The 58,611-nt window shown below is 45.1% G+C and overlaps 4 protein-coding genes across 4 annotated transcripts; 3 read left to right on the top strand and 1 right to left on the bottom strand.

Moving 5' to 3' along the window:
- The first annotated feature begins 4,951 nt into the window (after positions 1-4,951).
- LOC117854039 (cytokinin dehydrogenase 10) lies at positions 4,952-7,344 on the top strand. Its single transcript, XM_034736319.1, has 3 exons — positions 4,952-5,608; positions 5,762-6,168; positions 6,262-7,344. Exons 1-3 carry the CDS (start codon positions 5,005-5,007, stop codon positions 6,868-6,870), a joined length of 1,620 nt encoding a protein of 539 aa, XP_034592210.1. The 5' UTR covers positions 4,952-5,004; the 3' UTR covers positions 6,871-7,344.
- Positions 7,345-18,767: 11,423 nt separating this feature from the next.
- LOC117852883 (protein CYTOKININ-RESPONSIVE GATA TRANSCRIPTION FACTOR 1) lies at positions 18,768-20,901 on the bottom strand. Its single transcript, XM_034735170.2, has 3 exons — positions 20,328-20,901; positions 19,849-20,202; positions 18,768-19,719 (listed from the first exon to the last, which is right to left on the bottom strand). Exons 1-3 carry the CDS (start codon positions 20,568-20,570, stop codon positions 19,228-19,230), a joined length of 1,089 nt encoding a protein of 362 aa, XP_034591061.1. The 5' UTR covers positions 20,571-20,901; the 3' UTR covers positions 18,768-19,227.
- Positions 20,902-36,641: 15,740 nt separating this feature from the next.
- Positions 36,642-39,942, top strand: LOC117853017 (elongation factor 1-gamma 3). The gene is made up of 7 exons (XM_034735362.2): positions 36,642-36,830; positions 37,707-37,856; positions 37,928-37,988; positions 38,068-38,120; positions 38,201-38,302; positions 38,379-38,868; positions 39,327-39,942. Exons 1-7 carry the CDS (start codon positions 36,822-36,824, stop codon positions 39,704-39,706), a joined length of 1,245 nt encoding a protein of 414 aa, XP_034591253.1. The 5' UTR covers positions 36,642-36,821; the 3' UTR covers positions 39,707-39,942.
- Positions 39,943-42,353: 2,411 nt separating this feature from the next.
- On the top strand, positions 42,354-45,834 carry LOC117852121 (elongation factor 1-gamma 3). The gene is made up of 7 exons (XM_034734085.2): positions 42,354-42,513; positions 43,693-43,842; positions 43,914-43,974; positions 44,061-44,113; positions 44,198-44,299; positions 44,376-44,865; positions 45,311-45,834. Exons 1-7 carry the CDS (start codon positions 42,505-42,507, stop codon positions 45,688-45,690), a joined length of 1,245 nt encoding a protein of 414 aa, XP_034589976.1. The 5' UTR covers positions 42,354-42,504; the 3' UTR covers positions 45,691-45,834.
- The last annotated feature ends 12,777 nt before the right edge of the window (positions 45,835-58,611 follow it).

Below are 58,611 nucleotides of genomic sequence, written 5' to 3' on the forward strand. Positions count from 1 at the left end.
ACACTAGGAAATAAGAATTTTTGCTACAACATGTTTAGGATGAAAACACTAGGAAATAAGAATTTTTGCTACAACATGTTTAGGATGAGCAGGAGTGTGTTTGATAAGCTTCATAATTTGCTTGTTGAGTCATATGGATTGAAGTCCATACGGAGGATGTCATCTATGGAGGCTTTAGGGCTATTTTTATGGATATGTGGTGCCCCTCGGTCTATTAGACAAGCTGAAAATCGTTTCACAGGGTCACTCGAGACATGTAGTAGGAAGTTTGATGAAGTACTGCATAGTGTGAGTAAGCTTGCGGCTGATATCATTAGACCAGTAGACCCTAAATTTAGAAGTGTGCATCATAGGTTGCAATCTTCTCGTTTTTCTTGACAATTGTATTGGAGCAATAGATGGTAAGGTAGTGCAATATATGGGAAGATATGGATATACCAGTCAGAATATGTTAGCCATATGTAACTTCGATATGAGATTTACTTTTGTCGTGGCGGGATGGCTTGGCTTAGTTCATGATATGAGGGTGTTCAAAGATACAATTGAGAAGTATGGAGACAAGTTTCCACATCCACCTCAAGGTATTGACGTGTTCTATGATCTCTTTTGTCTCATAGTTGCAATACTTGCCATATGACTTACATAAAAAATTTGAATGTGCAGACAAGTTCTATCTTGTCGACTCGGGGTACCCAAACCGACCGAGTTATCTTGCACCGTACAAGGGTACACAGTATCTTCTCCCGAAGTATCGACAAGGCCTAATGCCAAGAGGTAAAAAAGAACAATTTAATTATGCACATTCTTCACTTTGAAATATTATCGAGCGGTCTTTTGAAGTTTTGAAGATGAAGTGGAGTATTTTGTTAGATCTACCAAGTTATCCAATGCCAAAGCAAAGCCAAATAATTATCGCATATATGACATTTCATAATTTCATTCGAGAGAGTTATTTGGCGGATGCAGACTTTGATTTGTGTGACCATGATAAAAACTATGTTCCATTGTCCGAAGCATTGTCTTCTCAAGGAAATATAGCTAATACAAGTCATGGGGTCGAAGATCAAAGTTTCGTGATTGGATAGCCGATGGCTTGTTTAGTAGGTTATAGCTGTGATGGTTTCTAATACATGAACATTGTTTCGAATGTATGGATAATTTTTCAAATGTTTGAGCAATTTGGAGAGTGTATAGCCGGCTAGCAGCGCGGCAAGGCAGCACGGGTTGAGCAATTTGGGGAGTGTTGTAATAGGATGCAGATTTTGTGTATTGATTAGGAGTATTTTGATCTTTATTCATCTATTTTAATAATTTTTAGTCCTTAAATTCAAACAGGGTAGGTACTAAAGTCTAGTCCTGAATTAAATTTTAGTCCCGGAACTAGGACTAAAGGAACCCAACCGCACTTAACGCAACGCAAGTTTTTGCTGATTTTGGTTCGCGTTGGATCCTCCTCCGGACAGGGAGCGCAACATCTGGGCCCAAGATAGGCCGCTCAGCATTTTTGAACTGAAAAAAGAGAAATAAAAAAGAATTGACAAATGTTGGTTGCGTGGTGGTGGTGGTGCAAACTCTGTTGAATGCGGTTCAATCTGGGCCCACAATCTAACACCACTGCGTTCAACAGAGGCACCCGACTCAAAGTCAAAAACGCTTCTTCTTGGGCCTCTATACCCACGAAGAAGCTTGGGTCTCGCAGTCCCACACAGACGCATTCTCTCGTGCACGGCCTTTGGCCACCGAATACCGGTATATTTATATGCATTACCGTTGGTTGATGACGTAACTATTTTGAATCTAGCCAACTAAAGTATGCACGACTTTGTTGTATCTATGTTGGTTGATGATGTAATATTATTATTCGAGTCAACTAAGCTCGCCATGATGACTTTCCTTAAAAAAAAAGTATGCACAACTTCACACCAAGTTAATTACCAAAAAAAACGGCCATCATGTTCTTATTAGGAGCATTATAGTCTTTTAACCCGTAGTAGGACAAACAATCTACCAATATGAAAAAGAAGGATTGTCAAATAATTGTATTCACATCTAGCTAGGCTATGGTTTCTTTAGGCAACAGTAGTAGTGACAGAGGACATCATCAGTAGTCCTCGACGACTACATTTATTCGGCCGTTGCTGCCGTTTAACCGGTATACGTCAGACGTCACTACCGGTTCATGACAACCCGAGTCATGTGGTGGGAGTGAAGGTCACTTTGCTAGTGTCGCTGACTAAGCGGCTATAAGTACAACTTAACATTACTCCCTCGGTCTAAAAAATAAGTTATTTAAGGAATTTTAGGATAGATTAATAAGAAAGTAAAATGGCATCGATTGTCCTGTTCATTAGTCATCTTTGATGCTAATTGACTGCCACATGCTCACGTGCACATGCACACATGCCAAATTGAGTATAATAACTTATTTTTTGAATAAATTTTGAATAATCGTAGAATGACTTTTTTTTTTTACGGAGGGAGGATGTCAATCTAGGGAGTTTTAAGCCATATTACACATGGAGTGAAAGATTTGACAAATGTACCAAGTGAAATACAAGCATCGCATACCTCTAGGAAAACTATACTATGCACAACATGAAACGATATAACATAGGCTTGCAGGCATATGTTAGTCTCAAATCACATCCTATAGGATAGGCTACCCTAAATATGTGTACACAAGTAGTTCAATTACTTGAAAGAGAATGCACTGTTATCTACAACAAATAGGAAGTTTTCCTATAAGAGTTACATGCCATGATTTGACTGGATGTTCTTCTTCTAACCGGCCAAACAATGACCTATTCCCCAATTTAGCTGAAAGTCATCCTGTCGGATTCAGGGAACACAGATTTAGACTACGTGCAACGTATTATCACAATAAAATTTATAATGTAAAACAGCATAAAAAATAAACAAATGGTATTAAAAAACGATTATTGTTTCTCAAAAGATCACAATTGACTTGGATATAAATTCCAAGCATACATTGTGTTTTCATTTGATTTAATTTATTTGGTGCATGAATGGTGAGTGGAGTATATCTATGTTGAATTTGTTTTTATTAGAAAATGAGCAAATTTTGTGATGACCACCACTAATTGGCAGTGAACATATTTAAACATGAAGTACGTTGACATATCTCGAGCTCTGATTTGGTCTTATACAAGTAGGCCATAACATCCGTGCTCCCCAATCTATAACAATATCCCTTCGGTTACTTAATACTGCCGTCTCAAGTTCTCATCTCTGCTGTGACTAAGCTGATTGCGTTAACTGAAGATTCTACTCTACATTACTTATTTTCAGGCCACCCATTGGCTGGTATATATGTCAACACTCAACATTGTTATCATATGTTTATCAACTTCAGAAAATAAAAACTATGCCAAAAAAACAAGGTAATATAATTGAGTACTAGAAGCCTATATCACAGAAAGTCAATCCTTCTGATCTCTCTGAGAAGAAAAAGGAAAGCTATGTTTAAAAAGGAAAGGTGTACCGTCAAAGTCAATCTTTGGAGAAGTACTACGAACCAAATACACCCGCGGTTCATCTTTGCCATTTTCTTCTCTTTTTTGGCCATTTTTTATGTTTATTTACTCATCTCGGAGACGTGGATGCAGCAACCTGTGGACCTACACGTTGACAAGCTAGAACACAATAACATATAGATGTTGGAGAAAAAGAAGGCACAGACTATTTACCTTTTAGAGTGGGTAACTAGGAATAATAATAAGAAAGCTCACAGCAATATTTTAGGCTCGAAGATAGAATGTTGTGGATCTGAGACTGTGAATCAAAACGAAGATGCTACAGCAGCATCAGATCTTATAATCCAAGATCCAACCTGATCCTGCAAATAGCATGCATTAGATACCTAAATGGATTAGTACTATTTCTGCAAAGTTAAAACTATTTAGTATTTACTGCTTGTCAAAATCAATGATGAAAGGTGAGATTTTAATGTTAAATGGATGTGTGACAAATTATTTTTTAGGAAGGAATTATTTCGTATCAATTTGTAACAATGTGATAAAATGACAGCGTAACGAACTTAGTATATATAACTCAGCTAGTAAGGTTCTTTCTAATGAAATCTGCTTACTTGGCATCGAGTCCTCGATTTGGCATGGGTGCTAAATTTTTTCTGAAAAATCGGCGCTGTTCTTATGGGTGCTAAATTATTTCTCGACAGTGCTTCAATCTCGGAGCTGCTCGTAGTATTCATATGGGTGTGTGTAGCGTCCGTAATGTGTTTCGAAAAAAAGACTACACCGAATATTAATGATCTCTCCGTCTCTATCTGTGTCTATGCCTGTGTCTCCAGAAAGTAGGAGAGCTGCAAATTTCACATGTAATTCACGGTGAGGACTCACATACTGTACGACATTGGATACTGAGATTCTACCAAGTTAATAATAAAAAAATATTGTTAATTCTAAGTCTTAAATCGAGATTATATTCTAGATTGTTGATTGTCTTGGGACAATTATAACTTAGTTACTTGTGATAGAACGTTGAAACTTTGGCAGTAAACAATTTCTGTTGTTTCAGACTTTGACTAGGACACTCGATTTGAAACCATCAAATGGTTGACAATTAGTACCATGAACCATGCTTAATGATATCCCATGAAAGTTTTGCTCCCAACTTCCAAGCAACCATTTTCTATATGTATCTCTTGTTTCATAAAATATATATTTTTTAGGCCTGCAAAAGTCAAGAATGTTTCACGATTTTGTATTGACCAATCATCATTGAGAGTCTTCTGAAGAGTCAAACAAAGGGCCGGTCACCAAGTTTTATTTTTTGGGATCTGTCCTTTCTGGCAGGAAGTCAGCCACCCTTGTTGCATTTTTCAAAGCTAATACGAACTGAAACCACTCACTCTCAACTATAAATGCCAAGGACTTGATGACCTTTAGCACACACATAAGGATCTCTCTCATGCAACCAGGAAACTCAAGCTGCCCAGCTTCCATCCCTAACCTTTCCAACAACATGCCTAAGGCTTGTGTAGCTACATTTCTCATGATGACCAGCTTCCTTTCCACCATAAACCATTTCCAAATGGTATCTACCGTAGCCCTACCAGATGATGATATCTTCACCCTAGACATTGTGTCAAAAATCCACGTCGACCATGATTCGACCGCCAAAGCATCGTCGGACTTTGGCCGCATTGTGGAAGCCATCCCAAACGGGGTATTCCATCCCACCTCACCCGCGGATATTGCTGCCGTAATCCGGCTCTCAATCTCTCAGTCGAAGCCTTTCACCGTGGCACCCCGTGGGCAAGGTCACTCGGCGAGAGGACAAGCCCTTGCCCCGGGTGGCATTGTCATCGACATGCGCTCGATGGGGCGTGGTAACCATGGCTACCATGCAAACGTGTCCTCCGACGAGTTGTGGGTGGATGTTGGCGGCGAGCAGCTGTGGATCGACGTCCTACATGCCACGCTCGAGCATGGCCTCGCACCCCGCATCTGGACCGACTACCTCCATATCACAGTCGGTGGCACGCTCTCCAACGGGGGCATCGGCGGGCAGGCGTTCCGGCATGGGCCACAGATCTCCAATGTGCACGAGCTTGACGTGGTAACAGGTATGTATAAGTTTTGCTGGTCACGTATACAATCTGAGAGAGCTGACTAGTGCCCAAGTGGTTTATTGATCCATCTATTTAAATGTTTGTCAACTAGTGTCCACGAGTAGAATGCACAGCAATTAAGTAATGAACAAGCCATGTTCGTTGCAGGCATGGGCGAAATGATCACCTGTTCCCAGGACAAGAACTCAGACCTCTTCTTTGCAGCATTGGGCGGGTTGGGTCAGTTTGGGGTCATAACCCGGGCTCGGATCGCGCTTGAACCCTCTCCCAAACGGGTTCTTTGGGTTCGAATCGCCTACTCAGACGTAGAATCATTCACCAGTGATCAGGAGCTGCTCATATCAAAACGGTCTAACGGATCCGGTTTCGACTACATTGAAGGCCAAGTCCAGCTGAACCGGACCCTCACCGAGGGCCGGAGGTCGTCTTCCTTCTTCTCAGCCTCAGAACTTGATCAGCTTGCCGAGCTCGTCCTCAGGACCGGGTCCAACGCAATCTACTACATTGAGGGTGCAATGTACTACAACGATGACACTGCCTCCTCCGTGAATCAGGTACAAAATCACAACCGAGTTTCATCTATCAAGAGTCATCGACCCATTAGCGCTCAAGCACACACTTACATTGTTAACTTTTTTTTTTTGCAGAAACTTGAAAGACAACTGGAGGAGTTGAGCTTTGCCCCGGGGTTCGTATTCGTCAGGAACGTGTCATACCTAGAGTTCCTTGACCGGATCGGTCGTGAGGAGCAGAAGCTCCGGTCGGCTGGCGTCTGGGACGTGCCACACCCATGGCTCAACCTCTTCGTCCCCAAGTCACGCATCCTCGACTTCGACGCCAGCGTGTTCAAGGGCATCCTCAGGGACGCCAAGCCCGTCGGCCTCATTCTCATGTACCCGATGAACAAGGACATGTGGGACGACAGGATGACGCCGGCCACGCCGGACGAGGACGTGTTCTACGCCGTCGGGCTGCTCAGGTCGGCGGTGGCCGCCGGCGACCTCGAGCGGCTGGAGGGGGAGAACGCCGCCGTGCTGGAGTTCTGCGACCGGGAAGGCGTCGGGTGCAAGCAGTACCTGCCGCACCACGCGTCGCCGGACGGCTGGAGGCGGCACTTCGGGGAGAAATTGGGCAGGGTCGCCGCGATGAAGCGCAGGTACGACCCGAGGGCGATCCTGTCGCCGGGGCAGGGGATCTTCCCCACCGGCGCCGCCGTGGCCGACGGCGACGACGAAGCCGGCTCTGATTCTCTGTAGAAGACAATAGTAACGGAAATGCTTGCACGTATGGTCTGTTCTTGGCAACCTGCGTGCATGTTGGGGCGGCTGATTCGGAGGAAAGCCGTCGTGGCAGTTGATTATTTGTTTATTTAGTTGGTCTGATCTTCTTCCTTCAAATGTAGGGGCCATAGAAAATTTGTGATGATCCTGATCCGGAGAAGCGTCCTATTTATTTGTGATAGTTTATTCTTTCATTTTTATATCTTTTAGGATCGTTTTGTATGGCTCATTGCAAAGCATCTTCATAGAACATGTAAGCAACGAAGTTGCACCAGGTCAACTACTGTGCTTCAAAGAAGCACTTTAGTTATGTTGGGCTGTTGACCTTGCTCTGTTTATGCTCTGTAGTATAGAATTTGTGCTTGTACGGAAGTTGTGTTTTAAAACTTAGAGCTAGTGAGTTTGTTGTTTCGAATTGCACAAGGATCATAATATTTGTTTCTATCTCTACGTGATCTGCAATACCACATGGATTATAATATTTGTTTCGAATTGCACAAGGAGTATCATTGTGTTCCCAACCTACAAGATCATCGTCCAATCATAAAGGGGTTGTTTGGATCACATGTTTTGCAGAAACCAGAACTCCTAAACCTTGTTTTAACCTAACTGCCCCTAAAATATTGCTTGGATAATCTAACTAACTAAAGTTTAGGAAAACTCGTTCTCCGTAAAACCTGAATAATGTATTTTGTGGAAAAAGGGTATACCCCGTTTTTACGAGAACCAATTATGCATTTTGCGGAAAACGAGTATACCCTGTTTTTATGAGAACCAGCTTTGAGAAACCGATGGGATCTCCTAACGAAAAAGTCTATTCTCTCGCTCATGTCGTGTGGGCTATAATTTGATCGTTCAGGTTGTTTCCAAATCGATGGGAACCAGATCTACCTGCTAATACATAAGTATTTGCATAGCGGCTGTGGTGCAGCGGCAGCGGCCGTGCTTCCGAGAGAAGAGTGTAGCGGAGAGCCGGACTGCCGGGGAGAACAACGATGTCGATTTCTATCTTGGTTGGGTCTTCGGTCAAGAGAGATGCATGTTGTCGAATTTAGTGACCGGCAGTCCACCTAGGGGGTGCCCAAGTGGTAGATTTGTAGGCGGGGAAGATCACGAGACCAAAAATTTGATGGTAACGCAAGGCACAAGACACAGAGATTTATGTAGATTCGGGCCGCCAGTGTAGCGTAATACCCTACGTCTTGTTTGGGGAATTGTATTGCGCCCTGCGTTTAGTGGTTGGTTTTTGTGTTGAAGGATTGGCTGTCCTCTAAGTGGTACCCCTACCTCCCCTTATATACTTCGAGGGGCAGGATTACATGGAAGTCTCCTAGCCGTTACTATGGATGGGATCCGGTCGGATTACAACACGTGAGGAGTCCTAACCGGACTCTATCTCCTGCCGTCTTCATCAAGTCAGGCCGGCCATTAGTGGTCGGCTAGGACCTCTATGAGACTACCCAAGTATTTATAACCGTCACATGTATAATTTTTTAATTCCTAAATAACGTGCAGCTAAAACTAAGATTTTCGTGTTGGCTGACCCAAACAAAGAACCAGTAAAACCTAGGGTTAACTAAACAACTACTAAAAATGGTTTTACGAAAAAAATCTCTTAAAACGTGTTTTACTAAAACAGAATTGCTTTTCATGAGATCCAAACAACCACAAAGTGTGGCGAGAGGAACACAAGAAAGGAGATGAGAAGGTATGTAATGAGTTCAACAGAATGTCGGAATCATAATGTACATTTGGTGGAACATATAGAAAGAATATAGAAAGAATGTAATTTCAGGATTTTGCGGAACCAAATCTTGCCAACAGAATAAAAAGAATGTAATTTTAGGATTTTGCGGAACCAAATCTTGCCAACAGAATAAGGGGGTGTTTGGATACCCCCTGGTAAACTTTAGCATCTATCACATCAGATGTTTGATACTAATTAGGAGTATTAAACATAGTTTAATTACAAAACTAATTGCACAATAGAGTCTAATTCGCGAGACGAATCTATTAAGCCTAATTAGTCCATGATTTGATAATGTGGTGCTACAATAACCATTTGCTAATGATGGATTAATTAGTCTTAATAGATTCGTCTCGCGAATTTGACTCCATCTGTGTAATTAGTTTTGTAATTAGCTCATGTTTAGTCTTCCTAACTAGCATCCGAACATCCGATATGACTCAGCTAAAGTTTAACATCTCGTATCAAACACGCACTAAGTCACCTTAGAATCTAGGACATTGAGCTAAGAGCAAAGCATGAAAGCACTTCGAGATTGGCAAGGTGATGAAAGCGCCCCTGTCTGGCCATGCATGGTGCGGTCGGCAGAGGCCGGATGGTTCTATTTTCTAAACAATCTGGCCATGCATGGTGGTGTCAGTAATAACTCTATTTTGGCAGATTTTCTTTATTTTATTGTTCATTTCTTGTCAAATGTCGCACTTTATCATCCTTTATTAAAACCCCTTTAACTCTTGCTGCTCTCCGAGATAAAATCGGACTATATAAAGCATGAGTTATCGCTTTGATTTTGTTATACTTCCTTCTCTGTTTCTTGATTTGTCCTTGTCACGCTCTTCCTGCTGTCCTTTTAATGTGAATCATAATTAGTCATGGGGCAACCCCTCCTGTTATCTAAAATAAATTCGGTGTCTATAACTCATTACTACAGATTGTGCCATCACCACTGCCCTATCACCACCGATTTTAGGTAAACCGGCGGTGATACACTATCACCGCCGGTTGAAAGGTTAGTGGGGCTGTAAGAGGTTAAAACCGGCGGTGAAAGAGACCATCACTGCCGGTTTCAATTACAAACCGGCGGCGATAGATAGAGTGGATCCAAAATTTTTACTCAATTTGCTTCACAAGCCAGCTCGTGTCCACCACAGCCTCCGACCCCCACAACCTTATCCACCTCCATCCGCCTCCCGTCCACCTCCTCCTATCTCCCTCCGCCACCCCCTCACTCTCTCCCTCTTCTGCGAACACTCCATCCCTTCACCTCCCCCTTCCCTTCCTCGCTCTCCCTCCGCCGCCCCCTCCCTCTCTCCCTCTCCCGCTAGCCCTCCCTCTCTCCGCCGGCCTTCTCCCTCCCTTCCTCTCCTGCTAGCGAGATCCCTCAGGTGCCCCTCCTCCCTCCCTTTGCTCGCTTCTCACTCACGACAGTGAGGAGCGGCGGCGGGGCGAGAGGCGGAGGCAGCGCACTGGGGCTTCGATGGGAGGGTCTTCGATGGCGTGCGGGGCTACGATGGGATGCGGCAGCGTGCGGAGCTGTGACGACAAGCGTGGATCTGCGGCGGCAGGGGTGCGCTTGGATCTCTGGCGGTGGGTGCGCGTGGATCTCCGGCAACGTCAAGGTGCGTCTCTCGTCTGAGGTTTGGCGACGTGGGCTGGGGCGAGGGTGTTCGCGGGTTGCAGGCCACAACGGCGGGCGCTGCTGGGAGCGGGCCGCAGGCGGCGTCGACAGTGGCCGCGGTTGTGGGCAGTGGCGGGCGCCACTGCGGGTGACGACGGGCGTGGATCTGGATCCAGATCTCTCTCCCCCTCTCCCTCCATTCCTCTTACTTGGTTTGACTGCTGGCGAGGGGCCAAGCGCGCTGGTGGGGTGCGTCGCGGGGGCGTGGGGCCTAATTTTTTTCTTTTTTTTCGAAAAAGGCCATCACCATCGGTTCCCATCAGACGGTGGTGCCTTCTACTATCACTGCTGACCCTCATCCGCCGGATCCCCAAACCGGCGGTGATGTTGTCTTCAATAGTAGTGACTCATGCCATCCTTTCAAGGGGGGAAAGCATACACCCCTTACGTATTTCTAAATTTGAGTGACTGGGGGGAGTCCAAGGAAGCAGCTTGATTAGTGTGGTTGTGGGTGACACCGATAGATTTGGTGATGAGATAGCCTCTGAAGATAGGAGGATGTTGAGGGGGAGATCATCTTCTTTTTACTGAGGTGCTAAGCTTCTACTCAAAGTAAGTAAAAAAAAACCTCTTTGTTGCCCTCCTTTCTAGATAAGTCATCCATCATGAAAAAAAATAGTTGCGCATATCATCTACTTTGCTTCAAATCGAGCAAGGTTGGGTACATGTGTGTGTTAGTGTGAATGTTCAAATTCATGGACGCACGACGAGCTTCTTCGAGTTTGGGGAAGGAATTGTGTTAGGATATGGTTTTGTTTGTAGGCTTAGAATTGGGGCTTTTGAAGATGACCGGCGCCGCTAGTAGTGGAGGATATATAGGTGATGAACAGTGATAGTAGTGGAAGAGCAAGTAAGCGGCTAGATCGTGCGGTCATGGGTGGCACGGCATATTCGGCAGTGAGATAGCCACCGAAGATGGGAGGATGCTCGTGGGGCAAGGGTGAACATATATAGCTTCTTTTTACTAGAGTGATAGCTGTTGTCCAAGTAAGATGGAATGAAAGAATGAACAGTGTCGCATAGGATTTGGATGGTTGGATGGACACTGAATTGATACAACTCATCGACTGAAATAAAACTCAGGCACCTGCATAATAGCACCTCCCAAAAATTTATCATTGTGTGGAATTTTAAGGGTCTTTATTGGGCTGTTCGTTAGTGGATCAAGAGACTGACTTTGTATTCCCTTAGAATAGTATCTCGTTTTCCACCAAGGACTCCATATGGATGTGGCAAAGCTATTGTAGGGGTGATGCTGATTCGAGCATCGATGCAGCCATTGTAGGGATGATGCTGAAAATCAAAAGTAAAGGCCACGGCCCACGGGGCATGTACATGCTTCGGCACTCACCAAATAAAATAGCATTTCAGAGGTGCGAATGGAGTAGACGTGGAAGGCGTCGTTCTGATGGTTCAGTCTGACGAGGCGGTCCCACATGGACTCGGCATCGATAGCGACGCTCTGTGCGTTTTGAGTTTGGATGGCATCGGCAGAGGTGTCGGAATAATTTTTGCCTCAGCACCGCCAACGCTGTGGGTAGTCTTATATTCCTTTACAACAGTACTTGTCCACGTACATAACAAGAATTGTACGGAGGGAGTATATTGTTTTCCACACCTATGACTCCATGGACGTGGCAAAGCTGTATATGCGGCATAAAAAATTGATAAGATCCTATGGGGTGTTCGGATCCTTGAGCTAAAATTTAGTCCATGTCACATCGAATCTTCGGAGGCTAATTAGGAGGACTAAACATGAGTTAATTATAAACTAATTACATAGATGGAGGCTAATTCGCGAGATGAATCTATTAAGCCTAATTAATTCATGATTAACATATATTTACTGTAGCATCACATTGTCAAATCATGAACTAATTAGGCTTAATAGATTCGTCTCACGAATTAGCCTCCATTTATGCAATTGGTTTTTGTAATTAGTTTATTTTTAATACTCCTAATTAGTATCTAAACATTCAATGTGACAGTGACTAAACTTTAGTCCCATGAACCAAACGGGCCCTTAGTGACTCTTGAGTGATCCATGACAGTATGCAAGTCAGACAAGAACTCGCAGACAATAATCCTGAGCAGCGGATAAGGCAGCATGCAGCACCGCTAACCGATGGAGAATTGAAGAAGACGATAAGCTCGCTGCTCACCGGTCGCCACATTCCATTGGCAGCCGAAACCTTGGATCGCCATCGGTCGGTACACGACTCGATCGAGCCATCCAATCAATCTACGATGCCATCACATATTCACATTTTACAGTAGAGTACACAATCTCAGATGGAACAAACCAACCAGCGTTTTGCCGCCACGACGGCGACTCGCGGAGGAGACGACGGCGCACGTCCACCTCCGTCTGCCCGCAAGAACCCGAACGTGCGGCGCCGCGGCCTCCAGATCGCCGGAAGCCGCGGAGAAAACGCGGCGAGATGATCCACATAAAAAGGAAAAGGAGCCGGCGAAATAAACTGGGCGATCGGCCAATCCCACGGGACACCAGGCACTCCCGGCCACAGAACGCGTGGCCAACCATGGCGCCAGTCCATGGGCTCAACGCGACGGGCATCGATCGCGGTATGAGCTAGCTCAGGAGGCATCGGGATGATCCGCGACTGAGCGACCGCCGGCGGCCACGACCACAAGCCGGCCGTCAGGTGGAAGACGACATCGCCCACCTTTTTGGGATCACCAGAAAATCTTCAGCTGGTGGAGATCCCCTGGCTGTTGAGAGGCTTCTAGGTTTCAGGGGATGTGCGTCCTGTCCTGTCAGGCGATCGTGTTCAGACGCTCCTCCATCAGATATTTCTCTCCAGATTCGTGTGCTCTCGCGCGCTTGTTCACCCGATTGGCTGGTCTGTTTTGTGTTTATCGTCTCGTTCTCGTCCACCTGCAAATGGATCGAGCAAATTAAGTGGGAGACAGGGTGCGTGCCTAGTTCGCACGTACTCTCTTCATTTCGCAAAGAGTGTTCCTTTAAGTTTGTCCTAAGTTAAACTATTTTGATCAAGTTTACAACGAAGAGTATCCATATTTGTAACATTAAATAGATGAAAATATATTTCATAATAAATTTAATGAAACTTGCTAGATATCAAAAACATTAATATATTTTTATATAAATTTGATCAAACATAAAATAGGCGTCAATCGTATAGACTCTAATTATCATATCTATTGATTTTTTAAAAAATTACCGTCCACAAATCATTATGAAAATATTCTAAAATAAACTCCTCAAGTCTATATCTAAATTATCCACCACTATCATTAAAAAAAATCTAAAATAACCACATTATCTTCATCTAATTCACCCATAAAAAATAACTTTAAATACACTCATAAATTTGTATATGAAGTACACACTTAAAATCTTCATCTAAAGTAAACATCTAAATCTTAATAATGTCCAAAAGGAAATTAGTATATGATTCTAAATTACATATATTTTTCATTGTTAACAAAGAAAATGCTAAGTTGAGGTATATATGTATGATGGGAGGAAGCAATGAGAAATATTGATTTTCATGTGAAACACAATGTGTGTAGGTGCGATGTGAAGTGAAAAAAGTATGAATGTGTATGAAAAACTGTATAGAGTAATTACTATCAAAAGTCCATCACAATCGGATAAAGATAAGTACACATCTATGTGGGTATTGTGTTAGAATATTAAATAAATGAGAGAGTAGTAGGTAAACAATTTTGATTATTAGCTAGAGATCTAATTTTTTAGTAACTTTGTAATATAATGTCTCTTAAAATTCTTAGCCCATGCTGGAGCATAGGTTGATGCACTGGTTTTAAGTAATTCGCTCTAATCTCCTTTGCTTCGGTAGTTTAATAACTCTCTAATTTACTACTCCCTCCGTCTCAAACTACTATTCGTTTTGACTTTTATAAATTCATAGCTTTTACTATGTACCTAGATACATAGCAAAAGTCATGTATCTAGAAAAGCTAAAACGAATAGTAATTTAGGATGGAGGGATTAGCATTCACTCCGAGCGTTCTTCTGATCTCCTTCTCTTCTCTTCAGTAGTTTGTCATTCACAGCTGAGGATAGATAAATAGCACCTAGGAGAACACGCAGCAGCGTGCTATTGTTAGCAATGAGATCATTTTCAAAAGCTGACGAAGCTGCAGAATGGTTGATGACCTCTCTTTTTGCAACCTTTGAGCGCTGGACGGTGGTGAGATTCAGCAGAAAAAAAGAAACAGGAAAAAAGTCTGATAGGCTTGAACGCGATCAGAATTGCAAGGTCGATCCCCTTTTGTCGTTAAGCCATTGGAAGCACCACACATCGGAGAGATTCTCCGATTAGCAGCAGTGGATGAGCAGTAGCCAGTAGGACCACGGGATTTGACGTGGGGCCGCGGGATTCGTCGATTCGCTCGTGCCCGCCGCTCCCGCTAGCCGTACGTCGCCACATTCCACCTGCACGCTCGCGCGCTTGCTCCGACCTTGTCGCGCGCGGCGCGCTTGCCCCTGGGCCTGCCGTTCCCCTCGCCTGCGCATCCCGCTGCACCCGCGCGCTCGGCGGGCTCTGCGCCGTCACACCTCGCGCTCGCCGCTCGCCGTGCTACGCGCATCCCGCGCTCGCGAGATTGGACGGGGAGCGGAGGCCGGGACGGACCGGCGAGTCCAGCACACGGCCCACGACCGCCGCTGCCACCTCCGCGTCCGGGAGGATTCATTACTGGTTCTTCGCTTCCTCTCCCCTGCTCGCCCCCGCACCGTCCTCCAACACCGTCTCTGGCGGCTCCCGTCACCGGATTCGGCAGCCACTCCCTCACGAGTCCGGCGGCCACTCACCGGAGAGAGCTCACACCCTGGCCCGTCCAGTCCCTACCCACTAGCTGTCAAGCCGCCGCCCTCGGCCGGCGGTATCCCCACCACCACGCCACGCTGCCCCGCAAGTGACCTCCGTCGCTAGGCTTCCCTGTGCCCCCTACAACCCTGTTCTAAGGTCGGAAGCCATTGGAGCTCACCGACAACCCCTCGCTCTAAGACCCTAACCTAGTGTCGCCAGCGACGAGCGGTGGTAGAGGAAGAAGGGAGAGGAGAAAGAAGCGGAGAAAGAGGAAGGCAACGCTGACAGGTGGGACCCACGCATAGGCATCAGATTGTTATCCGTCGCATATGTGATATATAGTCGCCCATGGGAGGGACAGGGGGGTGGGATACGGTCGAGCCAGGTAGCTGGGCTGCAAGAAGGGTGTTAGGTTGGCTGGGTGTAAATTATTAATCCGCTGCCGCGTGTGTATATATATTATCTTCATTCAATTGTGAATTTGCGATAGACTTTAGTTAGAATTTATCTATAATATTTTTATCCACATTCGCAATCTTTTTTCCACTTTGCATTGCTGATATGCCTTTGAATTTGTTTAATGGACCATAAATTTGAGCTATATTTTTAACATAAAAATCTATATATTCTCATCACTTTCTCTATATATTTATAAATGGGATACACATCATGCATATATACCTTAATTATTATTTTCTATACCAATAGTGTAAGAAATAAATACTTAGAATCATATACTGGTTTACCTTGGGTATATATATTAGTAATAAGTAAGAAGATTTCTTGTGTCAAATATTGCATAATACGAGGACGAACTTGAGGCACCGGCTCATGGTCAGTTGGTCACGATGCACACATGTGCAGATCAAGTGGTTGCTCATGGACAAAGATGTTATGCACTGACGACTCATGTGTCCTGACATATGGATCTAATTAGTGGAGGCATATTATTCGGTGATGAGCCTACGGCGTCTCAAAATATTACAGCTAATGTCATGTTCCATAAGGGAAGGACTCAATTATTTGGGACAGGAATAATCAGCAAAATCCTTTGGCAATTAAGCTTGGTGAATTTTGTATTGAGGTGAAGCATGGCAAGAAAGTCGAGGAGATCAGTCAACTTGCTTCTACTGATGTGCTGCCACGTAAGTTGATATTCAAAGGAATTAATCCGTTGAAGGAGGAAGAGAAGAAGGTAAATAAATATATAAATATATATTGACATGCACCATGCATTTGGACATAGAGTACAGTCCGGCTTGGATTTATTTGATTAGCATCCTAGCCTGTTTATTTTATGATATATGCAAGCACAATGAGGAGATCTATAGTAATAAAAGGTAGCTAAGTAGAGTCATTAAGCAAGGTGCCGCATTATTTTAATATTTCCAACTTGTATCAAGTCCGGTTTGCAATGTGTGCAGTTCGTCAAGTTTATTTTGTTGGGCTAGCTGAGTCAGAGTTATAATTTGTTTGGTGCCTGCGTGCACATGTTTGAGTCCAGGTTGATTGGTGTTAGCCCGGTCACGTGTTCACGTTGGAGTCGGACTTGAGTCCAGGTGCTTGCATCTGCTTAACTTGGGCAGCAGCCCTATAAACAGGCAGACTTGATTTTAGGGACTTCCTAGCGCCCAGACGTCCGACGTCCAGGCTTAGCATCAGACGGGCCTCATAAAGAAAACTCCCACTGCAACATGTATACGATGTTGCATGTAACATTCAACCTCTTTTCAATTGAACACGAAGTCTGTTGCAACATTCCAAAATACTGAATGCAACATCAGAAATTTTCTTCAATAACATGTTAAAATGTAGCTCGAACATCAAGAAAATGTCGAAAAAATTAGCTCATTACCATCTAAAATCAAATGTTTCCTACGTCATTTTTCATGCAACATAAGTATACCATGTCCTGCAACATCACAGAAATGCCTAGTGCAACATCACGAAAAACAACCATGGAACATCAAATGCTAGCGGATGAAACATCTCAAATGACTTCATGCAACGTCACAAATTACACACCGCGACATGGCAAACTACCCACCGCAACATGCATCCAGCAAGTTAGAACTGGAGCAGTATAGAAATAGACTCCAAGCAGCTGCAAATGAGCACAACAGCGAGATGGGGATGAATGCAAGGTTCCAGAGGAGGCCGAGCACCACCACGGGAAGGTAGTAGGCCCAATCGGCGTGCCGTACCTTCAGCCCCGCCTGAGGACCTCCTGTACCAGCAACAACGGTGGCTCCTGCATTGAGCTCGCCAGCCCCGTGCCCTCCCTGCTGCAGCAGCCGCGCTGCGCCTTAGAGCAAGCGGTTCCCCGCAATGTCCGTCGCTGAGTTCAGGAGCATGTTGCTTGATGGAGCTCTATGGAGATGAAGAAGATGAACACTGTAGAAAGCTCAGGGTGAGAACTGGGGAACGGGAAGCAGGGAGGGAATGAGTGGTGGAGAGCGCACGTCGTTTCTGTTGTATCGGCGGAAATAAGTAGTGGAGAGCTGAGCGTCCGTTTTTTTTTCTAAATCCTTCGGACGCCTGATTCATAGCATTAACGTTGTTTTTATCGTGTGTTATCATCTAGGGTTTCATCCCGAAAGAAGCAGAGGGTGGTTCCTCCCTCATCTATATATATCTTGTTGATTCTCCTCGGATTGTGTGGATTGCGCCATCGAGCTACTGCAGCCTGGCCGCATCTCGAATTCCTCCGACATTACCCTCGCTCTCTTCTAATCGTGGTTCATCGAGACCATGGGTGGAAGAATTTTTCTTGGTGGATATATTGCATCTACTAATCAACATCTACTTGTTACTGTTGGTTTTTTACATGTTGGCCAATCAAGATCCACTTGAATTATCCTGTCGTGACACACTGGTATTGGAGTTTCTGTTCCGTGGCTTGTTTATTTGCTGGACAGATTGTTAGCTGCTCGTACACATACACATTATTTAGTTACAGATTAAAGCAACATTAAGTTTGGGATGTTTTAAATTGTGAATTCAGAAAAGATTATTCCAATCATTGTTGGTACCGTGAAAGAATGGGCATATCTTGGGCATCGTAAGCGTGCCTCTATCGTTTGGTCCATATTCTTGATTACCCTGTGTCAAATTATATGCTTTAGTATGGGTAATTTAGTTTAGCAAAGCATTGCTGAAACAATGTACTGTCAATCCGTTTGCATACGCAGACTTCTTACCTGTCAAAAGTAAAGTCCTATGGTGCAAATAATGAACAATTTGAATGTGAAATTACTCATCCATGTTGAGCTTTAAACTACAATTCTATTTTGGAAGGCCTGGGGACATCCCAGAGATCTACTAGTTAGAGAGATTAGGTTTAATTGGACCTCCCAGTACAAAAGCCACTTTATCTTATCCCCTCAGACATGAAGTACACCCTATTAGTGGTAGGGACTAATTAAACCAGTTTATAGCACACCTACAAGATACTACTAACACAAAGGTAAACATGGCAATAGAAAGTATCAAGGCTCCTCAGGTGCTACATGATAAAGGAGAATATGGCATGAAAACCAGTGATAAAGCGACCAAGCTAGCTGACACAACTTACAGCAGATCATACTGACATAACCATCAGAAACAAGTCATGAACGAGTCCCGATGAACAGCAAAACACACCTCAGGTCTGTCTCCATATATATTGCTATTATTTTTAGCTCCAATACAAGAAACTCAACCAAAACGAAGAACAAAAATACAGCCAGCGACCATGTTATAGCCACAGCACATATGCTAAAAACTGAAACTCACACTACATGCAATTATATCGTCCTAGCTATACTTCCAGCTAGATGCTAATCTCACGATTTCACTTTTATTACTTCCCTCGTGATCTTCTCGCTCCTATCTTCTCCACTCTTCTCTCTCTCATACGCGAACGAATCACATGACTCGAACAGTGACACGGGTTACACTGGGAACAAGGACAAGAATCCAAAAAAACACTACATCTCGGAAGGTAGACGACGGTAACACGCACTAACAGTCAAAGGCACTAGCTAAGCTCTGCAAAAGGCCCACGGTGCTGGTTAATCGTGCCTTGTAGACAGATCGGTAGATCATCAGCTCCGGACAAGCCCGCAGGACAGCGTCATGAGCAACATGGCGGCGTCCGTGACCTCGTCCTGCTGCACCGGCAAGCCCGGCGATGACCGGAAGCTGCAGGAGGCAGCGGAAGATGGGGGAGCGGGACTCCTGCTCCAGCTGATGAGACCAATGTCGTCGACAAGGTCCCTGCTGCTCAGACCGCTGGCGTCGACAACCTCGCCGGTGGGCGGGACGGCGGCGGCCTTGTGAGCGGCGGCAGGAGGAGCGGCGACGGGGGCGTGATCCTGGACCACCTTGCACCGTTTCTTGAACGGCAGCGACCGGTCCACGTCTATTCTCTTCTCCTTCTTCACCTTCGGGTGATGTACTGATGCGGCCATGGCGTCCCTGGGCGTGGCCGTGGCTACCTTGGCGCCGTCGGCGGGCCCTGGCCCGGAGCCGCCGGCGGAGGCCATCATCGCCCGCCGCGCCTTCCGCTGCCTGATACCACATGCGTTGCAGAGCGACTGCACCATGCAAAACAAGATATACAGTCATGGGCTTGCAAATTATGGCTCTCTAACAATCGTACAAAGTGCAAGGACCACGACTCCACGAGTTCGAGGAGGCAACAAGAAACCAACGGCTGTTCCTACCTTGGGACCGCAAGGACCACTCCTCCATAAGGGCGTCTTGGTGGTGTTGCAGTCGGAGCACACCCTATTAACACCCAAATTAGGCTGGCCGCTGGTGCCCATCATGTCTTCGTACCCTTGTACCTTCCTCCTGGGCTTCTTCGCCGCACCGGGATCGGTCGACGCCTTCCTCGTGATCCTCATCTTGGCCGGTGGCGTCGTCCAGCTCCCCGCAGTCTCCAGCGATCCGCCGACCTGGAGCCTCCCCATATCGTATGGATCGTATGAGGACGGCTCGATCATGTCGTCCCGGATGCTCTCCACAGTCGGGAACGGTGTCGCGAAGACACTCGCTGCTGATGATACCCCAATCATCTGATGAAGGAAAAGGGCATGTTAATTAAGTGGCCAAACAAGCAGAACAAAAAGTAATTTACGTACACATAGAATTGGGAAATTGAGCACATATATATGTTTAGCTAGTACTACTGAGTACTTACATGTTGGGGCTCTAGCATAGCTTGATGCTGCTGCCTGAACAAGTGATGATGGTCTCCGGATCCGTAGCTCAGACTGCTGTCGCTGGCGCTGCTGTTGCTGATCACAAAGGGGAACAGGATTGGGGGATCCTTGGGCAGGTTGAACGCCTGGAAATGACCTTGGTGGTGGTGGTGATCCTGGTGGTGATCTCCCTCCATGAGAGGGAGGGCAGTGGAGAGCTGGCTCATGTAGATGGCAGACATGGGACCGAGAGGAGCTTGCGCTCGAGATCCGGATGGAGGTATATATGGCTTGCTAGGTTGCAGGTAGAAGCTAGGCAGTGACGAGTGAACGAGATCAGGATGGGATGTAGAGAGGGAGAACGGCGGCAGTGTGATGGGCAGGTCGGAAGAAAGGCAATTTGATGGGATCAAGAGGAGGCAAAACGATCATGGACGACAGGAGGAGGCATGTCCCTTTTATAAAGGGACAAGGAAAGAGGTCTGCCTTTGCTTGGCCGTGTAGATCATTCGTGTGTGATCCCTTTCAGACACACACGCATGAGAGAGAGAGAGAGGGAGGGAGGGAGAGGGAGAGAGAGAGAGAGAGAGAGAGATCAGAGAGAGAAGGGATGAGCATGACCTTTAGATCGGAGGGGAACAGTAAAACACGTCGGCTGCTGTGCAAACACATGTTATTCCTAGTCGGCCCGATCGGCCACGGGATATGTGATGGAGGAGGGGGTCTCGCCGTCTCTCGCTCCAGGGTGGGGACGTCGCTTGCATCACCCGCACGTTTGTTAGCGGCGATGGCAGTGAGAATCATCGCCACGAACTGTGCCGTGCCCTCGGATTAGGGCAAAATAATTCTGTAGCACTGATGCTTAGCTTTTGTTCGGCAGCGCTTGTCTGTTTGTAGGGAGCATTTGGTGCGTCCTTACCCTAGCTGTAATTGGTGTCTTTGTGTTGGATAGTCATGTCATGACCACCAATCCCATCGTTTTGGTCGGGAAAATTTCCCATATGTGGTTGTAATCCCAAGGAGCGTTGGTTTGGATGCTTCCTAATCCTCTCCAATCTTATATGTATCGGAGGGATTGAGGAAGAAATTGGTTCATTTTCTACCTCCAATCCATATGAATTTTAAGGGATTCGAATGGGTTTATTCAAACAAGACCGGAATTTGATACAATCCCCTCCCACCCATTTTACTTACTATTTAGAAGGACGAAACAGACCGAAACTATTTAGATCATCCATAAACAATAAGGTGAAATGATATGATGGAAATTTTTAAGCGGAAGGTCTAGTTTACCTCTTATATGTTTTGATGCAGTACAAGGTTTTCATGATTTCCTACATCATTTTTATGCGAATGCCAACGGTTATTGGTTTTCTTATATTTTCTTCTTAAGTAACCAAGGCTTTTTTTAGCCGAATTGGGGTAAGCATCAAGAATTTACCAAGTGGTTGATGGTTTATTTTTTTTAGAAAGTTAGAAAATATTGGTGGGGAATTGTTGGTTCCTAATTTAGTTTTGGAAAAAAAATCCAAACTACTCCCTATAGGCAAACTCCAGATAACTCCATAAACTATTTGTTGGTTCAATTTATCTTCTAAACTATATTGTGATATGATAGCAAACATCATAACACATGTTAGAAAAATACGTCATTATTTTTAACCATTATTTTGATAGGGTATGCTGTTTAATAATAAATTAATTCGTGGGATATAAAATTATATGAAAATTAATGATGAATAATTCATAATATGTTTTTATTCATACATGGTGGTGTTCACTACGAATCTACAAAAATTTAAATTGCAATCCAACTTTTGTATGGAGAACAAAAAAAGAATAAATCATGTTAGGGGTAAATTGAACTAAATGGTATAGTTTAGGGGGTAAATTGAAAAGATAGTTTACAGGGTTATCCAAACTTTAGATACACTTAAGGGTGCTAATTTGACATTTTCCTTTATTTTTCCTCTCAGAAAATGTCCAGATTAGATTTGAAAACCCCACAGCAACTTATAAGGAATTGTGAAGAATGACCATAACGGCTATCTATTTGAAAAGAACACTCGGAGCATCCATGACATCATGTAGTGACTTGTCTAATTTACATCATCAATTTCAACACTGTTGTTAGCCTAAAAGGTTGTTTAGCCGATTTAAACTCTATACATGGTCAGCCATTTCTATTTAATTGGCTGTTTAGCATGTTTAATTAGCCATTTTGTCCAATTATTGGCAAAACGATAGGTCTGACTAGGACGCTTATTACATCATTAACAAAACCAAACCGGTTCAAATATTCTATGGATCACTACTGCATATCACCTCGTTCGTGCCGGCTCGAAAATCTCATTCGTGCCGGTGAACAAGGCGGTTCCACCAGTGTGGACGGCTATTCATGCTGGCGTCCAAGCTAGCACAACTAGCAGATTATACCTACCAATGTAAAATTGCACCGGCATGAATAACAGATTATACGTACCGGTGCAACTTTGCATCGGCACATATATTAAAAATATGAATTTATAAATGAAACACACAAAAGTTTGAGTCACAAGTCACGCGTATCTCACACAAAATACGCACGCATGTGGTGTCCAACCTTCGAACTCACGACCTTACCATCACACCTACACCATATATCTGCACGTAAAGGGAAGTTCTATTCCTTTTAACCCTTATTGTCTAACATTTTGATCCATTATTTGAGCATGTAAATGACTTCAAATCAAAAAAAATATTCAACTACAAAGTTATAGATCTCGTCAAGCCGTACAATTTTCATATAAAGCTTGTCTCCAGGCAAGTCCGTATGCAAAAATTATGAATTTCCAAATACAAGGTAAAATTTGAATTGCATAGGTGGGAATCTTATCGGCGCAATTTCGAGCTGACGCGAATAATGGATTGTCCTTGCCAGCTCAATTTCAAGCCGATGCGAATAATAGATTATTCTTGCCAGCACATTTTTGATCCGGCATGAATAATCCTGAGAGTATTCATGACGACTCTATTTTGAGCCAACATGAATAATGGAGTATTCATGCTGATGCAATTTCGAGCCGGCAAGGATAATTATTATTCATACCGGCTCAAAATTCCATCGTCATGAATAAGAGAGATGCCACGGATAGTTCATTATTTGTGCCGGCTCGTTTCTGACCTGGCATGAATGACTTAGTGTGCCGGCTCATTTATACCCGGAACAGATGAGTAGTGCATGATTTTGATACGATTAACTTTATCACATTAGCCGCCATCTTAGAAAAAAAATACGGTAAAGTTCAGGTACTTCTCTCCTCCACGGGTCCACGCCAGACTTTTTCTCTTCCTCGCCCTTCTCCAAGTTTGACTGTTTATGGGTTATTCTCTAGCAATGGCTTTCTTCGACGAGGCATTTAGGTTAGGGTTTAGAAGTTCAAGCATTAGCAAAGGCTTGCTCCAATCCCCAGTAGCAAGAGGGTGGAGCACAGATAGATGTCATACAAAGGAGCGTAGCAGATCGGGACAACAAAGAGGGTGATCTTGTGACCACTGAATCAAGATTTGAGGGTGAAAAAAAGGTGCGAGGAGGGAAAACAAGTGCCGGGCGTGATGTAGATAGCACTGATAAATATTCATTCAAAACCAATGCTACCCAAAGAAAATAAAAGCGAAAAGCGAAATGGTAAAAAATTATACATGTCAACATTTACGATATGCTAATATCATCTTCAGAGCGGGTTATTTGCGCCAACTTTGACGATATTATTTGCACTAGCTTTTGTATTCTAGAACTTAAAGTTAACGGCATGATCCATGCAAAAAAAAAAAGTACTCCCTCGTCTACAAAAAGTGTAATCTTAGTATTTTTTTCCAAATATATTAGTGATGGCGTGAAAAAACTCTCGTGCTCTAATTTATTGGCCACATACAATTAGTTTTGAAATGCAATAAAATCTGACCATCTAATTACAAAGTATTTGCAATCCAATTTTAGGATTATATTATTTTTTCAAATGTTAGGATTGCAATTTTGTATGGGATGATGCGAATGCTGCAAAGGATTTTTTTTACATCCTCGAGAGCTTTGCCGAGGCAAGCTGTCCACTGCGACTTGCGAGCATGCGACCTGCATGCCAAACTCCATGGGCAGCATGGGCACACAAGTACCTAGTGACGTTCAGGACCCACACGCTAGCCTCGCCAGAGGCCACTACTCTTCTTGAAAACCATGCTATTTGCAGTGGAAAATGACGTGACGACTGACGACACTAGGGCAGATGAGTAGCCGCCCGGTCCAATGAAAAAACCTAGAGCTCTTTCAGACAGGAGCTGACGTGCACATTGACAGATTTGGATGAAGGCAGTATGTGTGCCTCTTCCAGTCGTCCTCTAGCTTCACTCTGCCGTTTCTATTTGGGTGTACAGCTGATAGTTTAAATGGCTTGGGCAGGCAAAGAGACACTTGTTGCCTCCGTTGCCCAACGCGAGCACAGCTGATACTTTACATAGATTCGTGTGACATCCCAAATTTGTTCCTCTTCTACTGTTCACAGATAGATCCAAAACACTGTGTAATCATGAACTTCAACAGGTCGGTACTAGATACCAAAACCACGAGTACAAAGAAAAGAGAAAACACCATCACTCAAAATAACGACAAGGAATCGTCCGTTATAAGAAAGAATTTCTCTTTAATTGATATAGTTATTTTCTGAATACTTAGAAAGCATTTATTTACAATTCAAAGTGGGCAACGTCCTTGATAATTCTCCCCTTCAATGTTTATCTCATTTTTTATTGTGCAGTAGTTTCTTAAGGTATATTGTATACCGGGCAATGCCTAGCACTGAATTTTCTTTTTTTAGCCTACACTTCAACCCTCTCCTCCCTCACCCCCTTGCACAACATCAATGATTTAGCGAGTTGCCACAGTAAGCCGACTTCATGTCCACAACCCCACTGCCTCCTTTCTTAACTACGGCAACTTTCTCCTCTACGTCCTCATGCTTGTCGGCACCACCACCTTATGTATGTTATTATGCTAGCCCATCAACTCATAGCATCTCCACCTTTTGCGGTCGGCAATATCATGCCACCTCACATCTCCACTCTACACTTTTGTCATCACTAGCGACCTATCCACCAATCCAGGGATTTGGGGAGTAAAGTCCTTGATCAGTCCTAAACCCTAATTCATTATCAAAGAATCTCATGAGAGTTATAGAACATGAGAGTGCCAACATTACAAGAATTTTCATTCCTGTTAGTTTTTTCACAAGTGGCCAACAATATTAGTTATTCCTTTTTCAGGCTAACCCCCTCCATGAGGAGGGATAACTTTTTCTGTTTTATTTATGTATTTGAGGCCTCGTGTAAACTCTTTTCCATTTAACGTGTAATTCTCATTGCACAAAAAGAAATAAATGTGTCTCCACCTTTGGGAACCATATCACAAGCCGACCCTAATACATCATCCAGTTTACGGACACAATAGAAGAAGTTAGGGACCTAACCCTAGAAGAATGGAACTTCAGAAGCATAATCTCAAATCACTTACAAACCCTTCTTAATTAGCAGAGAACTTACGGGAGACAAAGAGGGAAAATCAACTAGGTGAGATTCGGAGATGAATGCATAAAATTCTTCCATGCAAATGCCACAATAAGGCACAGAAGAAATACTATTTCATACCTTACAGATAGTAATGGCCAAGATATATATGACCACGAGGCTAAAGCCACACTGTTATGGAACTCCTACAGGGAAAGGATGGGCACATCTGAATATGCACACATGTACTTTGACTTGAGTACCCTCTTACAGCAGGATGGTAATCTAGAATGGTTGGAAGATCCATTTGCAAAGGAAGAAATTGACAAAGTAGTGGCTGACCTCCCAAATGACAAATCTTCTAGACTAGATGGTTTCAACGGTGAATTCCTAAACAAAACTTGGCATCTCATAGCAAGGACTTCTACAAACTTTGCCAGGGATTTTTTGAAGGAAATTTATGCCTGCAAAGTATCAACTCTTCCTACATCACACTGGTGCACAAAAAGGATTGCCCTACTCTAGTAGGAGACTTCAGACCAATCTCACTTCTTAACTCCACCATCAAGCTGCTCACCAAACTGCTAGCACAGATGCTACAACAAGTCATCATGAGACTAATTCACAAGAACCATTCATCAAAATAAGAACAATACATGACTGCTTAGCATGGGCTTTTGAATATCTACATACCTACAAATCCTCCAAAAGAGAGGTAGTAATCCTAAAGCTGGATTTCGAAAAGGCCTTTGACAAAATAGAACATAATGCTATTTTGGAAATACTGAAGCATAAAGGATTTGGTTTGAGATGGATCAGCTGGATCAAAGCCATCTTACAAATAGGCACATCATTAGTTCTCCTTAATGGTATACCAGGAAAAATATTTCATTGCAGACGGGGAGTCAGGCAGGAGGACCCTTATCCCCTCTCCTGTTTGTTTTGGCTGCAGACCTTCTGCAATTACATCTGAACAAAGAAAAGGATCAAGGGAACATTAACCTCCCTATTCCAAAACGAGCAGGAAAACAGACTTCCCAATAATACAATATGGAGATGACACCCTACTCATCATGGCAGCTTACCCCAGACAACTCCTGCACCTAAAAGAGCTCCTTCACAATTTTGCAACTTCAACAGGTCTCAAGGTAAACTATAGTAAGTCGGTAATGGTGCTACTAAACATCTCTGATGTATCTGTACAAACCTTAGCTGCAACCTTTGGATGCCAAAAAGGGGCTCTACCTTTCACTTACTTGGGCTTACCCCTGGGAACTACCAAACACAAAATTGAGCACTTTCTCCCTCTTATCCAGAAAATTTGAAAAAGGCTAAGATGCACATCCACCTTCTTGAGTCAAGGAGGAAAGTTGGAAATGGTAAACTCTGTGTTCTCCTCATCTGCTGTCTTCTATACATCCACCCTGAAACTGCACAAAGGAATCATAAAGCAATTGAATAGATACAGAAAATATTGCTTATGGAGAGGAGGAGACCTAACCTCCCAAAAGCCTTCCAAAGCAGCATGGCCAATGGTATGTCTACCGAAGAAACAAGGGGGCCTAGGGGTGGTCAACATTAATGCACATAATGAGGCACTATTACTCAAATTTGTGCACAAATTCTTCACGAGGTCGGATACACTATGGGTAAATCTTGTTTGGGAAAATTACTATAGCAATGGTAGACTACCAGGTCAGCAAAACAAAGGGTCTTTCTGGTGGAGAGACATTGTCAAGCTACTAGATAAGTACAAAGGTATTGCATCAGTTACAGTAGTAGATGGAACAACCTCTGGAATGGACTGTACCATCCCAAGCATTCCTACAGTTATACTCATTTGCCAAGGATCAAAGCATATCCTATAAAGAAGCCATGGGTAAAGCACAATTTATTGACAATTTCAACTTGCCTCTCACAATCCAAGCGCATACACAACTGACCAGCTTGCAACAACACATCAATACGGTACATGAGGGAGAAGTGGATAAATGGTCATACATATGGGGAAATGCGCTATTCTCCACTGGAAAATCATATAAGGCCCTCATAGGACAAAGAGTCACACACCCAGCTTATAGATAGATTTGGAAATCCAAATGCCAAATGAAGCATAAAGTATTCTGCTGGTTATTGTTTAAGGACAGAGTTAGCACAAGAGACCTCCTTAGAAGGAAACACATGAATTTGGACTCGTATGCTTGTGAATTATGCATCTTACAATGCAAAGAAACGGTGGGATACCTCTTCTTTCGCTGCAACTTTGCAGAAGCGTGCTGGAATTCCATTGGGGTCACTTACATAACCACCAGACCAGTTTTGAGAATCATCAGGCAAATCAGGGATAGGCTGGCAGTACCATTCTTCATGGAAGTCATAATTTTAATGTTGTGGAGCATTTCGACAATAAGGAATGACTGGATGTTCAACTCAGTTGACCCTTCCATCCAGAAATGCAAAGATAATTTTTCTTCGGAATTTGCTCTAGTTCTTCATCGAGCTCGATCTAGTATGTTACAAGCAGTGGAAGATTGGCTGAATGCCTTGTAAAGCTCGCTTCTTTACTTTTTCTTCCGGGTTTTTTCCTTCTTCTATTCCCTGGTGCTAAAACTATCCTGCTTTCTCGTTTGTTTGTAACTATTTTGTTTCCTTTCAATATATAATCAGTAGGGGTTTCACAAACCCCTCCTATACTTCAAAAAAAATACAAACCATATCGGCCCTTGTGTTTGTGCAATATCGATGGAAATGATAGTTGTATAGTTGGTTCAACAAAAAACACGATGGCATTAACAGTTTAGTACCATCGGTTATGCAACTGACTATAAAAAAATATTTGTACTGTCATTTTTGTTTCATTAGTTGCTCTCCTGATGGTAAAAACCCTTGCGGATCATCGGTACAAACCCATTTTGCAGTAGTGCATTTGTATTTTTAGTTGAGTGACCAACACGTACATTTGTTAGTATAATTTTTGGTCCTAACAGTTTTGACCATTTGCTAATAATATAATCTCCTATATACCCATTACCCAAGTTTTGTAGCTACTTAACAAAATGTACTATAAACTATTGGACAATTTGAAAGAAAAAAAACTATTGGGAAATGTAATCTCCTGTGTAGTGCATGTAGTGTTTCAGAAAAAGATGCCTCTCAGTAGAATTCCTGATGCAATTCCGCTTAAATTAAATCAGAGTGTCTCCCCGTCAGTCGATTCATACTCTGCTTTTCCGTAAGCCGATGTTCCCAACCGTTAGATGAAGAACTAACATCCAGATCAACTCAACACCAAATAACGTTATCTCTTCCTCTTCTACCAACATTTCGTCTTCTTCCCGAGCCATGATGAAGGACATGCCGCCGCCGCCGCTCTGCCTCTCACGGTCTCATCCTCCACCTCCCTCCCCCAACGTTGGACTGGCAACGATGATGGCGGCCTCCGGACACCGTCCTCCCCCTCGTGGTGCCTCCTATCTCCTGCGACCCGAACTTGCCCGATGCGGCCTCCTATCTCGAAAAAAATCATCTTCTTCAAGTCCAGCGATCCGAGCTCCCCCACCGCGGCCTCCTGCCCGCCCGGCTCCGGCGGTGCCACCGCCTCCACCGCCACTATACATCACCGCCCAACGCTAACCATTGGAGCCGACACCCCCGCCGCCTCCACCGCCTACCGAGGGTCTCCCACCGCCCGCTTCGATGGCGTCCCCATTGCCTCCGCTCCGCCGTCATCTCTCCCGTCTCCACCGCCAGCCGGCAAGCCGCCCGGAAGCTCCCTCTACAGCCGGGCAGCAAGGTAAGCCCCCAATCCCCAAATCCAAACCCAAACTTTCTTCCCGATTCAAATTTTAGTACAAATTTGGATGATTGATGGATAAGCTAGATCTCAGTTGATGAAGAGGAGTAAAACTCATTAAATCATTCCATCCCCAAAAATATCTAGCTACAAGCTCTCTCGAAATCTCTACATTTAAAATCAGATCTCGCGTGCCTCCAAACGACCATCACGGCATGCATGCACCAGCACGAATGCAGGAAAAGTAGAAGCACTACTTCCCCACCCCATGCCGGATTACCAAAACGGGCAAGGCCCATCTGGCCACACCTCCGCACCAGCAGCGCTCGCTTTGCCCCTGGCACCCTGGTCCTGATCGATCTATCCTCTGGTACGAGCAGCGGCGGCACAGTGAAACGGAGCCCGACAGCGACGCCTCTTCCGGCACGGCCCATACGCCCCCAGCAGCGTGCGTCCAAAGAAAAGGTCTGGGCGACTTGTTCCTCGGCTGCCTCGCTCGTGATCTGGCCCTTAATGGGGACAGGATGCACGCCCAAACAAGCGACTCATTGGCCCAAACCTATGGACCAAGGGGCAGCGGCCGCGCCCACTGCCCAGCTCTGCAAACCATTCTCCGTCGTCCTTTACAGGGATGAGTCCTAATCGGGTCCATGGGCGACCGATCTCAGCTTTTATTTGCGCACAGTGAAAGTGCGATGGAGATCGGCAAGGAAAGCAATTGGGTAAGATCATGGGTTGATCTTCAAGAATGGATGTTTCTTGCACCTCTGGGCTTCGTGCAGGCAGGTCGAGACTCCGCGCCACAGAAATCTGCAGGTTTATCATCAGAGAGGGTCAGTACTGAGTAATGGGGTAGGTGCTCTAGTGGTTCGGAAGTCGGCACCAGTTCCAGATCAATGTGATCATATTCATCAGGGATTAGATAGCCCACTTAAAATGAGTTTGGTAGGGCAAAGGATAATACGATGAACAGATGCAGTTTTGTAAGGAAAAACAGAAAGGTTGTTTAAAGTTTCAATTCACTAAGAAAAGTCCTAATCCCTGACATTAAGCAGTTTTTGAACTGGGAGAAAAGGCTGAAGCTATGTATCAAACAGTGCAGGGTCCAAGTATTTCGGCACGGGTATATACAAGTAATACAGTGACCAAAGATCCCTGTTCCCAGAAACAGCCCAGTTCTTCATTGTTCTTTGAAGAGGGGCATGGCCGTTGCACGGTACCATGTGTGATACAGTGTCACTCAAAATCACTGGAAATCTAGTATATATATCATCATAGTTCAATAGGAGAATAATTGTGAGCAGACTATATCTGTCATCTATGGTAGGGCAAGACTAGTGCTCGGTAAAAGGAAAAAAAGATCGACAGAATATCCATGAAATCCTAACCTAAAGATTTTAGGACAGTTCAGATACACAAGAGCACAAAACACTCAGGGTGCAGCACCGTCAAGGTTCCTATCGCATCATTCCTACAGCTGGATAACGTTTTAAACAGAAAGGCAGCTGCTAGATTGTATGATGGTTAGGCTGCATACGTATGTGGTCTTTGGATCACTCCTAGAGAGAGAGAGAGAGAGAGAGAGAGAGAGAGAGAGAGAGAGAGAGAGAGAGAGAGAGAGAGAGAGAGAGAGAGAGAGAGAGAGAGAGAGAGAGAGAGAGAGAGAGAGAGAGTAACTCACACGCTGTCACAAGTTGTAAGGTGGTAAGGCAAGGCTCAATCATAGAATTGCGCCCAACAAATACGTAACTTTCAGAAGGCTCTGCAAATCCAAAGGGATCATGGCGTTAAGCAAAAGGACGCTACTGTGCTGCCATTTCTACAGGGGCCCAATCTGTGGGGGTAACAGGCTAACAGCAAATGCATGGTTGGTGATCCAAAAAGAAACCAATTGCAGTGCTGGTTTATAGCAAATTAAACTTCTTTTTAGATTGGTTTCATAATGAGCCGTGCTGGTTGTCGGCACTCAAATGGGACAAAGAAACTACGTATACGTGGATAGTCCAGCTAACTATTTTTATGGGAATCATGTTAATATGAACTTCAGGTTCTAACATAAAAAATCTTTCCTTTTTCTAAATTCTTAATTCCTTTCAAGTAACCAGGAAAATGATGGGCCAAGATATTTGAAATGGTACCGCTGAACTCTCAGCTGTCAGAAAATCTTAATCAGTAGTGACAGATTAGGTCATATCTGGTTAGCTATCAAGGTCCTACCCACAGCCCACTATTAAAAATAAAAAGGCAACTATTGCACACAACAGAAAAATGAAAATTCAAGGAGATGTATAAACTATGAACACACTGAAACTAAAATGAGTCATTGACTAGTCAGATGATGGGGATGTGATCAGGCTGCAATGTAGTAAGTGGTTGTGGAGGGCACACGCCCGTAACCGCAGCAACCAGTTGCTATCAGAGGATCAACAAAAAAACAGAATAAGCCAAGAGAGGATGATTAAGGATAAGGTTAACCAACAGATAGGATGATGGGATGAACCACAGCCACTTATTTCAGGGCTAAATGCCATCCGTGCATAAAGTTTGCCAACAAAAAGGAAAATTTTTATAATAACATTAATAATAACAATTTAAAAATATGAAAGAAACTTCCGGCCAGATTTGCATATCAGGGAATAAAGTGAATGGGTTCCAGATAGTCATATGATAGATCACCATACATCATAACTTTGGCATTGATAGAAACAAAGTTCACGAATAAAAGTTATTTATAAATCCTTGATTTGTCAGACTACACATTACTAATGTGCGAGGTAGGTGATAGGTTGATTTCGTACTTACAACAACACAAAAGATTTTTAGTCCCGAGGAAGTTGGGTGAGCTGCTTGTTTTGCCTTTTGCATGAGACATGACGAGTATGAGTTGTCCGGTGTCTGTCATTTGATATGAAAACCAAAGAAAGGCTGTCTTTCATCAGCTGTACCTAATATTGTATCAATGCAACTATTTATTAACATGTAACATAAGAATAAGATGGTGGAAAAAAAGTATTACATGACCAAAGGCGTTTAAAGGAAGACCTGTCTTGTACTTCTACAGAACTGTCACTAATATTCTGAAAATGCATTGACCATTTTCAACAAAGATGAAGGGCGTAACTGATAGACAGGACGGCAAGCTGTCAACATATCAATCACAACTGTGTTTTCCAATAGAATTGCAGTGAATAACTATATTTAGGAGCATGAGAAATCATATGACTTTTCCCCTTTTCCAAAAGAAGGAAAAAAGATGTTCATCATTGCTGTATATTTTGTTCCTTCTTCCTGTCTGTTTCCTTCTTGGGTTAGTTTAGAAGCAGGGGCAGACCCATGGGAACATCAAAAAGTTCAGGTCCGTCGACCTTTTACCCATGCTACTGTCGTGTGCATGTTTTCCCACACCACTATAGTGATATGTTTTCCCATGCTACTGTGATGTATAAGTGTTACTTGTGATTTGTGGTTGGGAAGAATAGGGAAAAAAAATTGGTAGGAGCTGGAGAAGAGGCGCAGGATACTTCACTTTCATACTGGTTTCAACACGTAATCAATTATGAATTATTAACAAAAAGGGACTATGTTGAGGATGAGTACGTCAGCTACATCTATTTCAAATCTCAGCAGAGTATCAGGGTAGTGGTCCCATACTTGTCCTTCCTAATCTCAGCAGAAACGACCCACTGGTACCAATCAAATTTCAACGGACATTGACCCCTAACCTCCAGGAAAAAAGAAAGTATGCTTGACACTCCTCTCAATCACGGAGAGTCAACTCATGTTAAATAATTTCAAATATCCCTGAACACCTGCAAAAGACGGAGTTCCATTGGTTTCACCTGCTTTCATTTTTCTGAGAAAGACACTTGGTTCATCCTAGCAGAATCAATTCGAATTACTCTGCATATCTGGAGCAGAGGAAGCGCATGCTCCCCAAAGATCGCATAATATTCTATGAACAAATAACTCTGTGGCCTTGAGGAAGTAGTAAAAACAAATCAAACTCAAACTGGCAGTGGCAGTGGCAGTTTCGTTTGTGCAGCATTTCAGTTAGCTACGAAACTCTTGCATATTTGTACCACCAATGCTTCTACTACTAAATAGAAACCAGCATGCCTCGAGACTAACAACCTTAAAAACACTGGTATCCTAAATCCCAGGAAGAACGCCGTACGCACTCCGATCGCATTTCGTCGAGCACGCCGCGCACGACTCTACCCCAGCAAAATCACGATCTCGCGAAATCCGCCGGACAGAGAGGGAGGATGGAAGGGGAGCGGAGCGGGGGAATTTTTTTTCCTAGAATACACAGGAGAGCTGCGCATCATTCTATTAAAAAGAAGAAATATTTGTTACAACGCGAGTCATTCTATTAAAAAGAAGAAATATTCGATGTTACTTATGTTTGTTACATTGAAACACTAGAGCAACCATTACATAAAAGAACACTTAAACACAACGCACGCTAGCTAGTGGTTCAGAGACGCCGGCCAGCTGAAACTTCCCATGCTTGAAGCCCAGCTGCGCTCCACAGCGTTGCTTCCTGCACGATGGCTGCGGACATCGGTGTAACACGCTCATGCAGCGATCGCTCGTCGAGGAACGCAACCTTGGCGGCCTCTGGCTGTGGTCCGTAGACCGTGGTGAGGCACCATGGAGCGGAGTGGCCACTCACAGAGATCGTCGCCGTGATCGAGTACCGGCCCTGATGCAGAGGAGAACACACCACGTCCGGGCCCTTGCAGGCCAACAAGATTTCCCCGCTAGCCCCTGTGGTCGGCAGATACACGAACGTGGAGAACGCGTTGCCAAGAGTCTCAGCTGCCGGGAAGTGTGAAAGTATATGAAGCTTCGTTTCCTGGACGCAAACGATGGAGGCGTTCGCGTCGCTTGCCACTGAACGCAGTGCATCCCGGCGACATCGTGCGCGGCGCGCACGTTCCACACCAAAATGTTGAGATTCGCCGTATTCATGTTGTGTGACATCGATCGATTCTGCAGCTTGCCGCGTCGTCTTTCAAGCGGTCTGGACGCGGTCTGCATAAGTTGATCATCTGTCAGATCGTTGGCCAGCGGAAAGATGTCTCGGAGTGCCGCGAAGTGTCGCGGTTGCATCCTAGATTTTAGGAACTTGTCGAAGTCCTTTGCGGCAGCATGGTCAGCGTCGGCATCGTGATCAATTATCCCTAATTTGCGCATGGCGAGCACCTCACCCTTTTTTGAAGGTCGGACAGTGAGGTTCAAAGGCTGGTTGGCGAGACGGCCGCTCCGTCGTGGCGTCGGCGCCGTGCTCACGGCCGGCGCTCTGGCTGGCAGTCTGTCCGCGAGGGGGAAGCTGCAGTGTTAGACGGATCGAGTTCAAGAAGGCCGCAGTCTTTTCTTTGGCAACCGTGGAGGAACCTGGCGCCGCTGGCGTTGCTCCTGGTGATGAAGGAGCAACTGTTGTAGCATGGGCAGTGGCTGGCCGTCGAGTCGCGCTCGTAGGGGAGCTTCGTGAAGGCGACGCAGTCGGACCCCGGCTTGCCACGGGAATCCAGGAAGCGGCGTCAGTTAGCGCCTGCGGGGATTGCTGGCCTGCTTCAGACTGTGGAACATGATCTGCGCCGCGGCGACGACGGGAGCAGGTCCTGACCGGCGTCGAGAACAGTGCCGTCACGGGCAGCGTGTGCGGTGAGCCGGTGCACCTGGCATTAGCAGCTTGGTCAGCGTCCTCAGCCTGCTGGCGCGGCGGGGCGGGGGAATTCACCTCGGGGAGCCTTGCGGGCGCCGGAGGAAACGGCATCTCCATGGCCGCGAGCTCGCGATCTGCTCCGCTTGTTGCTGTTGGCTATTGGCTTTTTTCGCTGCTCGCCGTGGCGAGAGACTTGGCGGGGCGCGGTGGGTCGAAAAGCGTAGCAGAAACGCGACCTGAGAAAAGACGGGCCAGGTTTGGTCCCAAAAATCTAAAGGCCGTGAGGTTATGGGCCGACAGGCCATCGGAACTGCTTGCTTTTTCTTTTTTTCTTTTTGGTGAAAAATGGGAACTGCTTGTTCTTTCGGTCTTTCGGAGATGAAGCCTGGTGGCTTGATGATGAAGCCTATTTGTATTATGGTTGTGCCATGTTTCAACTGCCTTGTTTGGCTAGTTCCAATGAATAATTTAAGATCAATATGCACGCCACTATGTTCTAGAGACAGAATTAGTTGCAAACAAGCAAAACGAGAGAGGAATATTCATGTGAACGAGAAGCTTTAAACTTTTTTTTTTTTTACGGAAACCACGTAGCAGAACTTTGATGAAATGTCTCTAACTCAGAGATGGTAGTATGGTCAAATCCAAAAGCTTGAGGTTAATTATCGCTCAAGTTGAGTTCCATGTTTCTAACTTCAGCTGAAAACCAACTTGAACCAAGGTTTCCATTCGGTCTATTACTTGACTTTAGGACCTGTTTGGCAACAAGGTGTTAAAGTTTAACACCCATCACATCGGATGTTTGATGCTAATTAGGAGTATTAAATATATGCTAATTATAAAATTAATTGCACAGATGGAGTCTAATTCGCGAGACGAATCTATTAAGCCTAATTAGTCCATGATTTGACAATGTGATGCTACAATAACTATTTGCTAATGATGGATTAATTAGGCTCAATAGATTCGTCTCGCGAATTAGCACAGGGTTCAGCAATTAGTTTTATAATTAGCTCATGTTTAATTCTCCTAATTAGCATCCGAACATCCAATGTGACACTGTTAAAGTTTAACACCTCGTATCCAAACACCCCCGGAAGCTAAAAAGGTTGGTTAACGTGAAGGGTAGAATTTTGTGTTAAGCCCCCTCGTTAGGCCGAAACAAAAGTGTAGTGGGGACCTGATTTGAATCGCAGGATAGTATGAGGAGCGTAACCACAAAAGGACCCATCCAAGTTCCCACGCATCCTGCTCATCCCGCGATCGATCCCGTCCGTCCAATAGTCTCCATCAGGGTGCCCGACGCCGCAACCCTAGATACGCTTTCCTTCTCCCCGTCCCTCCCCGCTGCGCCGCCAAAACATAAATCCGCCGCCCTCTCCCTCCTTAAACCCCTCTCTCTCTCTCTCTTCCTCCGGCGGCCTGCTTCTGCGATCTGTGCTGCGGATCTGCAGAGGCTCCGCGATCGGGCGCAGACCAGCGGGACCAGTTGACATGGCGCTCGTGAGTTCCTTCTCCCTTCCTCCTCCGTGTTTTGTTCCTGCTGCTTCGGTCTGCTTTGTAGTTCATCACGCATCGCGAGTGCCTGTGGGGATCTGTGGGGGCGTATACATAGTTTGGTTGGGCGATGCACGGTGCTAGTGGTGCCATTCATGTTGCTTGTTACTAGTAGAACGGCTGGCTGTGCATTTGTAAAAGGTGTGATCATGGTAATTTTGGCGAGGGAATTTCTTCGTGGACAACCATTTGCGCACATCTAAGTCAATCATGTATTTGAGCTGTTGGATTCGTTTAAGAGAATATTATTCCAACCCAAGTGATTTTAAGGCTCCGATCCATAGTTCTATTTGGGTTGTAAGTTGTAAGAAACTTGCTGTATTGGTCGGTGAAGGAAAAGCAGGGTGTTTTAGGGTGGTTATTATCATGATGCAGCGCAGCTGGCGATAAGTAAAGATGAGGAATTGAAGTTGGGTGATGAAGCATGACCATGTTGATGTTTATTGATAATTTAGCCATTGTATGGGAACTCATATCTAGTACTGTTTGCTATTGTAGTTCTCTCCCTGCACATGCCTTTACTTAGTTGCATTGCTAAAACCGTATTTCTTTGCTTAATCTGTATGAAAAAGGCTCCTCTATCTTGTTGGGAAACAGAGATTTCATTGAATGCTTGAGACTACAAACACTCGATCTGGACACTTGTGTGTTTGCTTATGTATTTGTCCCTACTAGTGAAACACGTGTTTTGTGGTTTATGTATATGTTCTGTTTCTTTCACTTAGATAAGGGTCTAGATGTCATTGCTTGTCTTTGTACTGTTTGATTACCATCCAAAGTATCAACTTGTAACACAATATGTCTGTATTTTTTGTTCCATAGGTATTGCATTCTTTTCCAGGAAACAAGAATGCCTACAAGGCGCTTATTGCTGCAGAATACAGTGGGGTCAAGGTTGAGTTGAACAAGAATTTTGAGATGGGTGTCTCCAACAAGACCCCTGAGTTTCTTAAGATGAACCCCCTTGGGAAGGTACACCATACGCCAACTATATCTTTGAAACAGTTATGTATAGATGTTCAGGAACTAAAACTTTTGTTCAGGTGCCGGTTTTGGAGACTCCTGATGGTGCTGTTTTTGAGAGCAACGCTATTGCACGCTATGGTATATATTTCGTGTTTTAATCCTAATTCTTTCATCTACTTGCTGCTGCTGATAACCATGGCTCTGTTTTTTCTTTAAGTTGCTCACTTGAAGGATGACAACCCTCTTTTTGGATCTTCTCGTATTGAGCAAGTGAGTGATTTATTTATGTTAACACAGCTCGACTAGTATTAGTGTGCATAACCTCTGAACCTCATCAATGGTTCTTGCAGGCCCATGTTGAGCAATGGATAGACTTTGCTGCCACAGAAGTTGATCCTGGTATTGCACGGTACTTGTACCCAAGGCTTGGTTTCATGCCTTATGTTCAGACGGTAAGTTGTAGGATGTGTAACTCGGATATTGTATAGATCTTTAAATAGCTATAGTCTAACTTTCTTGCTTATGCAGGCTGAGGAAACAGCTATTGCCTCATTGAAGAGAGCGCTTGGTTCTCTGAACACACACCTTGCCTCAAAGACGTTCCTTGTTGGGCATTCTGTTACTTTAGCTGACATTGTATTGACATGCAACCTCTACACTGGATTTATGTATATCCTGACCAAGAGCTTCACATCTGAATTCCCTCATGTTGAGAGGTATTTCTGGACCATGGTTAACCAGCCTAACTTCAAGAAGGTCATCGGCGATGTCAAGCAGGCAGAGTCAGTGCCTCCTGTTCAGAAAAAGGCCGCTCCTCAGCCAAAGGCAAAGGATGTCAAGAAAGAAGCCCCAAAGGAGGCCCCGAAGCCAAAGGTGGAGGCACCAGCAGAAGAGGAGGCACCAAAGCCGAAGCCGAAGAATCCTCTTGACTTGCTGCCACCAAGCAAGATGATCCTCGATGACTGGAAGAGGCTGTACTCAAACACAAAGACCAACTTCCGTGAGGTTGCCATCAAAGGTATCTTCTCCACCTTATATCAACAATATATTATTTTTTTCCTTCCAATCTTTGAATGTGAGTGGCTGGTGCTGTAGTCTCGTTTGCAGTCTATCAATGTTATGTTACATTGACACTAGCTAGAGAATTGGGACTCCCCTCTAAATTGGGTGCTTCATCCTGATAAAAATCTGGATGTGGCCTTATGATCAAATATATTGTTGTTTTAGACAGAATGTATGGTCTTATACATTTTACTTGAGCCAACAACAGATAGCTGCAAAGATCTACACCAATCCAAACTCAGTGGTAACAATAGTTGTGTATCATGTAAGCACTAATAAGAAGAATACTGAATTTTAGTTTGCAACAGCAGTTTACACTTATCTTAGTAAATTAATTAGATGAATGTGCTAATTTCATTCTTCCACGTCTGTGGAACTTTTACCAAAGAAGCTTATGTGCTGTCTGTGTTTCAGGTTTCTGGGACATGTATGACCCAGAGGGCTACTCTCTGTGGTTCTGTGACTACAAGTACAATGATGAGAACACCGTCTCCTTTGTGACCATGAACAAGGTTGGTGGGTTCCTGCAGCGGATGGACCTGTGCCGCAAGTACGCCTTTGGCAAGATGCTCGTGGTCGGTTCTGAGCCCCCCTTCAAGTTGAAGGGGCTCTGGCTCTTCCGTGGCCAGGAGGTCCCCAAGTTTGTCATGGATGAGGTCTATGACATGGAGCTCTACGAGTGGACCAAGGTGGACATCTCGGACGAGGCACAGAGGGAGCGTGTCAGTGCCATGATCGAGGACCAGGAGCCCTTCGAGGGTGAGGCCCTGCTTGATGCCAAATGCTTCAAGTGAGGTTGCACTTACCTAGAGAGAACTGTTTAGGCTTTGGGTCGGATGTTTATGGAAGAGTTTGCTTGTTACTTCTGTCTATGTTGACCTGTTATACTCATGAGTTGTGGTTGGTTAAATTTTGGGCTATCCTGTGTTCTTTAGTATTTGATTGGGCTATCTTTCAAGTCAGTAATCTGGTGCTGTTGTCTTATGTGACTGTTGGATTATTGGACTAGTAGTGCTTAGCTTATTTTTAACATTCCTAGTTGCAATTGCAAGACAGCAAGAACAAGCGTCGTAGGAGTAGCTTTTGTTTTGCTTGTGTTTGAGCTCCATGTATTGAAACTGTTCTAGTGGTTTCACACTAAAATGGTTGTGAAAGTCAGCACGGCTTTAGCCGATTCATTTGTTTCGCGAAAGCCTTCTTCGGTTAGAGGTGAGACATGTGATTATTTCACATTATCATTGGTGGGAAAGCATATGGACTAGGAGGCTACTAAGCAGGGAGGGGTCTCCGGATAAGCCTTGGTCCAGACCCCTCCCCGCTCTCTTATCTTCCTCACACCGCTCTCTTATCTTCCTCACGTTGTTCCTGTCTTCCTCGGTTCCTCCGCATGCCTCTCCCCCGCCTTGCCACTAGCATCCCCTCGTCGACGTCACCTCCGTTGCCGGCGAGGACCGTCCTCCCCTACCCTCCCCTACCACCTCTGCCTCTCCCTCCTATTCCTCCCACACTCTTCTCCTTCAGGATGAGCTCCCCACCTCTTTCGGGTCCGGCGGCGTTGCCTCGATGACCGCTCCCACCCTAATCCAACCAAAGCAATAAGCCCCAAACCCAACCGCCATCCTCCACCACCGTGGTGGGTGGCGCCACCGCCGTCCCGCCCACACACCGACACCACCGTTGGTCCGACAACCTCCCCCGACCATCCCTTTAGACCCGGCAGGAACGGACCACCTCCCCAACCCCAAACCTCGAAACCTTAACCCCAACCCTAAGCCCTAACACGAAGGTTGCTGGAGTTGGAGGTTGCCAGAATTCGAGCTGCCGATCGATGTGTGATTTGTTACTTCTTCGATTCGATTGTTACCTATTCTTCACTTTTCCCTCTTTTGGTCCTTGTTTCTTACCGACGTATTTTGTCCTTCCAAAACAGGAGGGCTCTCGGTTTAAGTCTAAATTGAGAGGCCTCTCCCTGCAGATTATGCGTATGGACTAATCGCACCATTGACAACATGAGATTGTGCAAGGACAATGTGCAAGCATAGTGATTTGGAAAAGGCATCAATTTTATCAATAGCACTGAAACAGCAACATTTTACTAGTGATGGTGAAAATCAGCAATATATGGGTTTACAGAGAACAATTCTCCAAAGAAATAAAGGATAGCCCAAAATAAACAGCACCAATTCCTAGTTTCACGCCATTTTTGCATCCCCGGCTAGTAGATGAAAGCATATTCTTGTTACGTTCTGATGAATGGTACTCTTCCATTATAGTCGACATGAATTATTGCGGCGATTTGAGAATCACTTTTGACGCCTCATGCTCGACGATTTTGTGTATGGTTCAGGGTGGACTGCACAATGAACGTACAAGTTGCAAACAGAATTACTTAAGATCAAGATGGGTGCCACTGTTCTAGAAACAACATTAGTTGCAAACAAGCAAATGAGAAATCAAGCAATACTCATGCAGATGTGATCAAGCTTTATGTATTTCTTTTTCTTTATATGACCAAGTTGTAGAACTTCGAAATGTCTTTAACTCTACTCCCTCCGTTCCAAATTGTAGGTCATTTTAATTTTCCTAGATATAGTATATATCTAGATGCATAATAATATCTATAAATCTAGAAAAGTCAAAACGAGTCAGAAAGGATGGAGTAAGATGGTATGAAGACGTAAGATGTGCATGTGCTACATCAAATCCAAAACTTGATACTAAATTCTTGCTCTCAAGTTTAGTTCCAGGTTTCTAAGTTCAGCTGAAACCAAGTTAAACTGTGATTCTATTCGATCTATTACTTAGAGCCTGTTTGGATACCCTGTGTTAAAGCTTAACAAGTGTTAAAGTTTTAACACTCTCAAATGGAGTGCTAAAGTTTAACACATTGGGGTGTTTGGATGGTGTGTTAAACTTTAACACCTTTGGTAGGAAATGACTCCATTGCCCTCTCATTTATGGCCGACGGAGAGAGAGGGAGGAGAGAGAAGGAGGCAATGGTGGGAAAAAGTGGAGAAGGGGGACCACTTTTAATAAGTTTAACAACTTTTAACACCTCCTTAAGGTGTTTATGAAATTGGAGATGTTAAACTTTAACACATTCCTTTTAACACATGCCTTTAGGAGATAATGTGATAAAAATATGTTAAAAAGTGAGGTGTTAAACTTTAACACCCTCTATCCAACCAGGGCCTGAACTTACCCGCCACGGAAGGTAAAAGATTGGTCAATGCGAAAGGGTGGAAATTGTTTGTTGTTTTGTGTTAAACACCCTCGTTAGCTCCGAAGAAAGTGTAGCCAGGACCTGATTTTAAATTGCAAGTTAGTACGAGGAGCTTAACCACAAAAGGACCCATCCAGATCCGACGCATCCAGCTCACCCCGCAATCAATCTCGTCCGTCCAATCCTTCCCATCCGGACGCCTGCCGCCGCAACCCTAGACATTGGCTTCCTTCCCCCGTCCCCTCCGCTGCGCCGCCATCGCATAAATTCGCCTCCCTCTCCCACCGTAAACCCCTCCCTCTTCCTCCGGCGGCCTGCTCCTGCGATCTGTGCTGCGGATCTGCTGAGGCTGCAGCGGGACCAGTCGACATGGCGCTCGTGAGTTCCTTCGCGCTTCCACCTCTGGGTTTTGTTCCTGCTGTTTCAGAAGTGGCTCTGTGGTTCATCGCGCATCGGACTGCCTGTGCGGATCCTATGGTGGCCGCGGCTGTTGGGCTGATGGGGTTTTGATGCTTGAGGATTCATGCCATGTAGTTAGCTTGATGTACGCGGGTCACTTGGGTGTGGAACCTGTAGATGCGAACGGGGTGTGGTAGGCTGCCTAGATCCTCGACTCTGCTTTCGGTCAGGCGTGTCTTCAGTGAAACATCACCGATCCCCTGGTTCGTTTCAACTTCAACAGCACCAAAAACTTCGGCCTTCAGAAAGTGCAGCGATAGGTCATTTGTCCGCTTCGCTTGTTTACAACCGGGGGTTAGGGGGGTGATGCCTTAGTGCTAATGATGTGATTCAGAGTCGCTGACCTACTAGTAGAATGGTTGGGTGTGCATTTGTATAGGGCCTTTGACCTTTGATCCAGGGTGATCATGATATTTTGGTAGGGTGTATAACCGTTTTATGTGCAACTCAAGTAGAATAATGTATTTGAACCATTGGATTCAATTAGGAGCTACTATCTGGTCATCCCAACCCAAGTCATTTTAAGCTTCTGGTCCTTAGTTGTAATTGAGTTGTAAGTTTTGAGGAAATTGTTGCACACATAGCAGTGCTCTTTTGGGTGACCTTGAAAGGAAAATAAGGGTGTTTTAGAGTGTTTATCATGATGCAGCTCAGCTACAGTGCGTAGGAGGAATTGAAGTTGAGAGGTGAAGCATGAATTGTGGTTTATTTTGATAATTTTGCAGTTAGGCAATTCAAAACAAGTACTGTTTGCTATTCTAGTCCCACCTGCACATTCCTTTACCTAGTTGTATTTCTAAACCATCTTGATTGGCTTAATTTGCATGATAAATGCTCCTATGTCTTGTTGGGAAACAGAGATTTCACTGACCATTTCCGAGTATAAACACACAATCTGGGCAATTGGTGTCTTTGCTTGTGTATTTTTCCCTACTATAGTGAAACACATCTGTCAAGTGGATAATGTTTATGTTCTGGTTCTTCACTTAGATAATGGTCTAGATGTCATTACTTGGCTTGCATGTGTACCATTAAATTAACATTCACAGAGGACTTCCAATTTTTAACTCTATGTCTAATATAATTTTTGTTGCATAGGTATTGCATTCTGGACCTGGAAACAAGAATGCCTTCAAGGCACTTATTGCTGCAGAATACAGTGGGGTCAAGGTTGAGCTGACCAAGAATTTTGAGATGGGTGTCTCCAACAAGACCCCTGAGTTTCTTAAGATGAACCCCCTTGGGAAGGTACAACATACACCAACTACATCTTCGAAATAGTTATGTATAGAGGTTCAGGACCTAACAATTTCATTCAGGTTCCTGTTCTGGAGACTCCGGATGGTGCTATTTTCGAGAGCAATGCTATTGCACGCTATGGTATATACTTAATTCCACACTTTTGAATTCTAATTCTTTCTTTGACTTTCTGTTGATGGTAACGATGGCTCTGTTTTTCTTTTAAGTTGCTCGCTTGAAGGATGACAACCCTCTTTTTGGGTCTTCTCGTATTGAACAAGTGAGTGATTTATTGGATGGTAGCATACCCTGATAAGTAAGTTTTAGGCATATAACCTCTGAACCTCATCAATGGTTCTTGCAGGCCCATGTTGAGCAATGGATGGACTTTGCTGCAACCGAAGTTGATTCTGGTGTTGCATGGTACTTGTACCCAAGGCTTGGTTACATTCCTTATGCTCAGACGGTAAGTTGTTGGATGGGTAACTTGGATCTGTATTATTGAACAAGGAATAGCTAGTCTAACCTTTTTGCTTGTGCAGACCGAGGAAACAGCTATTGCCTCATTGAAGAGAGCGCTTGGTTCTCTGAACACACACCTTGCCTCAAAGACATTCCTTGTTGGGCATTCTGTCACTCTAGCCGACATTGTATTGACATGCAACCTCTACCATGGATTTGCACGGATCTTGACCAAGAGCTTCACATCTGAATTCCCTCATGTTGAGAGGTATTTCTGGACTATGGTTAACCAGCCTAACTTCAAGAAGGTCATGGGTGATGTCAAGCAGGCAGAGTCAGTGCCTTCTGTTCAGAAAAAGGCCGCTGCTCAGCCAAAGGCAAAGGATGTCAAGAAAGAAGCCCCAAAGGAGGCCCCGAAGCCAAAGGTGGAGGCACCAGCAGAAGAGGAGGCACCAAAGCCGAAGCCGAAGAATCCTCTTGACTTGCTGCCACCAAGCAAGATGATCCTCGATGACTGGAAGAGGCTGTACTCAAACACAAAGACCAACTTCCGTGAGGTTGCCATCAAAGGTATCTAATCCACCTTATGTCAACAATTCATTTTATTTTTCACTTCCAATCATTAAATGTTAGTGGCTGGTGCTGAAGTCTCGTTTGCGGTCTATCAATGTTACACTGACACAAACTTGCAGTCCCTTCTGAATTGGTTGCTTCATTCCTGAGTAAATTTTTGTGTGGCCCTTATGATAAAAAAATATTGTTGTTTGACAATGATAGTATTATACCTGTTTCTACATGAGTCAACCACAGATAGCTGCAAAGATTTACACCAACTCAAACTAATTCAGTGGTAATGTAGCATATTATGCAAGCTTTAAGAAGCATAATACTATGTTAATATTTTATGTTGCAACAGCAATTTACAATAATCTAAGTAAATTAATTAGATGATTGTGCTGGATTCATGCTTCCATGTGGAACTTTGACCAAATCTTACGTGCTGTCTGTGTTTCAGGTTTTTGGGACATGTATGACCCTGAGGGCTACTCTCTGTGGTTCTGTGACTACAAGTACAATGATGAGAACACCGTCTCCTTTGTGACCATGAACAAGGTTGGTGGGTTCCTGCAGAGGATGGATCTGTGCCGCAAGTACGCCTTTGGCAAGATGCTTGTGGTCGGCTCTGAGCCCCCCTTCAAGTTGAAGGGGCTCTGGCTCTTCCGTGGCCAGGAGGTCCCCAAGTTTGTCATGGATGAGGTCTATGACATGGAGCTCTACGAGTGGACCAAGGTGGACATCTCCGACGAGGCCCAAAGGGAGCGTGTTAGTGCCATGATCGAGGACCAGGAGCCTTTTGAGGGTGAGGCCCTGCTTGACGCGAAATGCTTCAAGTGAGGTTGCATTTACCTGGAGATTGAACTGTTTAGGCTTTGGATTGGATGTTTATGGAAAGAGTTTGCTTGTTTCTTATGTCTATGTTGACATGATATACCCTCGTGAACTGGTTGAAGTTTGTGCTATGTTGAGAATTTTGGGCTATCCTGTGTTCCTTGCATTTGTATCTTTCGTAATCTGGTTCTGTTTGCGTATTTGGCTGAAATGTGAATCATCGGACTACTAGTGATCGTCTTTTAACATTCCTAGTTGCAAGACAGCAAGGGCAAGCTTTGAGGGCTTGCTCGTTTCGCTTATGTTTGAGTTGATTGAAACTGTTCAAGTGGTTCCTATTCATTTGGTGGTGGAAACTGGAAAGGTTCCCAGGTTAGATCTGTCATGTCAGCATTGTCACATAATTATTTTCGTAAACTTAAATCATAGGACTATTCGCCCCTCTGAAGATGTGAATTTACGCAAGAGCAATTCGCAGCATACATATCTGGAAATATCACCAATTTTTACTGTAACATCCGAATGGTGAAATCACCTCTGCAAGATATCGACATATGGTCTACACTGCGGCAAGATATGGTCTAGTACACTTCTGCAAGATATGGTCTACACTGCTGGGAAACCGTATGGTGCAGGAGCATGGTCATGGTCACCGTGCTTTAGTATGTGGTTCCTAATTAGTTATCCACAATTTCACATCCCTAGTTGAATATACTTTCATCTCATTACATTCTGAATGATACTTCTCCATTGTAGTCGACATGAATTCTTGTGGCGAGTTGCGAATCACTTTTGACACCCCCATGCTTAATGGTTCAATGTAGACTGCACATGTCAGTTGAGGAACATACAGCACCGCCTTCGAGTAGGGTGCACTGTAAAGAAAAGAGGATCTTGTCAACAAAAACAAAATACTTCATACTGAAGGACAGAGTGCAGCAGTCAGCTTTGTGGAGAGAGAGTTTTCATCCATGAGCTACACAAACTAATTTTAGGGAATCCTTTAAATAAAAAAGATCCACTGCCTGATTTTTACTGAGATGCTGTTATAATAAATGGAGGAAATTATCCCTTCCGTACCCTTGCTATTTGCCTCGTCACTTCCCGTACTGTAGTCCTAGCGCCGCCGCCACTGCCCAACTAAGCATCAGCGCCGCCGTCCCTCTCCACCTGTAGCCCCCGAGTGTATGCGAGAGAAAACACTCGTGACATCAAGGATGAGAAGGAAAGCCGTCGGATCCAAGACTGCCGATGCGGAGAAGAAGAAAAGATTTGACAAGAAAAAAGAGCCACAGTTACCGACATCCAAGAATCAAACGGCGCCACCCACTCCCGCTTGCGCTCGGAAGCGGTCATCCTTGAAGGAGGAGGAGATCAAGGCGCTTGTGGCCACCAATCTGCTCCAAAATCAAGACTTCATCAGTTGGAGATCCGCCTATGGCAATCTGTGGCTATTGGAGGAACACCCCAATGAAACGGTAATTTTTGCTCACTTTATCGAGCGTGGTCTTGCATTGCCAACATCTGACTTTTTTCGGGGTCTTCTGGATTACTATAAGTTGGAGTTGGTTCATCTGAACCCCAACAGAATTCTCCACACTACCATTTTCGTTCATTTCTGCGAAGCTTTACTGGGAATCAAGCCCCAGTTCTAGTTATTCCGAAAATTTTTCCATGTAAAGCCGCAACCAATGAGGGATCACAATATAGTAGTCGGAGGCGTCGGTATCTAAATGCAGGAGAAACTCAACAACTTGTATCTAGATTACGAGTTGATAGACTCCAATGCTGGTTGGAAGGAAAAATGGTGCTACATTGGCAATCATGATCCGAAACTACCCAAGTTGACAGGACATCACCCCTCTTGAAATAACCAGTGGCTTGATGAGGAAACACATGGGGATTGCCTCCAACTACCCGATCTCATTAATAGAATAGACAAGCTAAAGGAAGAAGGACTCACTGGAGTTGGAGTAGCCTTCAGCTTTATGAAGCGACAAATTTAGCCCTTGCAGCAGCGATCCCACTAGGGCTAATGATCCATCCAGACTTTCTCCTGATGAACTCGGCACAGATGAAATCATGGTGAGGCTGAAGCGAATGTTTAAACATGTGAATAAGATACCCACAATTGTGCGTGAATCCAGCGCCTCGTGCCCACCAAAGCCTATAAGTACCCGTGGTCATGGCCTCCGAGTACCTATTTGAAGTTTTTGCTCTCCGCTAACTTGTCTTTGTGTGCAGGCAGATGTCGCTTTGTACTTCTCTGCTCCTCCTCCTCCTGGATCGGAGGTTACTTGCGAAGCTGCTCCTCGCGTGTATATGGGGGAGAGCGCAAGGATTGATGACGAGGAAGAGAAAGTACTCGAGGCCTCCAGCAACATTATTGCTGATGCCGTGGAGGACTTTGAAGTCAAGGCCCGGCCATCTGCTAAGGCCAGGTCATCCTCTGGATCGAGGAAGCATTCAGATGATGATGAGCTTGAAGCTGCAATTCCTCTGCCACGAAAAAAGAAGTGGATTGCAATTGGGAAGAAGTCCGTGAAGAAGTCTATAACCATAGAAGTTGTGCCTCCCACGGTAATTACTTTTGAAGAAGGATAGGATTCTGAGAATCATGCACTCCCGCAAGGTGTATAAAACACCACCACCATGTCTACTCGAGATGACATTGGTGGGTTGCAGGTACTCGAAGAGGCGACCGAAGCGGAGAAGGCAGCTGCTGTAGCTGCTCAAAACAAATCACCAATCGAAATTGAAGATGATCCAGAGCCTCAAGATGTCACTCAGGGTGATCCTCAGGTGATGAACCCCATTGGCGCAGATACAACTCAGGCAGCAGAAGCAGAGCTCAAAGCTAGCCAAGATCGTATTGTGGATGAGCAGGCCGCACTGAAAGCACCATCTCCAACTGTCAAGCCGCTGCGGTTGTTTGGAGAACCCACGCTGAAGTTGAGGAGATCGTCAAGGTAATCTATATGTTATTTTTGAGTACTAATTGTAGCTCATAATCGACTTGTTGTGTCTCTAAAGCTTTGTCTTATGCAGAAAATCCTCTAATATGGAACTTGGAGGGCTTGGCTCAAGACCCGTGACTGATGGCGATGGCCCTTCAGTCCAGGATGTTGCCACGACCCGTGCAAATCTGCAGCTAGAGGAACATCCCGCGACAACAAGTAGTCCAGGTGCCGTATCATTTGTAGCAGTGTTGATGCGAGATGTCATATCATCTTTGACTGATATTGTAGTGCCAGCCCCCAAAGCGACAAGTGCCCGAAGAGGTGATGGCTGCTTCTAGTGCGGCGACCAATGTTGATATCTCGACCTCCGAGCATCAAGTACCTGAAGAGGCTCCAACTGCTGTGGATTTGGCGAATGCTTTTGTGGCCCCGAGGTAACCGATTGCGGATGAGGCGATCACTACCTCTGGCATTGTGGTGGTGTATGTAGCCCCCGAGCCGGAGATAGAAGTGGGGACGGTGACAACCCTTGGGGCTGTGGCTGTTGATTCATCCTTCGAGCCTAGGATGTTTGGTGGTCTTGCCGTGCTTCCACATGTGACCGCAAGTGCTGAAACTGGCGGGGCTAGAAAGATAACTCTAGAGGATATCCAGCTGATTGATGATCCGCTGTTGAACCCATATATGATAGCCACTATCATGGAGATGCACCATCATCTCGGCAATTATGCAGAGGTGAGTTGAAATTGTTTTGCTCTGCTGGCATGATGATTAGCACCCATGTGTTAACACGAGCACTGATTTTTGAATTTCAGGACTTGATCAATCGCTCCCGCCGCAAATCAGAGATGCTCAAGGGGTGTGGTGATACCGTACTTTGTGCTGAAGCACTGGAGAAAAAGCTTGCCAAGGAAAAATTGTATACCTCCCACTTGATGATGAAGATGACAGCACGATGGCGGCCTTTCTGAGCTGGATTCAAGACCTGGAAAATGAGAAGGATCGCCTTATTGCTCGCAATAAGTCTCTCAATCAGAAAATTGAAGGTAGTCTGCTCTCCTTTGATGTCTTTTGACTACTGATTGTCTGTTACTGACCCCATGCTAATGTTGCACATAATATAAGAAATTGGAACCAGAGCTTCAAGTGTCAATCACGGATTGGAAGAATGCTTTCTACCGGGTGATAGATCAACACGACAAGCTGGTGCGTCATGTTAAGAAGTTGGAGCATGATCTGGAGAAGGAGACGCCAATGCACGAGGATGAAGAGGTTGATCTGGTTAATACCATGAAGACTATCCGAGAGAGCGAAGCTGAGCTGGAAGCTGCCAAACTCGCTCTGAAGGAGATATCTGAAGCGGCCCAGCTGATAGCGGACATGGTGGAGCCTCCAGTTGAAGGTGTAGAGCCCCATCCACTATCTGAAGTACTTAAGGACGTGCCATGGAAATTCATCGGCTATATCCAGAAGATGGCAAAGTCTGTCTCCAAGTAACTGCTGAGCTTCGTCAAGTCTTTCTATTGTCAAGCTGATTTGGCTCTTGTTGCAGAGGGTATAGCAGAGGACTGCTCTGACGAACTCTTTCAGGAGTACATGCAGGAGATGGACCCTATTGCAGAAGAAGTAGCCAATCATCTGGTCCTTGAGTAGTTTTGTATTAAAGCAAACATTAGTTCTGTATTGAAAACATGATAGAATGCTTTGTAATATAAATATTTCTAAGTCTTGTTGCAATCTCTTGCTTCTTTTGACTTGTTGTTTTAGTGCATCTTACAATCTTTCCTGATATTTGCTCATATGGTAGATGTAAGTGTCTGCGCACAAGGCTTCTTTTATGAGCCTCATCAGATACACAATGTAGAGTACTTAGGACGCGCCTCCTTTTGTGAAGCATGAGTACTCAAGGTATTTGGATAGTAGACCACCGGGTAAGTAATTTCTTCAGGGTTTCGACGATTAGAGCCTATATTTACAAATTTTCTGAGTTGTATTGATGTTATGCTCTAGAAAGCTTGGAACTGCAGTCTTGTTTATACAAGCCACGACTTACGCTAAATAGCCTGATGAGTAGTTTGTGAGGTGTTTAGATAATCCCTGAAGAAGTGCTGGTTCGTCTTTGCAAGTCGCATTGGATAGAGTTGTCCAATAAGTTGTCATCAGGTATTAAATAACTCCTCGACTAGCTACAAACTTGCTTTTGCAAGCCGCGATTGGACGATTTTTGTCCAATGAGTTAAATAACTCATTAGAATTTTGGTGGACTTGTTATTACAAGCCATATTTGGGCAATTTTTGCCTAGGGAGCTGAATAGCTCGTTGGATTTTTGTAGACTTGTTATTACAAGCCGTGATTGGGTAGAAATAATTAGTCAAATTACTACAAAAAATATGTTTGCTTTATTGAATTGTAAATCTACAACTAGGACCGATGGCCGATTATGTAAATCTAAATTAAGGATAAAATTGAAAAATTTGCTCATTGTTTCACGTGTTGTTGACATCTTCACTAGAGAGATGTTGGAGCCTATACAACACAGGTCCGGTGACCTTAGAGATGACGAACGGTCCCTCCCATGGTGAGTTTAGCTTGTGCAGCCCCTTGGTGTCTTGGATTTGTTTCAGGACCATATCGCCCATATTGAACGAGCATTTTTTGACGTTACGATCATGATAGCGGCGGATTCCTTCTAGGTACCTTGCAGACTGGACGAGTGCTGCACAGCGAGCTTCTTCGAGGCTGTCTTAGTCTAGACACCTTGTTTCTTCTGCTGCACCTTCCTCATACTGCTCGACTGTTGAAGATTTCCACATGACATCGACACGTAGGATAACTTCAGATCCATAGACTAGGAAGTAGGGCGATTTCCCTGTAGACTTGCACGGCTGGGTACGGAGCCCCCAAAGAACATTTGGTAGTTATTTGAGCCACTCGATCCTTTCGTGTTTCTGATATCGTGCAGCCTTTTCTTGAGGGCTTCTAGTACCATCCTGTTGGTGCGCTCAACCTAGCCATTGGCCCGCGGATGAGCGACAGATACATACTGGACATCGTTCCCACTGTTCTCGCAGTATACCCAGAACCCATGGTTGTTGATGTTTGAACCCAGGTCTATGATTATACGATTGGGGAAGACGTAGCGATGGACAAGCTCATCGAGGAAGTCGAGTACTTTGTCTGTTTTAGGGCAGGTAACTGGCTTCACCTCGATCCACTTGGTAAACTTGTCAATAGCCACCAGAAATCGGTTGAATCCTCCAGGCGCGGTAGGCAGTGGGCTAATCATGTTGAGCCGCCAGCATGCAAACGGCCAAGAGGGTGGTATGATGGTCAGCTTGTAAGCAGGGGTGTGCTATTGCTTGACGAAGAATTAGAATTCTTGGCATTGGCGGACTAGTTCCTTGGTGTCAGCAAGAGCTATAGATAATAGAACCCTGATCTAAAAGCTTTACCCATGATTGTATGTGAGTATGCGTGATTGCCGCAAATGCCTTTGTGGATTTCTTCCAATATGTCCTTGCTGTCTTGCCGTGAGACGCACTTCATGAGTATGCCTGACGATGCACCTCTTCGATAAAGCTTGTCTCCAACTAGAATTTAGTTTTTACTATGCCATGAGACTTGTTCTACCTCTATCTTGTGTGAGGGTAGCTTGTGCTCTTTGATGTAGTCGATGAAAGAAGCGGTCCAGTCTACATCGACCATCATAACCTCCCGATTTGGTGCAGTAGGATCTCGATTAGTGGTTGCTGATGGTGCTGGCTCCGTTATGGATACCTTGTGTAGCTCATGGACGAAAACTCCTACTGGAACTTGAGCTCGAGTAGATCCAAGTTTTGATAGGATGTTCGCAGCAACGTTGTTGTCGTGGGTGACATGGAACTATAAACCAGAGAATTTGTTCTCTAGCTCGTGTACTTCTAGACGGTAGGCGTTCATGTTTTCCTTATGGTGGTCGCACTCGTCCTTGAGTTGATTGATTGCCACCAATGAGTCGCTGTAGACCAATAATCACTTTATTCCTAGCGAGACTACCAGGCAGAGCCCGTGCAGAAGCACCTCGTATTCAGCTTCGTTGTTGGACACTTCCCAAAAGATTTGCAGGATGTACTTGAGTTGTTCGTCTTTGGGAGATATCAGGAGTACTCTTGCACTGGTGCCCTCGAGCTTCAGTGATCCATTGAAATACATAACCCAATGCTCTGGACGCTCTGTTGGTGTTGGTAGTTGATTTTCCCGCCACTCTGCCATGAAATCTACTAGTGCCTGTGATTTGATTGCGATCCTTAACTTGAATTTCAGGGACAACGCTCCAAGTTCTACTGCCCATTTAGATATTCTTCCTGTCGCATCCCTATTATGGAGAATTTCTCCTAGGGGGAAGTCCATGACCACGGAGATTTTGTGCTCCTGGAAGTAATGTCGTAATTTCCGCGAGGTGAGTAGTATCGCGTATAGCATCTTCTGGACTGGTGGATATCTGGTCTTGGAATCTGACAGTAACTCGCTTACGAAGTAGACGGGCCTTTATACTTTGAATACATGGCCTGGTTCCGGTCTTCCAACCATGATTGCCGTGCTGACAACGTGAGTAGTCGTGGCGATGTAAAGCAACAAGTCTTCGTTGGGGTTTAGCGCCATGAGTATCGGTGGATTTGATGGGAAGTCCTTCTATTGTTGTAGGGCTTGATCAGCCTGCTCGGTCCACTGAAACTTGTCTTGTCGCTTGAGTAGTTCGAGGAAGGGTAGGCCCCGTTCTCCAAGTCCTGAGATGAATCTGTTGAGGGCCGCCATACATCCAGTCAACTTCTGGACGTCCTTGATGCCTGGTGGGGCATGCATATCGGTGATGGCGGAGATCTTCTCTGGATTCGCCTTAATTCCCCGGTGACTGATTATGAAACCGAGTAGTTTTTCGGACAGCACGCTAAAAATGCACTTTGTCGGGTTAAGCTTCCATTGGAATTCTCGTAGGTTGGCGAAGGTTTCTTCCAAGTCAGCGATTAGATAGTTGGGGTTTCTGGTCTTTACGGCCACGTCATCTATGTACGCTTCGACATTGCAGTGTAGCTGTTTCTTGAAGCACTCCTGGATTGCCCGTTGATAAGTGGCGTCTACATTCTTCAACCCGAATGACATTGTTGTGTAGCAAAAAGCTCCGTATAGGGTGATGAACATGGTCTTGATTTGATCCTCTTCCTTGAGAGCTATCTGGTGATACCCCGAGTAGCAATCAAGGAAACAGAGGAGGGCGCATCTAGCTGTGGAATCGATGACTTGATCAATCCTAGGGAGCCCGAAGGGATTCTTTGGACAGTGCTTGTTTAGGTATATGTAGTCGACACACATCCTCCATTCATTGTTGTTTTTCTTTCACACCAGGACGGGATTAACGAACCACTTTGGATGATAAACTTCTTTTATGAAGCCTGCCGCGAGTAGTTTGGCCAGCTCTTTCTTGATAGCTTCCCTTCTGTCTTGGTCGAATCGTCATAGGCGTTGCCTCTTTGGTGTAGCTTTTGGATTCATGTTGAGTGCCTGGCATGTCCGCTAGTTTCTGCGAAGATGTCTCGGTTGGCCCGAAGGAAGCTGACGAGCGTGCTTTCCTATTTATGATCCAGCCCTGTGTCGATTAGGGCTGTCTTGGAGCTATCACCAATCTCAAGGTCAATGGCTTTGATGTATACTTCACTTGCTAGGTTGGCCATGGTTTCCCCTGACTTCTTTTCTGGAATCTCAAGTTCTAACGGGGATGGCTTCTTGGATGCAGCGAAGACTTGCATCATCAAGTTTGGTACTTGAGTAGTTGCTGCTAGCTCCACAACTTCTATGTCGTAGTCGTATGACCTTTTTAATCTCTGTGCAGGGAGAGTACTCCCTTGGGTCCTGACATCTTGAGTACTAGGTACATATAGTGCGTGATGGTTATAAATTTAGACAATGCTGGTCTTCTAAGGATGGCGTGGTACGACGTTTCAAAGTGCACTACCTCGAACCGGATGTATTCTGTCCGGTAGTGTTCTTTGGTCCCAAAGGTAACTGGCAAAACCACCTGTTCGAGGGGTACAGCCGCGTTGCCCGGGACAATCCCATAGAAGATAGAGTTCGTTGGGGTGAGCATATCGGTGACGTCGAGGCCCATCTTCTTCAGCATCTTGGCGTACAGGACATTGAGGCCGCTACCGCTGTCAATGAGTACTTTAGTAAGTCTGGAGCCAGCGACAATTTGGTCCAGGACGAGGGGATACCGTCCTGGGTCTGAGAAACTAGTCCATTGGTCCTTCCTAGAGAAGGTAATTGGCAGCTCGAACCATTTGAGGAATGTTGGCATCGTAGGTTCAATGGACATTATCTCTTGAAGAGTGAGCTTCTGAGACCGCTTAGTAGCAGTACCCGGGGTTCCGCCGAAGATGACGTTGATGGTGTTGGATGGGTTCTCGAACTTGCCATTATCACCATCGTCTTCGTCTTCTTTGGCCTTGCCATTGTTTTTGGTGCCTGATGGCTCTAGCAGGTCCTTCATGACTCTGCATAGATTGAAACAATCTATCGCAGAGTGCTTGTGATATGGGTGCCATGGCCACTGTTTCTTCAGGAGCTCGTTGAACGAGGGCCTGTCTTGATTTGTGCTGCCACTTTTCTTGGATGATTGCGAAATTACTGCGACATTATTGTCTGGCTTGTGCTTGCGGTTGTTACCTCCCGAGTAGTTATTTCGGTTGTCATTTTTGGGGTGATCGTTGTGGTTCTTGTCATTGTGTTGGCCATGGTTCTGATTGTTGTTGTTCTGGCCCTTGTTGCGATTGGACTCGAAACTTTCAATCTCCCTGTATTCTTCATCTGCCCACATATATACAATGATCTTGAGAGTTTTGAAATCAGCGGGGCATCTTCTGTCGATTTCCTGGAACATCTAGCGGTCGTGGAGGCTATTTTGGAAGCAGTCAATAATGTCGCGCTTCGTGACATCCACAATTGTGGCCTTTTTGTCAAAGAAGCAACGCAAGTAGCTCCATAGGGTCTCGCCTTCTTGTTGTTTAACTTGAGACAAGTCAATCCTGTTGCCAGGACGCTACATTGCCCCCACGTAGTTGTTGGTGAACACCACCTTGAGGTCCTTCCACGAGTCGATGGAGTTTTTGTCCAATGATTCAAGTCATGTGAGTGGCGCCGCCTCCATACATATGGGGAAGTAGATGACTTTGGTGTCGTCATTTTCCCTCGCTGCTTGTACTGATAGAGAGTAGCACCGAAGCCATTGGACTGGGTCTTGCTTGCCATCGTACTTGGTGATGCCCAGAGGTTTGAATTTTTCGGGTAGAGTTGTCCTCCTCACACGTTTGGAGAAGGTGGGGAACCCGTCAGTGTCATCTCCTAGGTGTTTGACTTCTTGCTCGCGCTCGCGGCGCCATCCATTGATGATGGTACGGGCGTTGTGGTTGGCGTTGATCTTATTGCGGAGGTCTCCTACTAGGTGTTCAGGCTCTAGGTTAGCCCCACAGTGGCCACAGCCTCCTGAGGGTCCTGTCCTACTACCTTCAGCTTCAGCTTGGCTTGTTCTGGCACCTCCGAGTTGACTTGGTCTGGACGGAGGTCCTCTATGGCTACTGCCATGTTGACTTCACTTGGATGCGGTGCGTTGGACTGACTATATCAAATTCTGCTGATCGAGTTGTTGTACGCGAGTTCCGCCAGTTCAGCCAACTATCTAGTGTACTTGTTCTGGGGCATCATGTGGGTGATGAGATCAATAGACGCGATGGTAGCCAGGGGAGTACGATGGTGACGTGTTTGAACTGCTTCAAAGGTGTTATCCAAGTTCTGGATTGATAGGTCTGCTGCAAGGCGGTGGCGGTGCTTTACTCTTGCAGTGTTTCTTGCTCGTCGTCGAGTTTTTTGAGCTTTGGTCTCTTCTCCGACAATGTTAGCAGTGAGGTCATCCTGTGAGACGTCATCTAGGTGATGCTCATGTCGCGGGTTCCTGTCCTGTTTCTCTTCATCTTCGTCCTCTTGTCCAGTAATGACGGCGAAGAGTTCTCGCTCTCGAGAGTAGCTTCCCGAGCTTGAAGTGATGACCTCCGTGGTGCTGCCTTCCTCATAGATGGGCGATAGAGGAGCTCCCTCCTAGTATGGGAGAGTGTCAAGGTAGGCAATGAGGCGCGAATCGTTGTTTTTGGCGAGAGCAGGTGGCTTCATGTTAGGCTAGTAGACGAATGTACCTTGACGAGTTGATGTGATTACCAGGCCCTGCTATGGACCTGATAAAGGAGTCTCCTCGTCCAGATCCGAGTAGTAGTCGAGGTTCTCGATTGCATCCGTATTGGATTGTGATCTTGACAGGGCCGCTTGATAAACAATGGTCGCGTTTTGGAGTTTGAACGGGAATAGAATTTGGTGGGAATCGAACTCGCACGATGGCTTATGTGCCGGCTCTGAAAGTCAATCCAACTGGCGGAAGAAGTCAAGTTGAACTCGGACCAATCCCCCCAGCCTTTGACTAGGTCAGAATTTGAAAATTCGCCGAAATTTTCGATGAGATCCTCTAGAGCTTGGTGCTGGAGCTTTATAATTTGCTGCTTCTTCTCCGAGGTTGACTCAACGAGGCAGTGGAAATTTCCAGCACCGTCTGCGATGCAAACCCAGGAACTTGCGCCTACTTCAAACATGATGATTGGCTTGATCATGACTTGTGCCATCGAGTTGACTAGTGGATTCTCAGCGAGACCCCCTACCTAGGGCGCCAGCTGTTGGTGTTTAAACCCAGCAACCTACCGAGGGGGGTGCCCGAGGTAGTGTTTTGGTTAGTGGGGCTCATCGAGATCATGAACTTGAAGGTAAACACAGACACACAGTTTAGACATGTTCGGGCCACTGAATAGCGTAATACCCTACATCCTATGTGTTGGTTGGATTGAATTGCTTTAGAGGGGGTCCCTATCGCACCTTATATTGCCGGGGGCAGGGTTACAGGTCGGTTGGTTAGAATAATACTAGTCGGATACGACTAGAGGAGTTTTATTCTTATTACAACGAGTACTTTCCTAATCCTCCACTAGTATCTGTCTTTCCTTGTAGACTACACCGTCCTGCACCATGTCTCCATATCAGTAGCGTCTCCGTGTCTAGCCCCATATCTAGGACTGTCCAAACAAACTGGTGGACCCATAGATGTATGTACGACAGCTGCCTTCTCTGTGTCCATCGCCGGCTCGATCACCTACGAACCACCAGTGTTAGCTAAAGTAGACATGGTGATGATATTGGAGACACTTTTCGGCAGTATGTGATACTCATGATCTTATCCTTCCTCATAGGTAATTACCTTGGGGTACATCATCGACAGCCATAGACTTCTTCACGGACCGTTTCGCAACTACGGTCCGCTTCTTCTTCAGTGTTGCAGAGATCATGGCTACAAGCTCATATGTAGTTGAGCGCTTCCTCGACCTGGAGGACGATCCAGCCTTAATAGATGGTCACGCCTTGACTTCATCAGAACTACTTCTGCTAGGGGACCAACAACGGGGGATTCGTGGATTCTGATGCTAGGTTTACGGCATCAATGCCTTCAAAAGTCAAAGAGGCATGGTTTCATTTTTATTTCCCCACACTCGCCCTCAAGCACCATTGCCACCAACGCCATCACCGCCGTGCCTGAGAGCCCTAGATCACGCCGCCGCATCCACCGCTCCTCCGCCCGAAGGGTGTAGCCACCACCTCCGTGCCGCCTGTCCCTATCGTACGTGAACCAAGAGGCCCACTCACATCAGATCTGCATCACGAGGGGTAGATACTGAAGTGATGGCGGCGGAGCAGGCACCAGACCCTTCGACCTATTCGTTGAAGTCCGTGATGACCAAGGAGCAGATCTAGGCCCTAATCAACTTGGGTCTCCTTGGGCCCAAGATGTTGCTGGAGTGGAAGGTGACAGCCGACCAGGACTTCCCTACTGAGGACAAGACAGAG

This window comes from Setaria viridis, chromosome 4 (genome assembly GCF_005286985.2).
Source record: "Setaria viridis chromosome 4, Setaria_viridis_v4.0, whole genome shotgun sequence".
Classification (NCBI taxonomy): domain Eukaryota; kingdom Viridiplantae; phylum Streptophyta; class Magnoliopsida; order Poales; family Poaceae; genus Setaria; species Setaria viridis.

Excerpts from the sequence above, each read along its gene's own strand:
- LOC117854039 (XM_034736319.1), top strand. The coding sequence starts at position 5,005 with ATGCCTAAGGCTTGTGTAGCTACATTTCTCATGATGACCAGCTTCCTT. Across the intron at positions 5,609-5,761 it reads CGAGCTTGACGTGGTAACAG|GCATGGGCGAAATGATCACC; the intron begins GTATGTATAAGT and ends TGTTCGTTGCAG. Across the intron at positions 6,169-6,261 it reads CTGCCTCCTCCGTGAATCAG|AAACTTGAAAGACAACTGGA; the intron begins GTACAAAATCAC and ends TTTTTTTTGCAG.
- LOC117852883 (XM_034735170.2), bottom strand. The coding sequence starts at position 20,570 with ATGTCTGCCATCTACATGAGCCAGCTCTCCACTGCCCTCCCTCTCATG. Across the intron at positions 20,203-20,327 it reads CTATGCTAGAGCCCCAACAT|ATGATTGGGGTATCATCAGC; the intron begins GTAAGTACTCAG and ends TTCCTTCATCAG. Across the intron at positions 19,720-19,848 it reads GTGGTCCTTGCGGTCCCAAG|TCGCTCTGCAACGCATGTGG; the intron begins GTAGGAACAGCC and ends TGCATGGTGCAG.
- LOC117853017 (XM_034735362.2), top strand. Across the intron at positions 38,121-38,200 it reads GATCTTCTCGTATTGAGCAA|GCCCATGTTGAGCAATGGAT; the intron begins GTGAGTGATTTA and ends TGGTTCTTGCAG. Across the intron at positions 38,869-39,326 it reads CCGTGAGGTTGCCATCAAAG|GTTTCTGGGACATGTATGAC; the intron begins GTATCTTCTCCA and ends TCTGTGTTTCAG.
- LOC117852121 (XM_034734085.2), top strand. Across the intron at positions 43,843-43,913 it reads AGATGAACCCCCTTGGGAAG|GTTCCTGTTCTGGAGACTCC; the intron begins GTACAACATACA and ends AATTTCATTCAG. Across the intron at positions 44,300-44,375 it reads ACATTCCTTATGCTCAGACG|ACCGAGGAAACAGCTATTGC; the intron begins GTAAGTTGTTGG and ends TTGCTTGTGCAG.